The sequence below is a fragment of the Amphiura filiformis genome, chromosome 5 (genome assembly GCF_039555335.1).
Source record: "Amphiura filiformis chromosome 5, Afil_fr2py, whole genome shotgun sequence".
NCBI classification, from domain to species: Eukaryota; Metazoa; Echinodermata; class Ophiuroidea; order Amphilepidida; family Amphiuridae; genus Amphiura; species Amphiura filiformis.
Genome location: NC_092632.1, coordinates 25,477,625 through 25,530,493, shown reverse-complemented (window position 1 = coordinate 25,530,493; position 52,869 = coordinate 25,477,625). Strand labels below are relative to the sequence as shown.

General features: G+C 36.3%; 1 protein-coding gene across 1 annotated transcript; it reads right to left on the bottom strand.

The window, feature by feature from the left end:
- Nucleotides 1–20,190: 20,190 nt before the first annotated feature.
- On the bottom strand, nt 20,191–40,336 carry LOC140152855 (IgGFc-binding protein-like). The gene is made up of 2 exons (XM_072175379.1): nt 39,356–40,336; nt 20,191–26,311 (listed from the first exon to the last, which is right to left on the bottom strand). Exons 1-2 carry the CDS (start codon nt 39,441–39,443, stop codon nt 24,777–24,779), a joined length of 1,623 nt encoding a protein of 540 aa, XP_072031480.1. The 5' UTR covers nt 39,444–40,336; the 3' UTR covers nt 20,191–24,776.
- Nucleotides 40,337–52,869: the final 12,533 nt, after the last annotated feature.

Below are 52,869 nucleotides of genomic sequence, written 5' to 3'. Positions count from 1 at the left end.
AGCCTCGTACGTCACGGTCGCGCTTCCTATGCCGCCTGAATTTGTTTTGAGACAGGCTGTATAAGCTTGTATATAAAAGTGGAAAATTCAAAAAATATGCATTTCATGTTGAAATGGCCTAGCTGCGCCTATGGTTTTCTGAAGGTCGCCAAAAAAAAAAAAGAAAAGCGCATTTCTTTAGGCTATAGGCTACACATCCTCTATGTTACCCAAAGACCTTTTTCTTTTCAGTCGATCATTAACATAAACATGATAAAGGTGTTTATTGCGGTGTGTCTTTAAAAGTGACAAACTGGCCTATAAAAGGCGCAAAAAGATCCAACAAGCGCAACAAAGAGACAACGCAGTTTCTTCAATGAATTTTTATTATAGCTTTTATTTAGAGCAGTATTTATTTCAGTATTTTTACTTCTCTGTACCTACTCTGTGTTTAAAAAAACAAACGTTTTGTACCAATCATAATTATAATATGTATAGTTAAATACTTGTCTCAATTTACACTTAATTACATTAAGCCAATTACTTACACCTACCCAGCAAACACAAAAACGTTTTAAAAACGTTTTAAATAAGTTATATTTTGGCTTTTGGTTTAGGTAAAAACGTTTTAATAACATTAAAATGTCGGGTTATATAAAGGTCATGATAACGTTTTAAAACGTTTTGTATGAAAACACACTACAACAACATTTTTAAATGTTTTCAACAAATGTTATTGTAAACTATTTTTGCAAACATTGTTGCAAAATATTGTGTCAATACTTAAATAACATTATGTAAAATATTTGAACCCAGCAAACACAGCAATGTTCTTAAAATGTTTTTTCAAAACCTTTTAATAACATTTAAATGTCGGGTTATATAAAGGTCATGAAAACGTTTTTAAAACGTTATTGAAAATATTTTGGGCAAACATTTTTCGCAAAATATTTTTCAATCCCAAAATAACATTCTGTTTAGAATGTTTTGTATTAAGTTTTCAAGAATGTTTTTGGAATGTTATTAAAACGTTTTTATACCCTTTATATAATCCGACATTTAAACATTTTCTGTCAAACGTTTTTGTTTGCTGAGCAGTAGATTATCAAAAAATGTTTTTTAAGGTTATGGCAACGTTTTATACTCTTAATATACCCTTTATATAACCCGACATTTAAACGTTTTCTGACAACATTTTATAACCTTTTGCGAATGATGTCGGAAACGTTTTGTGTTTGCTGGGTAATTACATTAAGCGTGCAAAATCTTCTTACATGCGGCGTTAAAAGTCCAAGAATGATGAAATTCCCGCCGTGGAGTGGCTGCTTCCTGGCATGATCTGCAATCGACGTTTTTAAGGATGTGTATACAGATGAAGCAAGTTGTTGTTTGCTGTATCAAGCCCAGGTAGACATTTAAAATCCTGTTCCATCAATCTAACATTCTGCTGCACTGCCCCCGACTTGGGACGGGCGGTGGTGGGTTGAGCGCTTTGTTCCCGGGAACCCTCCCTCTCCAGTGCAGCAACTGTTGACATCGGGGAATCACATTGCAGTAGTGGCTGCTCCGCGCTTCTTGCAGACCTGGAACTATTGGTATAAGGTGTTGAAACCAACGTGCCAAGCCATCACCAGTATACCAAGCAAACCCTTTGTCATGGATCTGCAGGGCAGGACTTGCACTGCTGGAACATCTTGATGTGTGCAAGTTCCATTAGAGGTTAGGCTGGTCACAGGATCCTGGTCCTATGTAGGGAAGTAAAGCTTGGACATTTATTCAACATCAGCAGGTAGGTCGAGGGGTGGCATATACGGACGATTCACCAATTCTCAGTTTCCAAAGGTGCCTGTTGTTGCGTGCTAGAGTGTATGTTGCTCTTATAATGCTGTTCTGGCCGCAGTATCCAGTGCCTTTTGGTTTCTTAGTTTGCGTGGTTTGTGAGGCTAAAGAACTTGAAGCAGGGTGGAAGTGTGTTGTTTGTGAATCCTCTTGATCCCCTCTCTACTCAGTTCCCATCCTGCTGCTTGTCCTTCCTGGATTAGATCTTCATACTTCATTTTCTTTCTGAGGTTGGCCTGTGCTAAGTTCTCCTCTTCAGCAGGTACTGTGAGTTCAATATTATGATGTCTTGCTTGTCTGATGGTGAGTAGACAGTTATGTCTGGCCTTTTTGATGTTGTCACTATCTCTGGAGGGAACATAGCTGGGCGCGGCGATTGTCTTCATCCCACACTACTTGCCAGTCCTCACAGCTTTGGATGATGTTGTCTTTCTGGGTTCTGTGTGCCAGCCTATATTTCTATACTTCGTTCCAGTCTCAGTTCTGAATGAAATGCCGGTGACATTCTGTTGATCTCCGTCGCCTACTGTCCCACATCTAGCTTTCAAAACAGCAGGAACTATAGGAACTATCTCTCGGAGTAACATGTCATGTCTCCAGTTGTAACGGCCTGTTCTAAGAGAGTACTGACAGCAGTTGAATATGTGCAGCATTGTGCAGCAGTTATAGCCACAGAGAGTACACTGACCTAGTGAGTGTTTGTTCCAGGTCTTCAAGTTGGCAGGTGAGGGTATAGTGTGTCTTGGATTGAGTTGAGGTAAAATTTAAGCATCTCAAGTGCTAGAGGAGACTATTCCATCTTGTGTAAATGTAAATATGTAGAGATTTATATAGCGCTTTTTATGCCGTAAACAGACTCAAAGCGCTTTACATTTATTCCGCCGTCATTAGATTATGCCGGAACCACGTTTGCAGCCTACAAATGGCGCAGAGTTCATCAGTACAACGACTGTGACTAACCCTAACAGCTTCCCATTGCACCTTTTCTGTTTCCCATCCGAGGAAGCGACCTTGCTTTGCCATTCCATATAAGGAGACAAGTAGGTGCTCTTCTGAGACATCTTTGGTAATGGATAATAGCGTGCTCCTATGCTCTTGTTTAGACATTTGCTCTTGGCGTTTCTGATCCTTGATAAAGCCTAGGCCCTGGCGATCAATGCCCTCTGCATAGCTCGTTGATAAAAAGATGTCTTTCTCTTTCATGCAGCTCTTTCACACCATTCCACTGTTCTTTCCTCTCTGTCTCTGCTCTATGTGACCATAGATGATGAACTGTGTCTCCTCGTCCACAGAGTATTTCATGATGTGGTACTTCACCAACTGCATACATTTGAAATGCGTTGTTAGTTGGGGGCCCTTGTTATCTCTCTTTCTGTAGAGAATAGAGGAGTTGGCGCATTTCGGCAGGCCCGCCCATCTCTTGAGGTAGCGTTTTGACACTGGGAAGATGATGAATTCCCAAGACATCCTGCTCACAATGTGGTTCTCATATATATATCCATATCTTAGCGATACTGTTGACTTGGTCATTGTTTACTCTCTCTACTAGGAGAGTCTTCAGTTTGGACTCAACACCATATCGGACTTCTTTGTCGTTCAGATCCTTGAATACCTCTTGACCGAGAAATCGCATGGATGATTGGTGGATAAACGGGATGTCCTTCCCACTGATGTGAAGTTGTGGGTCATATGGTGCATAAGGGGCTGTGCAATAATTATGAGCCCGGAGGGAGGGTAAAATTGGGGGAAGAAATTTTGGCGAGCCGAAAAGGGGGGGCAAGCGATTTTGGCGCGCATTCATGGGGCGCCTTTTTAATAAAACGCTCTAAAAAGGCTTAGGAAAACAGTACGGAAACGCTTAAATAAGCAAATTTTCCTGTTCGCTGCACTCGCAACATACATCTAGACCATTTAAGGTTTGCAATTTGGGATTCAAAAATTTGGCATGTTCAAGGGGGGCAAAGAATTTTTGGCGGGCTGAGAGGGGGGGCAAGCAATTTTGGCGGGCCGAGAGGGGGGGGCAAGCAATTTTTGGCGAGCCGTTTGGAAATTTTACCCCCCCGGGGGGCTCATAATTATTGCACAGCCCCCAAGTTGTTGATGTCCTTCCATTTGTCCTGACAATGTTCGACTTCTTCCAGACTTCTGCATTTAGTATAGGTTTAGCTTCCAACGTTCTGGTCCACTTCAGGAAGGTTTCGACCAGGGTGAGAAGTTCTCTACATCTATCGACACTTCCTGCTATAATTGTCAGGTTATCTGCGTATGCTTTCTGAGACTGTTTGAAGTCTGTGTTCTTCAACTGGTATCCTTGATCTTGCTTGGTCTTCAGTAAGTCCAATAGGAGGTTGAATACCATCAGGAAGACCATCAGGAAGAGCACCACGGAGAGTGGACATCCTTGGAATAAGCCAATTTGGTACTGAGGTCCATTTCTGGATTCTCACTCTTACAAACAGCTCGTCATAATAGTTAAAGATTAGCTAACGAGTGGTAGATGGGACGTTAGACCATTCCAGTGCAAATTGGATCATGCCGGTTATGAGCAACCGACCCATATGCATTAGCCAGGTCCAGCCATGCTACAACAATCTCACGAGCATTCTGTTTAGCATCTAGGAGGGTCTCCATCAGGGCTTGAGTGTGTTCAACGCAACCTGATATACCTGGTAGAAATCCCTTCTGGATGGCTTGGTCTATGATGATGGTGTGAGCCGTCGTATCCGACAGATCTCCTTTCTTTCAAAGCTGGTTGAGGGTTCGATGTTTTTTGCGGTGGCTGACCAATCCTGCGTGGGAACGGCAGTGTCGTTGACAGTCAGGGCAGACATAATCAGTATTGCTTGGTGGAATTTGGCTTTGTGTAGCATGGCGGGCTGAGCGGGCTTCCTGGAGCGTCTTGATACGTCGCTGCTCGAATTTCCTAACACCAGCACGACAAGAGGATCGCCACTCTGGACGGGTGAGAGCCTGACTCTCCCAAGATGCAGTAGGTATATCACATGCTTTCAGACTGGATTTAAGGACATCCTTGAATCTCTTGTGTTGACCTCCTCGTGAACGCTGACCATTGACTAGTTCGCCATAAAACAGGGCCTTTGGTATTCTGCTATCATCCATGCGAACAAGGTGTCCAGCCCACCGGAGTTGACCTTTGATGAGGATTGCCTCGATACCTTCCGATTCACAGCGCTCAAGTACTGAGGTGTTTGGTACTCTGTCCTTCCATGAGATACCACAGATTTTACGAAGGCACCTTAGATGGAATTGGTCACGTTTTCTCACATGCCGGCGATACCAGGTCCAAGAGACACTTCCATAAAGGAGGGTGGATAGCACAACTGTTCTATATACACCGAGCTTAGTACTGAGTCGGATGCCATGATCAGACCAGAGTCTGTGCTGCAACCGTCCGAAACTGGCACTTGCTTTGCTAATTCGTGAAGTGATCTCATCATCAATGCAGGCATTCTGTGAGAGGAAGCCACCTAGATAGCAGAACTTCTGCACAACCTTTAGTTGATCGTCGCCGATCTTGATGACTGGGTCTATAGATGGGCTGCCTGGCTATGGCTGGAACATCACTTCTGTTTTCTTAATGCTTATGGTAAGACCATAGCGTGTGGCTGCTCTAGCAAAGTCGTTGAGAATGCTCTGTAGATCCTCTTCGGTATAGGCAATCAGGGCGCAATCATCAGCAAATAGTAGCTCACGCAGAAGTGATAGAGACACCTTTGACTTGGCTTTCAGGCGTTGAAGGTTGAATATTCCACCATCGCTTCTAAACCTGATCATGACTCCTTCATTACAGTCCTTGAAGGCATCTTGAAGCATTGCAGAGAAGATGATGCTAAACAATAGAGGGGCCATAACACATCCCTGCTTGGTACCATTTGACACCTAGGTCAGATATGCGGGCCATCATGCCATCATGAAATGAGCGGATTATCTTAACTACTCTTGGTGGGCATCCTATCTTCAGTAGTAACCTCCAGAGGCCTTCACGACTGACAGAGTCGAAGGCTTTGGTGAGATCAACAAACACCATATACAGGTCTAGGTTGTGTTCCCTGCATTTCTCCTGTATTTGTCTAGCTGCAAATAGCATGTCTGTTGTGCCTCTGCCAGCTCTAAAGCCACATTGACTCTCTGGAAAGGTGCTATCAAGATGGGTAGTAAGACGATTGATCACTCTGGCGAAGATCTTACCAGCAATGCTTAACAGCGATACACCACGATGGTTGTCACAAATGTCTATCCCTTTTGTTCTTGTAGAGGTGTATTATCAGAGCATCTTTGAAATCCTGTAGAACCTCACCTTCTGCCCAGAGTTCTTTGACGAGCCGCGTTAGCTCGGACACAAGCTTATCTCCACCATATTTGTAAACTTCTGGGGGAATACCATCCTCGCCTGGAGCTTTGCCACTAGAAAGCTGTTTGATCGCCTTTACTGTTTCTTCAACAGTAGGTGGTTGGTCGAGCTCTTCAATTACTGGGCTTTGTGGTATTTCTGCAATTGCCTCCTCAGAGATTGTTGACTGGAGGTTGAGCAGCTGGTTGAAGTGCTGAGCCCATCTCTCTGTGATGAGTGGCGGATCCTTGATCACAGTATGTCCATCAAGGTCAAGTATGTGGGCTGGTTCCTCTGGAAGAAGACCGCCTTGAGCTCGCTAAAGAACTTCTTGATATTCTTTGTGTCAGCAGCTTCCTGTAATTCCTGTGTTCTGTCACGCCACCAGTTGTCCTTCATCTCACGTAGCTTGGTCTATATAGCCATGCTAATGTCATATAGGACAACAAGCGGGTAGCAAACACCTTCCCGCTAACATTTGTCAAAGTTATGTTTCTAAACAGTAATTTATGGCCTTGATGTATCATCCTCTTTTGGTATCAGAACTGCTTCTCCAATTCTCCATGACAGGGGGATTTTGCCCTTCTTCCAAACTCTTCTGAGGATACCATCCAATACTGAAAGAACTTTTGGACATTTCTTGTACACCAGGTATGGGATGGCATTGGTTCCTGGAGCAGACTTATTCCTCTTTCTCAGTATTATTTCCTCAAGTTCTGCCATGGATGGCGGATCTTCCGACAGTTGGTGCCTTGGAGCTGCAGGTGTTGGAATGCATCTTAAGGGATTGTATCGGTAATCTCTCGCTTTTTGTCTTGATAAGTTGTGCTGAAATACTTATTCGCTATCTCTAGAGAAGCCTGGTGCTCCTTGCACTGCTTTGGGATCAAAGAGCAGTGGCGTAGATATCCTTTTGACATTGGGGGATGGGGTTGGAAAATATGTCTTGAAATAGAGTGAATCCGACACTATTTGGCGAAAGAATAAGTTTATGGTACAACTGATGAAATATTGTGCAAACGGGGAATAAATTCGCATACATTTGGGTTTGGGGGGCTAAAATGGCCAAATAATGAGCTTGATTTGGTCAGAAGCCCACATACAAGCGTCAAATTGGGGGATGATTGTATGGACCATCCCCCTGACAAAATATTGGGGGGATTTATCCGCCCCCAATCTACGCCTATATGTCAAAGAGCTTCTTACTCTTAGCGTACTGGTGAGGGTTTTTATTAAACGCCTCCTGTGCATGTCGCTGACTTCTCTTTCCTTTCTCTTTGAGCATGTTGAGCTCCATTTTTCTGATCTTGTTATGAAGTCTCATTGCTTTCAGGAACTCTTGCTTCACTTTCAGTATTTCATGGTCTGATTTGTTGTCTTTCATTGCTTTCTTGAGTGTCTTCTTAAGATCTTGTTTCATTTTGCGAAGTCTTTTCTGTTGGCGAGACTTTTGCACTTTCTTCTGATCTTTTGCTTTGGGTGGTTGTTTGACACCGTATTTTTCTTCTATGAAGTTGTAAATAAATTTTTCTCTTCTTTCTAGCTCTACTGTTGGGTCTTGCATTGTAAATAGGGAGTGAGTGTAGATTAGTCGTCAAAGAATGGATCTTACACGCCCCCAAACTGATCTTATTAGACCTCAAAGAACGGACCTTAGACGTATAAGATCTATGATTATACGCATTTAACCTAAAGGCCATCCATACTCAGTCTAAATTCCTAAGATTAAAATGTTCATCTCTTAGATGGCGATGAGGAACAACCCCAAGCTTAGATTAAAAAGTCTTCATCTAATAGATTAAAATTCAACAAAATAAATTAGGGGGGTTGTGGGACCAAATGTTTCCAATTTTTCTACACATTACTGTCATTTTACAGTACATTACATTACATTACCTAAACCAAACAACTTAGCCATTTGAGTGCACATGCCTTTCTCACGGTGAGCTTGGAGCCTCCCAATTTTGGCCTGGCCCAGGACCCCAAAAAAGGTTAATCCGGCCATGCGCTTGAGGGGGGGGGGGGGATTCGTAATACAAAAAAAGGATAGACATCAAAATGGATCTTAGACATCTAAGAATGCATGCATAGCTTATGCGTTTTTATACAGCCATTCACAATTCCTAAAAATGATTATAGACATGCCTACTAGACTAACCTCCCGGACTAACCCTAATAGGAAATTATACGGAAGGGCAAATTTTGATGAAGATTTTCCTTTGAAATTTCCGGCTTGGATAACATCTAAACATCTACACATGTTCCTCTGGGAAGGTGAATTGATTGGCTGTGACAAAATATCTCTGTATTTCTCTACCAGCGTGACAATGTATAACATGCAGATGAATATTTGATGTAAAAATGTAAATCCTATTGAACTAACATGTTTCATTTTTCATTCGTTCCAATCATGACAATACTGCCACCGTGCGACAGTAAAGAATCGAAATTATTTTGATATCTATTTTAGCATAGACGTGTAGGGGCGCCAGGGCCGAGAAGCCGGGGGAGAAAAATTTCAGGGATTAAAATATGGACGGCAAAGAGTAAAGTGTCCATAAAGTGACTAAAAATAGGACAAAAAGTGACAAAAGTGGACGAAAATTTTGTTTTCATGTCACCAAAGACCTCCTTTTTCAAAGAATTTTGGACAAATTTCTGATAATCTCTCACCGAATGACCTCGGTTATTTTTCATTATTTTTCTTCAAATTTGTCAAAAAATGTTATGAGTTTCTGAAAATGTTTGTATTTCGACGCAACATTTTTCACATTCTTATGGAAAGACATAACATAACATAACATAACATAACATAAATTTCATTTATAAAGCGCATAAGACTGAAGTTTCGATGCGCTGTACATCAAATAAAAAGCACAGGAAGATATACAATGTGCTAGCATAAAGTTTTAAAAATACATCGAGATAAAAAGTGTACAATAACATTATAGAAACATTATAAAATACAATATTATAACATAATTGAGATAAAAAGTAGAATGACATTAAAGATACATTATAAAATACAATATTATATCATAGCACAGAATAAGTGGAAAAAACACCATGCAAAGAAAAAATGCATGGTGCTATAAATTCAGATTAAATAGATGAGTTTTGAGTTTGTTTTTGAACTCCGGTACGGTAGTGGCATTGCGAATAGTCTGGTAATTTATTCCATTGATACGGAGCAGCGACAGAGAAGGCTCTGTCACCATACGTCGCGGTGTTTGTACGCGGACCGGGTTTGAGAAGAGTCTGTTTTGAAGATCTGAGAGAGATTGTTGTGGTAGGAGCATAGTCTGAAATGAGTTCAATGATGTATTTTGGAGCAAGACCCCTTTTTGTAAGATAGTTCCCAGTCTCACGGAAAGACCCCCCTTTTGGGAGAGGGGCTTCTCACCGAAAGACCCCATTTTTTGGTGTCTAGGCGAAACCGAAATACCTCTAGTTCCGAACTGCTGTGTTATCCGCACATCCCCGTTACTTCCAATGTGTCTCTTTTTACATACAAAACATCTCCAATTCACGTGTTAGTTTAGAAATGTCCTCTCATTCCCTCGTTACAAATGATAAATTTTCGTTTCTCTTTTGTTCAGAAACCAAAAATCACCGGATTAAAAAGAGGGGCACTGCAATCATAACAATTCATACTATCGATTAAATAGATAGATAAATGGTTTATTAATAATAATATGCACTCGCAGTAAAAACTGAATTGCCACATATTTACAAAATATAATAAACATATTAAGGCGTGGGGTATGGGCAAACTTGAAGTACAGGTATCTGGATAGGGGAAGCAACGAGTTACCCCAAATCACAGCGGCAGGTAGTGACTGGGCCGCCGAGAGCTAATATATATTTATATTGGAAGGTTCGTGTTTGTTTTAAATTTTGGGGCGTTTTTCCCAAATTTAATATTTTTGGTGATATTTCAAAAAAGCGACATGCCAAAGACAACTCTTTGGGCACATAGTTTGTTATTGCAGTTCTTTTCCACATACCTACGTTACCATTCGCTTGGGTGATTTACTAATATTATATATTTTATGACTGCAATTTGGCGTTTTCAATGCGTTTTAAACGTATCATGAAATTAACGCAAATATTTAGTCACGCTGCTTTTAGAATTTTTACCTGATCGTCGGCTTTTGCAGGCAACAGAATGCAGATTGGCTCACGATAGATGTCGTATTCCTCTATGTGAATCTATTGATAATAAAATTACTTTGAATTCCTTGTAACAAGGTGATAACTTACCTCTGTTTATAGGGTTCGTCGCTGTGGCTGGAAAAGCTGTAGCCTTTAGCGCCGTATCAATATCTCAAAAAAGGGTACGACTAGCGAGAGTGTGTTCATATTTCCCGCATGAAAGCTTGCGTCAGCGCCTAAACTATACTATTATGGACACGTTGGTTGCCCATTATCAATCATGTGCTGTGATTGGTGCTGCTTGAGATACAATACTAGAACCGATCAGCAAGCCGCCAATGACCGACCTTGTTACAGACTCTTAATCTGTTATCATGGTTATAAAGCATACAGATAAAAGACTTATTGGTTTAGCAGGCGGTCAATTTATAATCCGTCAGGGCACACAGCAGTTTGACTATGTAGTGAAATACCCATTATTGATTAAGCGCGGATATTAAAAGTACAGCTTCTGCGCGTGTATAGCATTAGGAAATTATAAATAATAGAATATTTGGAATTTAGTAACTAAAGTACTAACTGCATTCTGCATTATGTATTTTCTTTATTTATTTACGGGTCCTATGCCTTTTTATTTAATTTGTTTATTTACTGACATTTGAATAACATCGTACATTAGATAAATATCAGTATTGATTTATTCTATTCAGCAATATCGGTTCGATTCCCAGCTCTGCCTAATTTTTTTCAAGGCTGGGACAAATATCAGTTTCTGAACTGATAACTTATTTGGTGCGCGATCTGAGCTATTCCTTTTCTGATGGCTGTGTCTCTTACAGGTACACTCCCTCTGGAATCCAAACCAGGTTCCTGCCCATTACCCCTCCCTTAACACATTATTCATTAAAATAGACATAAAGACAACATCAACAATCATGTAGACGTAGACCTACTCACGCTTAGAACAGTAAACTCACCCCACTACAGAGTCCTAACACATTCACAACACCCACCTTCTCACACACCCAACACACAACCTTAACATACACTCAGGCTCCCCACACCCCCCACCAACACCCAAATCCACACCCACCCGCAACACTACATGCTGTAAGCGGACGTAGCCAACGTATATTGTGACAAGATCTTCAGTCGGCAAGTCAAACCTTTTCAGCAGCTTCAGCATGTGAAGCCTACAGTTGGCTTTCTTCAGCATTTGATCAATGTGAGTTCAGTGACCATGTCAAGTCAGCTGAGATTTGGACGCCAAGGATTTTGACATCCACCTGGTTAAGATCAGTGTTACAGAGTTTGAGCACGTGATTTAGCTGAGCGGCAGCGATTGGATTTTACCCAATGAGGTAGAGCGCTTTTTGTTGCGTCGGGAAAAGCGCCACTACCTCCACTCCAGAGTCTACTATTATGTAATCTCAAGAGCAAATATTTCGATGGTCTATACTTTTCACAGGAAATAAGATTAGGCTCATTTGGATTTTCTAAACCACGCTTTTAAATGTAGATTGACATGTTCGATTTCTCTGCTGCGAAATTTAAATATTTCTTTTGTATACTTAGATCAGGTAACTTCAAACTTCAAGCGATTATGCGTTCACACGATCATGTAACAAACTGAAATGAAAATCGAAACTGTTTGCTACAAGTTTAAAGTTTCTAACAAAGCGTACAAACAAAGATATCGATAATGATGTCAGTCAAGAGCTTAGACAGGATAATAGGGCACCACGTGACCAAAACCAAAACTGAATACTTGAAACGACCGATTGTTGCAAGTTGTAATAACTGAGTATACCATGTTTTCAAAAGCCAACGAGGATCCTGCAATCATTGTCCCACCAAAAATATGAGTTTTGGTTGAATAAAAATATGTTTGACCGTCATTAAAAAAGAGTAGTATTTTGGCGTATATAAAATTAAAATTAAATACTCTGCCTTCTAAACAAGACCGCGATTGAGTATCACGGATCGTTATATAGGCCTATAATGTATTATAGTTAACACATATATTCTTTTATAGAATGCTTCACTTTTTACACAAAAAACATTTTATTAAAAACCCTCCCACTCGGATTACATAAAGGTAATCAGGCTTCCTTAGTATGTGCATTAGTATTAAAATGAATCTTATTCTAATAAAAATTCCCTTTAAAAGGGAAGGCCAGCGTCAATGCAGAAGAGGTCTTGTAAATAGTTTGGGTCACCGTGAAAGGCATTTTTTAGGATCACGCTTACATCCATGTTACATGACAGTTCACCAAACCATCAATGGTGAGAACATGCACACTGAAACAGCAAAACACATTAACTCCTATAACTCCTGTCAACTCTTTAATTCATTACTCCAAATTGTTCTGTATTTTTGTCTTTACTGCTTTTTACCCATGCTTATTATAAAAAATCAAGAAATACACTGCAGTTGTTAGTTAATTCGCTATGTTAACTCAACTTACATGCACATTTTATTTTAAAATAATTTTATATTATTTCGCAATGTATAGTTTACTATAAAGTAGATAGTGGCAAGCACATGATAAAGGACTGATCATTCACTACAATCTTCACTTTTAAACTGTATTTTTTGAATGTGTTGATTGTTAGTCCGAAACTCCTGCAAAGCTATGGACATGGCATCTTACCTACTCCATTCTGTAGTCTGCATTGTGTGTTTTCTCAGTCTTCAATCATTTTGTTGAATGTAATTTTATGAATCAAATAAAAAAGATAGAAATTGGCCTCACTTTAGTTATGTGTCATTTTACAGTATTTATCATTTATAAAGTAAGACAATAATTTATTTATTTTCTATAAGTGCATGTCAAAATATGGGATATATTGTTCAATATTATAGCTAGCCCCTAAAAACTTTATTTTCAATCGGATTTTTCCCGTTGAAAAGACAAAACTGATGTTAAAGATAGCAATAATATCATCAATAACATTTTGACTCAATTTTATCCATAAAACGATACAGGATAGGATAGATAATTACTTTGACTTCAATGTGGTCCATATAATGAAGATTTTGATTCCACAACATTATTAGATCTGTTATCAACATATCAATTATGCACTCACAGGCAACCAAACATCATGCTATGCTAGTAGTCCACTGATATGACCTCGTGATCCCGGGTCGTGATCATTCCCCCGCTTTGACCATGTCATTTTTTTGATATGCTGATTGCTGAACAAGTTTATGTTTATATGTGTAGGCCTAACCTATGATAACTTTTTAAGTCATAATTAATTCAAACATAACTTTGGCAATACTCAATCGTTTTCGTTCGTTGAAACGGCAAAACATACTTTCTTTTCCTTGCAAATCGAATTAGCAGACATCAAAAACATTTCCACCACGAGAAGTAAAAAAAATAATTCATACCAATAGAAGAAGGCTATAATCTTAGCTAATCTTTAGTGTACACAAACCCCATCTCAGAATTAGGTACCAGCGCCCTATGCGCTGGCGAAAACGTTTTAGAAACACTTTGATTTTAGCGCATACTGCAGTGATCGGGTGTCGCATTTAAGCTGCAGACATATAAATTGAATACCTGAGTGGAAGAAGGGCCCAACTCCATCAAAACTGTTTTTGAGAAGAAAAAATTTAATATTTGGAAAAGTTTTATAGGCAGAATGTTTTATCTTCAGGGGACCTAAATACATGAACATAAAATATTACATAAATTCGAAATTATAGATGATGTTTCCATGGCAACGGTATAGGTCTTAATACGAGCTGTGAAAAAATTAGAGTTGGGCCCTTCTTCCACTCAGGTATTCATTTGAATAATTTGTGGATGCAAATAAGCTCATTAATATTCATATATGCAAATAACATGACACAAAACTACACTGCACAAAAGGTCAAAAGTTCATACGTGATTTCGTGTAAGCTGCAGTGCTTGAGTCAAAATACGCAAATAAGCAAATTGATATTCATAAATATGCAAATAGCATGACTATTCAGCACAAGAGGTCATCACCATCAGCATGCCAGCAAGTCCGGGACAGCAAGTTGGAAGTTCAGGGTCCATACCATTAACTTCGCGCTGTGATGTTTCAGTGCTGGGGAAGCGCATTCCGATCGAAGTGTTGGTGTTGTGACAAACCGGTATACAATATTGGCAAATTTATCAGCATACTACTGGTGAGGACCAGAGGAGGCTTAAAGGCATTCCTACAATGCACTATGATTGGGAAATTTGATCAATATAACCTAATTTTAAAGGCAAAGTCCCCATTGCCACACACACAAAATGGTAATTTTAAAACTGCAGCCAACAAGCTAATAGTTGAGACTTAGGACTGATATTTGATTTTCTTACAGGAAACATTCATATTGTCCCACTGCATTAATTTTATTCCTAAGTCTCGATGTTATGAATGTTAAATAATAGGATGAAAACACCAGATATTTGCACACAATTCCAATGCAAGCCATGATCAACTGTACCACATGTGTACAAAAGCCAGACATACAAGGTCAGAAACCCCATTGGGTTGTGGGAATGTCTTTAAACATCCTCTGGGTGAGGACCAAATATTTAAAAGAATAGTTTGGAAAACTATTACAAATCTTTTCATTAGCAACGGCGAAATAGGTCAAGTCAACGCCCACTTGAGTCCACTGATAGTAACCTGTTTTGATGTCTTCCTTCGGCAATATAAATATGGGAAATGATTCTTTAGTAGAAAAGCAATCACGTATTCTTAATCGGATCATGACGAATTTTATTTCACATTTCCCGGCACTTTTCCAACAACCGTACATTTTTCTCTATACACACATCTATTAATAGTGCGTTTAAGGCGGATCGGAGGGGAGCATGACCGAGCGATATTTGCACTCAAATATTGAGACCAATAAAGCTGACACACAAAAGGAATGGTATGGGTTATATAATAAAATGAGATCCCAAAGGTTTACAGTTGACATAGGAGGAATGGGATGGGTTTGATATAAGGGGTGTCATTTCCGCCCCATGAGCATGATTTTTTTTTTCGGGAGGATGAACACGCCCAAAACTTTTTGATATTTGATTACCCTTTATTTCTACAGTCCATGATTAAATCAAGAACCGCAAGACCCATGGAAATGCGATTATATTGTCTTCTTTGATCCATTTCCTATAAGATCAATGTATTAATATTTCAATGTTAATATTTTGATCACAAAAGAAGTGCATTGGTGTTTTTAGTTAAATGGCTAAAACTGGAATGGCTCCTGTCTTCCCACTCACCTTAATTGATCTAATAAAGTAACTTGCAACACGCGTCCATATAAAGTCTAAAAATGCCGTGAGAAGTTATTTTGGGCATGGCAATGTGTAAATATAATTTGGGAAGCTAATAAAATAAAATCATAATAAAATAATAACATTTTATTGGCCTCCGTCCCATTTCAATTTCCAAATCTAAAAATGGAAGAACGGCTAGACATAGGGTGTACCGAATTATGGCCTACATTACAAGCAAATTCATCGTATTAACTGCACTCGCCACTGCTGAAAGTGTATAATGATCCAACATTGTGTTTCTAATATTCTACTACGATGTTTCTACTGACATCGTTTAACTATGTCGGACAACGGTCAACCCGTTATCTAGGTCAATAGAAACGTACAATCATATCAGACCTGCGACGACTATCGGGGTGTGTGTGGTTTGCTCCCGGGCTTTGCATCCGTGCCGAACCGAAATGGGTAGTTTCTATTCGCTGTCGTATTTATGTAACAATCGGATTAACTATACCATAAAAATAGGTGAAAACAATTTTGAATATATTGCACTGCACTACAACAACCAGATTGCACTCATCACCTGTGTACGTCTGGATTAAATAGATTGAATACAGTATCGGTATTTTCAAAGATACTATAAATCTTATAGGTGTGAGTGATCAGCATGATATGGTTCAATGCAGAGGTACTGCACCGCGTGAACGTACTTGTGAAGTGCGATATATTCGAAAATTGTTTTACCCTATTGCTAGGGTAGTTAATCCTGTTACATTATCACTTCTACGGCGAATTGGTTACTGTACAATTTGAAATTGCAAAGACAGAAGATTTACATAGCTCAAAAACGGTACGCACTTATTATTCTATATACACCAGGCACAAAAAGAAACTCGTCAGTTATGTTCATCCTTGCTGTTCAATAACTTGATACTTTTGGATTATTCTGAAATATACATTTAGTTAATTAGACTTTGCTTTCTCATTTGACACCCTGTTCGTGAAAAACGAACAAGAATTGACCAAGATATGCGCCTCCAAAGCCTCAAACCCCAAAACCAAAAGTTGCATTTTCAACGATTTTCAATTGGAACGCATCGTTGTATTGCACACAAGCACCACGGGCCAATCAATAAAGCACACAGTGTAACAGGCACAATTGAATCGTTAAAATTGCAACTTTTTATTTTGGGGTTTGAGAGTTTGGAGGCGCATATCTTGGTCAATTCTTGCTCAATGTTCACGAACAGGGTGTCAAATGAGAAAGAAAAGTCCAATTAACAAAATGTATATTTCAGAATAATCCAAAATTATCAAGTTATTGAACAGCAAGGATGAATATAACTGACGAGTTTCTTTTTGTGCCTGGTGTATATATGGTTTAAGGGATCTGGAATGAGCGTTTTGAGCGCTTCGACAGCATTCTTTGTGGGACATGAGAGCGGGTTTCTCTGCCGGAAGTCAATTTGTGCCGAAATTCCTTCCCACAATGCAATAAGCGTTTTGCATAACAATAGATACTGTTCGGTTGTTAATCAATATTCTTTGTTATGCAATACGCATATTGCATTGTGGGAAGGAATTTCGGCACAAATTGACTTCCGGTAGAGAAACCCTAAATCCGCGTATTGCATTCTGAACACGAATAATGTCTTTCTGATATCAAATAATTTTCATTTTTTGAAATTCACGATTATTAAAATTTGATATTTTTCACATTTTTGATATATAACAGTCCTCGAAGTATATTTTATAAATCTAATGATATATTCTTAAAGTGTATGTAGCTGGGAGGAAAAGGCGACGATCAATTGAAAATTTGACCTTTCATATTGAAGATATGGATTTTTTCCCCAAAAGACCAAATTTTTTGGTGTTTTGGGAAAAAATCCATATCTTCAATACGAAAGGTCAAAATTTTCAATTGATCGTCGGCTTTTCATCCCACCTACATACACTTTAAGTATAAATCATCAGATTTATAAAGTTTACTTCGAGTACTGTTAAATATCAAAAATATCAATTTTAATCATTTGCCATAAAATGTGTATTACATTGCGAATTTCAACAAATCAAAATTATTTGATATCAGAAGGACATTCTTCGTATTCAGAATGCAATTCGATATGTCTGATGTGCTCTAATGTCCCACAATAAATACTGTCCAAACGTTTATACACCATCCCTTAAGTTTTAAGAATCTCAAATGAAGGTGTATACATTCGAGGTTTTCGAACTTATTGAAACCCATACTTTAAAAAAAATCATCTGTACATTATGAAAAGCCACGCCGGATATCAGAGCAGGAAATTAGCCCCTGCGTGCCCTGTGTACACCCACTGCTGAGGATCACATCGTCTCCAAAAGAAACTGATTTATGAAGTTCTGACAGTAAATATCACTTTTCAAATATTATTATTCTTTCGTAACTATTTGGCAAAACGTACAATTTGAGCAATAAAATAACTGCGATGACACATATTTTTTTTCTTTCTTAAAGTTTATTCAAATTGCAGCTGATATTATATAAAACAATAATTATGGTAATTTTAAACATATTGCATTATATTTCCCTTTCCTGCAATTACATTGGATTTTCTTTTTCCTGTAATTGAATTTTTGCATGTTTATTGACTATCAAAATAATTAGTATATATAAATAGACCCTGTTAAAATTTTTAAAAAAACCCAACAATTATGTTAATGGATCAAAAGTACAGTGCAATTAACTGTAGATTTGTTGTACAAAAGACGTCAAATTTGATATTTAAAAAATACTGCTCAAGGTATACCACGTGATAAATGTAACATCCTTTTACAGATAGAGCATAGAAAATAAAAAGCAAGTCTTAGTGTAGCGTGTGGCGTTTAACTTAACCACTTCATCTACACACAGAATTAACACAAGTGGTGATCAAGGCACACCTTGCACTACGCCACTTAAAAATAGCTTTAGCATGATATTTGGAAATTAATTTAACCGGACCACTAGCACCAAATAAAGTTGAGTGCAAGAAAGTCGCAAGTGCTTTGTTATTATTATGCAGTTATGTACTTCCGACCTTCTTGCATTGTTTTCACTTGTTTCCAAAACAAAAACTTTCATCATAATGAAAATGTATCTGATTTTCGATCAAGCGACATAACAAAAACCACCCACAAATTTCACATACAATGTACATGTTATGTATACATGCATATCCTCTTCAAATTGAAAGACATCAATATAAGTTTGTAATTTATTTACACTTTAATACATTACATAGTTACTTTGCTTACAACTACAGTATAAAAAATGCTGTAATTTACGTAAATTTCCGGCAAGTTGCTGGAATTGTCCAGTAAAAATCTTATGTAAGACTGTGTAACTAACTTATCGTAAGAATATGAAAAATTCTGACGGAAAGTTATGCGAAGTGTTGTAATCTACCATCCGGCAGCGAAGTTGTAGAAACGGTTCCGTAAAATCTGTAAAACTATGTACTAATTGTCCCAAGAATATGAATAATTTCCATATTCTTTTACGTACAGTCCTGGCAACTTTGCTCCCTGCCAGTGTTCGTTAAATTACAGTACATTTTCACAGTGTAGTTTCAAGTTGGTAGATTACAACCCTTTCCCTCCTGGAAACTTAATCAGCGAATTAAGACTTAAAATAGTAATTGTAGGAAATATAATTTTGCCACTATAAACAAATAAACATTATAAAGTACTCTTTTTAATTTAAATATATAGCGACTTAGCGTCAGTACTTTGAGCTTAAAAGAAAATACACATAAATATTGGCAGTATTAATAATATTCACAAACAGGCAGCGACCCGCAGATTACAAAGGTGGCGCCTAATTTAGCTTAGGGAGCTAAATGGGGATATATTCGTCAACAATTAAGCATAGCCTGTAGAAAACACTGTAAGCATGGTATTTAAATTAGGAAAGTAAAGTTAAGCTGACCTCCAAGCCTAATAATATATCTAATGGCAAAGTCGATTGATACAATTTGGGTTGTCTAATTGAGCTTATCTAAATTAGTCAGTTGAAATGACCTGTTTTGTGATTAAATGTTAAATTTTGAGCACAGACAATTCAAATCAAGTTTGCTCTAAGATAAGTATCTCTATTATAAACTAGTTAATTAAAAGTAAGTCACTCTAATCATGATAATTATGTATTATCGTTCGTTATGTAGTCGATAGGGTGCCAGCATTTTGACAGGTTTCTAGAAATTTGACCTAAACGAAGCAATGATACCGGGAATTAGACATGAATAAACGTAGTTTACGACTCAAATAAGTTACTCTTCCCGATCAAATCGAATCAAAGTCTTGACGTCGCATTAAGATTAAACCATATGCCTCTGATTAAACGATATCCGAGACTACGCATGGAGTCAATTAAGCAACGTATCTTACGTCGCTATAGTAGCTTACGTAGCGGCTACTTTGTTTTGGCGCGCTCCAACCTATCACAGATCATGGAAAGACAGAATCTGTGATCCTACAAATATGCAATGCAACTTATTATACTCGCACTATGCCTTGTATTTTAATCTTCTATTAATGGGATTTTATATTAATAGCTTGTTTAAACCTTGATGCAATTTAAGTTCCTGAGTTTTCAAGAATCTTCAGGAGAACCATACCAGTTCTGGATATTTTTACATTTAAATCTTCTTTGAATTACCCAAAGATCATGTCACGGTTCCTTTTAAGACGAACAAATGAAGAGCTTTTCGGAATGTTGTTTTTCAGAGTGTATGAAATTTAACTATAAACACGGAGGCAATGTTTTAGTGTAATCGTTAGAAATTGACAAAGAAGTATGAGCATTTTGCATACATTGTAATGGTTTGTAACTTACTGCTTTAAACAGAAGGCGATGTACATTCAAGGAAAGCGAACAATTAAGAAAGAAACCTAATTTTCTTAAACTACGCACAAAAAGTATCCTTATACATTGTAATCCTACTTGCAAAAGAGCCCATAAAATTAAACTTAACAACAACTGGATACATTTATTAAATTTATTTATAAATTATTATTTTCAATAGATGCAATATCTTTTTCTGTGTATTTTTACACCTCTTTCAACTACGATCTCTGACAAGCAAAGTTACAAGCATTTGAATGGGTGAAGATTGAATTTTAAAATGACAAACTTCAGTTCATTCTTTTGCTTATTTGTTTCAGTTTTCTTTAGATCTGAACAACGTTGTGGAAGGTACAGAGAATAAATTGAAACAACATCATTATTGTGTCAAAAAAGACTGACTGAATACAATGTGTTAAGTCGTCAGGTTCCACTTTATTATGGAACCCCGGGATGGAACCATTTCTCTTTGTTAACTACCGTATATGCCATTTTTAAAATCTGACCTTCACCCATTCAGATACTTATTGTAGAGATCGTAGCAGATCTAAAGAGGTGTCACAATGTGCAGAATAAGATACTGTATTTATATATGTAGAGAAATGTACCTAATTATTGCTTAGTTTTAAATTTATGTACTCTTTTCCTAGATGAACAATATATACTTTTTGTTCGTAGCTTACGAGTTTTACTTTCATAATGCCTCAACACATAAGCACTATTTTCATGTTCCTTACTTCAGACTGATGCTGGCATGACCAATAATATTATTCATCGACAACTAAGAGGGTGAATGCTTGCCAAATAGTGCGGGTTTTCATTGACTAATAACAAATCCGAGATTTCCTTCAATCGGACGTTTATTTGACACCTTAAATTCTTTCACTCAAGAATGCCTTCAGAACATTTTAACACTATAACGAACCATTCCGATATGTAGGTGAGACACGCAGTCAATTATCTCACAAATGTTGTCACCGTCACAGTAATTTTGTTCTAAAAACCTTCGGTAATTAAACATGACTTTCAATATTTTGTTGAATGAGTTACTGACTACTTTTGAACCACTTTTATGCAAAGCTTAATTTCAGAATATTTGGGTACCTCTTCCGTTACAGCGTTCCATTAGGGATGAAATCAAACCTCGACCGTGGTCGACCACCGGTTAAGACCGGTTGGAGCCGGTTTCTATTGATTGTTCTAAACATTGGAACGCGGTTTAACCGACGGTCAAATAATTCATCCCTTACTCATTCTTGTAGGCCTACGATTCTTGAACCACAAGCTACAAAGTTTCAAACATTTCTATGCATTCTTAAAAACTTTGTAACTTTTTCCTTGTTGGTTGTATTGGAATGGAACACTTCAGCCGTTGAATAGTCGCTTTCCGTCCCCCTGCGCAATTTAACATACATCACAGATCCTGGAGAGGTTTCCAGGATCAGTGCTACATACATTCACAACATGATTTATATGGCGCCTATCATATAATATCTAGGCACAAAAATACAAAGTACTGCCACAGGCACCAAGTGAATGCAATGTAAAATAACATTGTGCTGTGATTTTACGGATTTTTTCCAGCAAATTTGTCGGAACTGTTTCGTAAAAATCTTTTGTCAAACTATGCAAATTACCGTTATTAGAATATGACGTAATTCCATATTGTTACAGCAAGTTAAGAATTAAGATGATTAATACCAGAACAGGTCAATTAGCTTCACTGCCGGAAATGTCCTTAAAATTACAGCAAATAGCCGTGTATCTAATATTCTCCGAAAGTGTGATTTCTTACCACAAATTAACCAGATTAATGTAAATCATGGATCTCTTACTCCATTTAAGTACAGCACTGAACTTTTGTAAACAGGAAAATAGTAAATGGTTTCAAAATTGCAGCATTAATTAATGTTCGAAACATTGTGTATACACTGTAAAATAATTGTGCTACAATTTCACGGAAAATTTACAGCAAAAATATCCGTAAAACTACGTAAATTGGCGTGATATGTATGGAAAATGTTCATATTCTTTAAACGGTTTCGGAAAGTTAGCAGTACATTTACAATGATGTTAAGCTTAAAACTTATAATAGAAATACGAAATGTTTGGGTACGAATAGCTACAATGTATCACTGTGGTAACCTGCTGGACTCATTTTTCATTTTAGAAGTAATTTAAAGTAGCAGCGATGACATTTCCCTCCAAAGCTTTAACAACAACCTTACTAATGCTATCTGTGGTACATCAGATTGGTCATACCATGAATCATCCATGTAAATTATCATAAGCTGTATAATTTGTAAACTTGTACGACATGTAGACGCCACTTTACACATGTCATTCATGAAGTAGTAATTGTATTGTTTTAAACCAACCGTCAAAATTCCCTTAAAGGGACTTCTAGTGATCTGCCGAGGTCCAATACAAAATCTGTAACTTTTTCTGAAGTAGCTTTAAAAATGCTTGATAAATCAGGAGAATAGCGTGGAATTCCTTATGCTCGGGCATAAAGAATTAAGACGCGTTTCTCTTGACATGAAAACACATTGCTTAGGGTTACTACGTTTGGGACCGTTCACAAACACTTGTAACAGGGGGGCCCGATGGAAAAAGAAAATTTCACACATTTTTCCTGGGCCCCCCTTTCTGACCTAAAATTATTTTCAAGGCCCCTTATTGGCCATGAAAAATGAACGTCAACAAGTGTTTGTGAATGGTCCCTTAGTAAATATTCTAAAAGTGAAAAAAATGTGTGGGGACTAGAGTAGTTTGGGAATGACGGATCTCTGAATATAAATGTAAGTGAAAATAGTACATTAATACCATTGATTACATCAACCATGGCAACTATAATGAAAGCCCTTCTGGTAATAATATCATGTCTTTTATTTCATAAACAACGGAAATGATTACTATCAGGTCTTATCTATATTGTAACAAAGTTCCGAGCTTATTATTTACCTTTCTGTTTCATTAAGAACATTTGTAACCATTTTATGGCATGTTATAACAAGTTTTCAAGTAAAAAGTCTGTATTAATACGATGCCATTCACAAATAAGACAAAATATATTACATTTGACTGATTGGCGAATGATATTCCATAAATTATAATCAATTTGTACATCTATACATAGTACAGACACATTAAAAGTGTTTGACTTTACACATACAGAAATTCAAATTTGCCAGATTGCCACTAACAAAACGACAAAGATTTCATTTAGAACACAAATACATGTATACACTTTGATAAAGAAATAAATATGAAAACAAAATTAATTAATTATACAAGTTCCGTGTAATCAATGGAATCAGCATCCCCACCTCCTCGTGCATCATTGGCATTGTTATGATTTTCATCAGGTACCTTGGTGTAACTCTTATTGTCTAATAAAGGGGCCACACTGGTGGGACTCGAAGGAAAATCGGCACAAATCCCACTTGTGGGACTTGACGATGAGAAGTCTTTGGACACGACAGAACTGCCGTGACTTATAACAGAAGTTCTTGGGTCCTTCATACTCATATATCCATCATCGTGTCGAGGAAAAATAACGTCGTGGGGTGGAAGTCCTGGTGTAATCTCGACACTACTTGCTCTTTTACGAGGTCGATCGTATAAAGCCAAATGAAAAGGTCGTTTTTCATGTTTTTGGGCACTGAGTAATAGCTTTTTGGGCCACAATAATGAGCAGTTGCTTCCGTCTGACTAACACTTCGACGTAAATGAATTCCTTTAGGCCTTGAGGTTTCATTACTAGCATTGTAATTGATTTGATTGTCTGTAGCCGAATTTTTAAGTTTACGACGTGGCGGAATAGCGGTTTCTCGGAAGCTGCTTTGGCGAAGTGGTGGCGATACCATATGCCGACTTGAGCATGGTGGTTGACTTCGAGTGCTTGCCTGTCGTACTAAAGGTATTGCCGAGTCCATGTCATGAGGATTGCGAACTGACCGCTCTTGAGTACTGGACACACTCGACGGAGGACTAGGGTCCTTTGTACTTTTCTGATGAACTGATGTACGAGTAGGCTGAGTCGTGCTGACTTGCGTAGGCGCGCCGACATTGTTCACATTTTGTCGCGGAGTTGCTTTTTGTATCTCACCATTGACTCTGCGAATTCGTCCCAAACGCCACAAACCTTGTGGCTGGTTCAACGTCATGTAATCCCTTTCACCAGTTTGAGATCCATCAAGCCCTATATATCCATCAGGGCCAACCATCATAGATTGACTCACTTGAATTCGATTATATCCTTTCCTCTCTGCTTCTAATTTCTTAATCCGTTTCTTCAAAATAATTATATACGCCACCAGAAATACTATGGTGACAAGGAAAACATCCCTATCAGTATGGCCAACATGAGGTACCGTCCCGATTTCTCTTGTCCTGCGCCGTAAGAAGGTGCAACGGGAGCAGACACGTCTCCCTGCCCTGGAAAACTGACAAACGGTCCGTCTCCGGCACGGGTGATTTCTCCTGGTCCTGTTTGTCGACTATTTCGTTGCGTAGAAGTATCATAAACTATAGAATCACTAGCGTAGCAAGAGTTGTCATTTAACGTTAATCCAATAGGCATACCATAAGCAACTTCCCCTATTGTCTGAGTATTACCGTCTGAGGTGGCAAATCCATACAGCACTATTGAAAATTGCACGTCAAGCTCACGCTGTTCTAGCATGTGCTCACCAATTGCTAAATCCATTTGAGCAATGCAATATTCGCGATCTCCAACCCTTCGGCGCAGCTGTGTAAGCCTGCTGAAAGCTGTCTCCGGAATCAGAAACATGTTATGGAACAGCGCCCCCGTTTTCTGACAATCCACAATGACATTGACGTGATGACTGAATGGTGGGGAAGAAGATAAAGGGGTAACAAAGTACACGGGGTCCCGAGGGAATTGCTCTATTGCCGGCACAAGCATCATGAAAGGATCTGCTTGCGTGTTATCAGCCTCTCCTCCTTTGCTATACTGTATCAACAGCGCTGGTTTGGAGGCACTAACAAAACGACTATCAGAAGAAGCCACATCAAACTCCTGGAACTCACCAGCATTTAGACGCCTTCTTTCAGTCCCCGCACCTTCAATCTCTACTATAGTGCCATCCCTGCTGGCAATAACGCGAAAGACATCCCCTGCGGTACGAAGTCTTAAAGGACTCGTGATAAACTTTCGTCCCCATGTACTAACAGGTGGGATCATTTCCACTAGATGGTCACAAAATGAATTACGAGCAGGTACATCAGCGCATTTATTGCCTGATATCACACCAACAGGTGCGTCGGACATTATATGCGTCCCTGTCAAATCATCATCTTCGCTAAGAAAGTGCAGTACTTGTAATCTATCAATGGATAGGCTAAGTGGTGTTCCTCTTTGATACGTCCGTCCATTGTGCATTGCAGTTCCCTTTAAAGTAATTTCCACTCGTGTGTTTTGTTCAACTCCCATGATCATAAATTGTGATCCTCTGTCCTGTCTCCTGATCCGTTCTGGAACGGTGTAAGAAGCCACGTAATATTCCGTTCCTAGTACATCAGTTGGGAGCGCTAAGTATGAATCCATCGAGGTACCTTGATCAACGCAGTACAAATTGATATCATGATCAGCAGTGACCAGCACTGCTCGAGAACTGGGTCCCGATGAACCAGTTATTTCCAACTTTTTATAAGGAGCACCTCCGTCAATAATACTCCTCATATTCATTCCAGGAGCATCGATGTTCACAACAGTTCGAGTGCGAGATGCTCCAACAACGTACATGGACGGATAGGTGTTGTCTGCGCCTAAGGTATCCAGAAAGCCTACAATGAATTCGGTTCCTTTGCTGTCTTTGCTTCTGCATCGTGAACCACCTGCAGAAATGAAAAGAACAATAAGAGAGACAGTTTAACAACACTACCGTTTATACTCGGGGTTACCTTATTTGACAAATAATCTAAGTATGATCTAATTTTATCGCCATGCACAATCATGATACTTTGCCCAAATTTTGTGTTATTAAGGGATCTGGAATGAGCGTTTCGACAGTATTTTTTGTGGGACATGAGAGCACATCAGACATATCGAATTGCATTCTGAATACGAATAATGTCTTTCTGATATCAAATAATTTTAACTTTTTGAAATTCACGATATAATACAAATTTTATGACAAATTATTAAAATTTGATATTTTTCACATTTTTGATATATAACAGTCCTCGAAGTAAATTTTATAAATTTAATGATATATTCTTAAAGTGTATGTAGCTGGGAGGAAAAGCCGACGATCAATTGGAAATTTTGACCTTTCATATTGAAGATATGGATTTTTTCCCCAAAAGACATAATTTTTTTTTTGGTGTTTTGGGAAAAAAATATCCATATCTGCAATACGAAGGGTCAAAATTTTCAATTGATCGTCGGCTTTTCATCCCACCTACATACACTTTAAGTATAAATCATCAGATTTATAAAGTTTACTTCGAGTACTGTTAAATATCAAAATATCAATTTTTAATCATTTGCCATAAAATGTGTACATTGCAAATTTCAAAAAATCAAAATTATTTAATATCAGAAGGACATTCTTCGTATTCAGAATGCAATTCGATATTCGCAATTCTGATGTGCTCTAATGTCCCACAATAAATACTGTCCAAACGTTCATACCCCTTCCCTTAATTTCAAGAGAAGAGCATAATAGCTTTGTATGTATAGCCGTTATCCAGACAGAAATAATCACGTAGGCAGTCCTGTATTCACTATTTATAAATTGCAATATATAAATTCTTGATAGAGAGAAATGGAGGTTGCCATTTTGGCTGGGCGCCAGTATGTCTGGAGAGTTGACCTCTAGCCAGTTGGTGGTCTTCCTGTACTTTCCAATGGTAAGTCTGTTGACTTCAGCAACTAGTCGCTCAAAATTGGGTGTGTTTTATCGAATAAAAGCCATTATAAAATGAATGGCGCTCGGTAAATTTTAAAACGCTTTCGGTAACTTTTCTCTAAAATCAGTTCTTCATAACCTATGTAAGTTACAGAATCCCCCAATCTTCAGATTTTTGGCCCATATCATTTTTGTGAAAATACATGAATACCGACATCTTGTTTTCCTATTCATTTGTATGGAGTGAATGCTTATCTAGATACTCTTTGGTGATACGATGTTGTGCAATGGCTGCGCCCATGTACCCCATGGTGATATATAAATAGCTATTTATAAATAGTGAATACAGGTGGGGTGTGTATGTATGTATGTAAAATTGTGTCATTTACATAACAAGGAACAACAATTATAGCAAGTTCATCTCGTTTCTCATGTTGTAACAGATTTTGTTACACTCAGATTTGCTATAAGTTGCTAGGCACTGCTAAGCAAAGGGGCCATGGGTCATGGAAGTGATCGTGTAACATCCAAATTATCAACTGAATATTACATCTAATGGACTTCGTAATATTTTGTAACTCCTTTGATTAAGTTTTGGACAATTCGCCAATAAGAACTCGGATTTGCTTGCTACCCCTTTTGTGGAAAACAAAACAAAATGCATTACGAGAAGTGTTGTAATTTAATAAGGCAAATTATCAAAGATATAGATCGAGCAGATGTAATCAAATTAAAATTTGGACCCTAAATTGACATAAACAATTAAAGAAGAGACATTAAATTGCGAAAATATCATAGAAAACGTTCTTACACAACGTTATGATGCTAAATTAGTATCCTTATTCATGCTAAAGACAACACTATGGTGCCCTTACCGAAATGTTACATAACAAATTGTTTACACTATGTAAATTAGTACTTTGTATAATTGAGATTAGCAGACAATATAAACCCTATAGGAAACTTAAAATGGTTTAATATTATGTAACAGGGTGGAAAAATTCCGCTACGCAATAAATAAATAATACAGATGGAAACTGGTAGATCTATGATGTTAGTGCTCCGGCTTTAATATGATAATAATAAGTATAGAAACAATATTCCTGAAGATGGATGCAATTAATGATAATATGATATTAAGACGAAGTTGGTGTTGATGTTGAGCAGTTGGAGGCTCAGATGGAAGTGACTTGTGTATCACAAACCCAGACAAACAAAATTAAATTTCAACCTCTTTAACAGAATACCTCTTATACCTAAATACAAAATATAATGCATATTAAAACTATTTTAAAAAAAAAAAAAAGAGTTGGTAGAGATGAGAAGCTTCCAGAAAGTAAAGAATGCCCTATTGTTGTCAGATAAGCAAAATGTAAATACCTTAAATCCCAGCCTATTCACTAAGTTCCTTCAGTAAACATTATTAAATTAAGTCCTAAAAAGTTTTATCCCTCACTCTCTCTCTTATATATTTGTTAACACTATTATCTAACTATCTATTGTATTCTCTATATTAGTTATTCTAAATAAACAAACTTTTTCACCAGGTTCCACCATTGGAAATAATTAGTTATTCTTCCAAACATTTATGCTCCTATTATTAAGACCAGCCATTCTGGTGCCCGTTACATTCACCTCTGCTGCGAAGAAAATGACGTCCTCGGCATTTTACATGAAATTTGTAAAATGATAATTTGAAGAATGTTGCAAATTTCAACAAAAACATAATGATCTATGTACACAATGACTGCATATACTTAAGTGATGTAACTATCTCTTTTCAATTTAAACTGCATTATGACAAGCTAATTTGGTGTGAAATCCAAAAGGTACACTTTGCTGTTTAATCCTAAGTATTAATAAAAGAATCAATAAGCCTTTAACTTTCATGGCCACAACCAAATCTGACTTAACAAAAAAAACTTGAATTCGCAAAGGAATGAATGTTTAGAAGAAAACTTATTAATAAAACACTTAACTATTGACAAAAGAAGCTTACAAAATACAACTACTATCTTCTAACATGTAAAAAACAAAACAAATATGAATATGATGGAAATTAAGTCTGTTTTTTTTTTATGATGATCATTGTGATGGAAAGTAATTTTGAAAAAGAAACCAAAGGCCTACAAAATATTAAGGTAGAATGCATTTTTGATTCTATTTCTTTAATCAACTAAGTCATGTGAAAAAAAAAATAACGCAATCAAAATAAACAAAATAATAACTTACATGTGAATGATGGATAGAAACAAGTGAATAACTTTGCATAATACGGTGGCAGTCAAGAAAATTATAAGATGACAATATAAATTTTATGAACTTAAGATGGAGGATACATAGTTAACTAATCATTAATATTCCTGACAATGAAATCAAGAACAAAATAGAAAACATGATTGATGGTTCAACAAATAAGACTGCCTTATAAATGACAAACTAATAAAGGTCAATATCATGGTAAAGAATGAGACATGATATCATAAAATAATAAAACTTTGGTGAATAGCTATTTGAAAAAAAAAATGTGATGACATGTTGCGCAAATTAAGATCATCTTTTCCTGTGATCCTCATGCCAAAAACATAATTAATAAAATATAGGTTTAATTTGTATAACCTACGCTACTCAAACAAAATAGTGAACCAAATAGATCCATAAATATTATAAAACTTTTAAAAACAATATAGCAAACCATAATCTTTATGATATGTTTCCGAACACAATGCATGAACACAATGTTAAGGTTCATAATTTATGTCATATCAAATGGCATGTTTGTTTAAAGACAAATAAATTATGAAAAAGATAGGTTGGTAAATGTATGCCAAATAAATATTTAGATGATTTGATGATAATTTTGGATTGACGATTGCATGCAAATTAAATCACTTTTGGTAATGATCTAAAATATGCCAAAACACAAAATACCACAACAATAGGTTTAGTTTGGAAACCTGTTCAAATCAATTCATAAAACATTATTTACACTTAAACATATGGTGGAAAAAAAAATGGCAAAATGATAATCAATGAACTTGTAAAATAACAGGAGACTATCAAAAACTCTTGTTTTGAAGAGAAATTGGATGTGAGCAGTTAGCACTGATGCTCAACTGAACTCCTTTGGCCTACATAAAACATAAATAATTTTTTTAAATTGCAGTGAAAGCAATAAACAATTAAACCATGATAAAAAAAAAATACCACTTTTAAGAATACAAAATTTGGAGTTAAATACACTGAATATGATAATGAATATAACCAGCCAAGGGGTCGTATAGTGGCGAATACATACTCTTCATGCTCACCCCTGCTGCAGAGAAAATGTTGTCCTCTACATTTTATTGAAATCTTCAGATGATAAAATCATGTAAATTGTACACTACTTAGGAGTTTAATATTTTATGATAATTTCTTAAGCAAATAATGTCATTTTGAAGTGTTTTCAAAAGTCAGTTTACTTTTGTTGCTCTGCTGCTCGCCGATAATATATCTTCCATCTCCGATAGCAATTGTACAACGTAGTGGCGATGAGTTCTTGTTCCTTACTTATGTAAAATAGGTGACATAATTCATCAAGCAAATGTCCATATTGTTCCATGTTAGTATGTTGATGATTGCAGAAGATTTTACTGGCGTTGGCACTTGTTGCATTCGCGATTTCAGAGTCTGAGTATGGTGTGAGAGTCGTTTCAGATGGGTTATATAAAGTGTGATGCGAGGGGTGGGTGTTAATGACATCATATCCAGATGGGCGAAAAAAATGATATTTCCTAAGTACAGTCACAAATGGTGGTATAATATCAGTAAGATGTCCATGGTGGTCAATTTCTAGAAGGTGTTGGCATAAACATAATAATACTTCCAAAATATCTTGGGATGAGACACGACGGGAAATATCTTCCAGTTGACACAATATAAGAAAATCAAACTTTCTGTCTAGCAACTGGTCGCAACAATCATCAGTCTGTAAATTACTCAATTTCTCCCAAGCTTGAGACATAGAATGTTTTTCATGTTCACTAACGAGGTGATTATCAATAGTTGCTGCATGATTAATAGCTGTTGGTGTGGAAATCAGTTCAGAGTCAGAGTCACGATTAGATTCAGATGGTAGATCTTCAGGAGGTAATTCTTCAGAAATAGTATCAACTATGGGAACAATATCATCAGCTGGCGGCAAGTTATCAGGTACAGAGTGTTCACTTAATACATCACTTGTATCACAGGGGAAATCGTCAGAATTATAATCAAACATATCATCAGTGTTATCACTATCAACATGGTTGGGTTCACTTTCTGGTTCAGTTGCATGACATTCATCAGTTGGATCAGTTTGAGTATGAGAAGCAACACAAGCAGGTTGATGCTGTACATTATGATTAAAACATGGTCTGTCCATGGCATAGCTACTTCCAAGAACACATATGCCTCCAGGGCCGGTGACGTGAATGGCTTCAGGAGTGCGTCCTGGAACAAGCACGATGTCAAATACAACTGCTTCACCGTCGCCTACACTGGATTGAACTTTTGCAGGGTTGTTCTTAGTAATACCACGCCAATGCACAAACACATCTTCTTCAGTGTCATCGCGGGTGATGAAGCCATATCCATTCTTAACATTGAACCACTTTACATGTCCTGATATCTGATGTGCAAGATATGTTGGTCCTGTAGGCCTATATGATGGAGTTGAACGCTGTCTAAGGTGATGGAGATGACGAAGATAGTTCACTTCGGTTTCCAAGGCTTCAAGCCGCGATATAATACCAGAGATCATGATGCTTTCGAGGGTCGTGGGTGCCCTGATCCAATTCGTTGAAGATACAAAATGTACTTATCAACAAGCGAAAACTGCTCAGGCCCCACGTTGAAGACGCCAATGTAACGGGGTGGAAATTTCGTTACGCAATAAATAAATAGACACGATGGAAGACTTGATGGATATACGATGTTAGTGCTCCGGCTTTAATATGATAATAATAACTATAAACAATATTCCTGAAGATGGATGCAATTAATGATAATATGATATTAAGACGAAGTTGGTGTTGATGTTGAGCAGTTGGAGGCTCAGATGGAAGTGACTTGTGTATCACAAACCCAGACAAACAAAATTAAATTTCAACCTCTTTAACAGAATACCTCTTATACCTAAATACAAAATATAATGCATATTAAAACTATTTTAAAAACTTGAAAAAGAGTTGGTAGAGATGAGAAGCTTCCAGAAAGTAAAGAATGCCCTATTGTTGTCAGATAAGCAAAATGTAAATACCTTAAATCCCAGCCTATTCACTAAGTTCCTTCAGTAAACATTATTAAATTAAGTCCTAAAAGTTTTATCCTCACTCTCTCTCTTATATATTTGTTAACACTATTATCTAACTATCTATTGTATTCTCTATATTAGTTATTCTAAATAAACAAACTTTTTCACCAGGTTCCACCATTGGAAATAATTAGTTATTCTTCCAAACATTTATGCTCCTATTATTAAGACCAGCCATTCTGGTGCCCGTTACAATTAATTTGCCGGAAATTGAGAATTACATAGTTTTTATCTGCATAAAACCACAGATCCTATACAGAATATGTGATAAAACATTACACAACTAATATTATAGTGCTGGTTTTTTTGGAAAGGTACGCACAAATCATTTAACAAATTAATACGTAATGGTGCTAATAGCAATAGCATCCTTAACAATTAAATGCAACAAGTAAAAATCTAATGAATCACTTAAAAGTTTTTGAATAAGAAGGAAAATAATAATTATTTTAAATGTCTTCTTCGTGCGCATTTTAATTTATAACACAAACGCAATTAATTATGTGATAATAGTCTTTGCCACTTGTAGTCTTTGCCACTTGAACATGTTGAAAAGAGTTCTTAATAGCTCGGGGACAGCGCCCTTAATTGCATTATTAATATTATGTTTTGATGAATCCAAGTGTTTGAAAATATTGGATCCAAAACATAATAATGATAAAACTGGATGCCTTACGCCCAGTATTTATTGGTCTCGCTATGAGTTAAGAAATATTGGCTCGACTACGCCTCGTCCAGTACTTTAACACTCTTATAGATCGGCAATAATAATAAATATATGTTATATCATATTAGGATTGCAAATTTTTAAAAAGTCTAAATAACTGACTCGAGAAAGGTATAAAGCCATATAGTAGGGTATGCTAACTCTGTCACCACTTCCGTTTCCCTGTTATTCTTTGGTTTATACTCTTTGCACTGTTTTGGTTAACGTTGGTATATTGGCTACTCTACAATCATATCAATCATTCGCTATTGTGCGCCAATGTGCTGAGAAATATTTCTTCCTTAAATCACTGCATGTTGCATTCAAAAAATAATAACATTAATTTTGTACAGTGTAATTTTGTTTGACAAACATGGTTAACTGAAACTGTAGGTTTAATTTACATCCCCACACTTCCATATTTTCACCCGAGCAGTACCACCGGGTATTGTTATCTAATACAATGTCAACCTGTAATGGTGAAATGATGGTAGTGTCAGGATACATATTTAGCCTTCGATAAAAGTTAGGGAACAACCCAAAAGTTCGATGAAGCCCTATAAACGAAAGTCCTTTCGTTAGAAGGCTAACCCCCTCCCCCTCCCCTCTAACGTAAGTGTCAAATATCGAAAATTCCAACCCGTATTCATTGGGCACAGTGCCGTCGCTATGGTCGTGAAGGGTTGCGACATTGCTAGGATATTGATCACGTTTAAGAAACAATAATTCTATTTTATTTTGAAATATTTTTCTTCATAAACAATTAGGACTTGCTGGATTTTCAAATAAAAAAGAATCAAAGTGCGGTACAGTTGCTTTAAAAATGACCTTACAAGTTGCAGTTTGCGAGTACTGCACTCTATATTTATTTGAAATTCTTTTGAAGCAACCACTTTAAAATGTCGATATCGTACTTCAGAAAATACTAAAATTTTACAATTATATATTAAATCCTTAAAAAAAGATCAGCTTTGACCGATGTTATAACTATACTTCTTTACAAACGTAATCGGACTTTTTGAACCCCCTCCCTCCCTAACGAAAGGACTTTCGTTTATAGGGCTTCATCGAACTTTTGGGTTGTTCCCTTAACCATGACCGTCGACCAATATTTAACTTTTCATATTATCACGATTTGACACTATAGCGGTTCAATATAGTCCATATACCTTCCTCGAGTCAGCAAAGTAATATCAAATTTTGAGATTTTCTCAAAAACTATATAATTTTGCAGGAATCTGTTATGCTAGTTGGATTCCTTAACTTGCATCATTCCTTTCTGAAAATGTATACTTTTATATACGCCTTATCATTACATTCAGAGATACAATAAAATAACAAAATCACAAAATAACAAAATTACTGACTCGAGAAAGGCATACAGTGTGTTTAAAAGGCCATATAGTAGGGGTATGCTAACTCTGTCACCACTTCCGTTTCCCTGTTATTCTTTGGTTTACTCTTTCCACTGTTTTGGTTAACGTTGGTATATTGGCTACTATACAATCATATCAATTATTCGCTATTATTGTGCGCCAATGTGCTGAGAAATATTTCTTCCTTAAATCACTGCATGTTCCATTCAAAAAATAATAACATTATTTTTTTGCAGTGTAATTTTGTTTGACAAACATGGTTAACTGAAAGCGTACGTTTAATTTACATCCCCACACTTCCATAATTTCACCCGAGCAGTACCACCGGGTATTGTTATCTAATACAAATGTCAACCTGTAATGGTGAAATGATGGTAGTGTCAGGATACATATTTAGCCTTCGATAAAAGTTAACCATGACCGTCGAACAATATTTAACTTTTCATTATCACGATTTGACACTGTTGCGCGAATCGCGTGTCTTAATATATCTTGTACTTTCAAATAGCCTACATTATTATAGTAGTAGCAGTACCAACTGAACCATGCAGATAATGATTTTAATTAATATTCTCAGTGATTCGGATGAGCAAAATTATTCATTGATAATCCTGTCATATCATATTGCAATTATAATAAAAACCATAGCAACGTATAGTATAGCGAGTTAATTAAAAATCATATGAAACCACTGTGCTCTTAATTCCGTTTATTTTGAGCAGATTATTTTACATTATTGTTTTGCATCTTGTACAAGTACTCCCCATCGTGAAACGGTTATTTAATAACATTGGTCAAATGTTGTTTCAGTTTCATTTTTATTATTTCACCATGTTTTTGTACAAGTACAATGAAGCGAAATTAATAATTACATGACGGGTAAACCAAAAGGAGCAAAGCTCGAAAAGAATTGGTCACCCTAGTTAAGTATTTCTGCTTTAGCATTTTGCTCCTTTTTCTTTAATAACATTGGTCAAATGGTAATTGTGAGTTTTGAGTACAGTATATCTGCTCTAGCATTTTGCAAGCTTTAAAATGACACCTCATTTGCTAAAATTGATTTAGGCATTCATATTTTATAAGTGACAAAGCATACTAAATTCTTATTATTTTCCTTATTTTTTCTGTCTATTTTAATTCATATCTTGAAAAGCACTTCGCTGACAACTTCTTTTGACTAGATACATCACAAGTTAGACACTTATTTGGTGATTGGTAGTATGCTCTTTTATGATATGCTTGTTCACCAAAAAAGCTTATTCCCAAAATTTCAGATGATTCCGATTTTGCGTTTCGAGTTATGCATGATCATGATGATTATGTATATTTGCTCTTTAGGCCGCTGTGCTGTCAATACAAATTTGACCATATTTTTACTAAACGAATGAATCTGCAAGAATTTTTTTGCACACCAACACTATGAAGCCAGAGGTTTCATGCAATCCGGTGGTATATTATTATTTTTTTGTGTGGAGAAAAGTGGGGGATGAGGCTATGGATCACGAAATCTTCAAAGCCAGAACGTACAAGTTAAAACAAACATTAATACATTATTAACAGGAATTCCAATAACAGCAGTATAACAATAGTATTATATTATCATTTTATTTATTTATTTTTATTTTTATTTTTATTTTTATTTTTATTTTTGTTATTATTATTATTATTATTATTATTATTAGTGTTATTATTATTGTTATTATTATCGTTTATATTATTTACTATTAATTATTATCATTAATGTTATTATTATTTTTATATTATTATTAGTGTTAGGGTTATTAATATTATTATCATCATCATTATTGTTAGTGTTATTATTACCATTATTATTACACCCGATATCTCAGACAAGATATCGGGTCTGCTAAATACTATTTGTATAAGTACAAAAATTAATAAACCCACACATTTCTACAATTTTAAAAATATGTAAATGACACTTACATATTAAATTACAATTGATATTCAGAAGCTATACGGATCCCATCATATGCGATACCTCTTAACTAATTTTTCATCCTATACGGGTAAAGCTAATCCAAAATAGTATCATATTGAACGGCAAAGTTGACTGACTTCCAATCACCAATCAAGGCTTAGAAGCTGACCTCACATTGTGGAGTACGGTTTGCTGTACCCAATCCATTCACATGCCATCCAAAGGTAAATGGGACTAAAGAACCGTGTCCTGGTTGATAGTGTGTTTGAGATTCAAGCGCAAGTAATTTGATACTATTTCCTATTCGGGGCAGGAAATTATCAATACCGCGATATTAGATCAAATTAGTTGTTATAAATTAACCTAATAATAATAAGTGGCTTCCTCGTTTTAGAAGCAAAAATCAACCTATTTATATTTTGAATAAAAGAGAAACTACGAAGTGAATTATAAGTAGTTCCATCTTAAAAGATAAAGCTTATAGTCTGTATACCTTCCTCGAGTCAGTAATTTAGATTTTGTTTTTTATTGTATTTCTAAATGTACTGATGAAAAGTATATAAAAGTATATATATTAAAAGGAAATGGTGCCAGGAATCCAACTGTAGCATAACAGATGATCTGCAAAAATTAACAGTTTTTGAGAAAATCTCAAAATAATTTTATTTTACTTTACTGACGCAAGGAAGGTATATGGACTATAGTGTTTTAATTTCTCTATGTTTTACTATTAAGTAGGCTATATGCATCTTCTGAAGAATTTCATCAAAATGCATGATTTACAAATAATACATTATTCAAAATGACATAGACTATGTTGATCATTGAATTAGAAGAACTTTTTGTCACTGGCCATGCTGGCTGTCATTTAAGTATGCATTTGGTATGTGGATACTTGTGTTAAAATCATTTCTCATAATGAATCAAACATGTTAGTTTTCAAATGAGTTCATTATACAGTGCGCAAAAGAATTAAGGTACCAGTTATGTTCACCCCTTGTATATCTTAAACAAAGACAGATATGTCCTAATTGGAATCAGCAGCCAATCTTTTAGCTCGAATTTAAGACCTCATCGTTCAAGAAATACAGACACGACGATCCACAAACCCAAGGAAGACACAAAAATTCAAAGGTTGCAGTTTGCTCCATTGCATGCCCTTGATTTGTACACAAAGCGTTCTCGAACAAGAAAACTAGCGCCCTGCTTCCCATTCAGCACATTAAAACTAGTCAAAAAATTCAAAGGTTGCAGTTTGCTCCATTGCATGCCCTTGATTTGTACACAAAGCGTTCTCGAACAAGAAAACTAGCGCACTGCTTTCCATTCAGCACATTAAAACTAGTCAAAAAATTCAAAGGTTGCAGTTTGCTCCATTGCATGCCCTTGATTTGTACACAAAGCGTTCTCGAACAAGAAAACTAGCGCCCTGCTTTCCATTCAGCACATTAAAACTAGTGCCGTGCTTTTACAGATTAGTACTTCGTTTCATCCGAAGGTTTTAGATCACCGTTTCTTAATCAGAGCTAAAGAGAACAGGTCTGTTTTAATTTTTGCATATACCCGGTATTTGTCTTTGTTTAGGATATACAGGGGTGAACATAACTGGTACCTTAATCTTTTTGCGCACTGTATATACGAACTGTTGGCCTATATGTAAAAACTTCGTAAATTGAAAGGAAAATGGAAATGTGATCAACCGAGACAATAATATGCCTACATTGTCTCGGATACAGAGAAATATATGCCTAATCTTTATAAAACACGCGTGTAAAAGATACCAAAATCGCGTAAAATTTACATCCTTTTTTTGTAAAAATGTTGCTGTTAATCGCCGCGAAGCTTAGCCTGTTGAAACTGAATCGAATTTTTGTAAAGGCTACGCATGTCGCCCAGTACACATGGTACAAACCTATATGAACACAGTTGATAATCCAATAATCAAGCACTACCGAATTGGCTGGGATCTAATTTGAGACCCGCTTCCTCTTTTCCGAGGCTAATTTTCATTAACATGTCAGGAATTACGCACTGGTTACACAAGATCTATACATAAACTCTGAGCTATTAACCAAGTTATTGCTATAGGCCTATATAATATCAACGGTAAGCTTGGAAAGCTCGAATAGTGACATTTAAAAAGCTCATTCTATTCCTATTAAAGCCTAACAATTGGTAGGGAAACCTGGAGAAAAATAATGTTCTTATATAACCTACAATTATTGATATACATCATTAGGTCGGTACGATGCAATAACGAAATTGTTTTATTTTCACTGGATATAAATATAGGTCTATATTTAATTTTTAGGAAATATCAGAAATCCATTTCTCATCTTTAAATTAAAAGTTAGAAAACACGTTAAGAATTACAGTTACTTTCTATACAGGCAAGAAAAACTCTAAATTCAAAGAAAAACTACAAAGTCTGATGTAAATATATTTACACTATCAGCCATGGCAAAGCAAAATGCAAAGTTAACAGTTTTCTTATTTAAAAAGCATGATAAACACTAGCAACTCACGTACACAATACCCAGGTACCTGTTAACACATGGTTAACAACGCACTTGTTGCATCTTACTAAGCTAGTCAAGCAGATACCGTATTCCTTATACATGTGAAGTGACAGATAAAGTTATCAATGTTTATTATGCATATAAACTTACTGTTGGCAAGGGAATTAACCATGTATGATGAGCAGAACACCAGAATGTATGATGCAAATAAGCTGATGGGTGATCCAAACGCCTTCATCTTGGTTGCTGGTATATCTTCCTCAACAATGTCAGAGCTTAAGCAGCCAGCAAAGTCAAGGCCCAAATGTATATCAAATAGGGCACATCATTGACGACATAGGGTGTGCTCCTGTTTGGTTTATATAAATCCCGGCTATCACAACATTTCGTCAAGTTTGTAATGTAGAGCTAGCAAAATAGTTTCAAATAAAACTTTGCAAGTGCTTAATCGCCACAGGGTTGCACAGTTCTAAGGAGGGGACGACAACGCCCTCCTAAGCTCAACTTATTCGGAAATAGTAGTCACGTGACGTCTTGATATTATTACTGACACACTCCAGATTGTTTCCTCGTAGTGTTTTGACTACTGACACGCCAATTTTCGCATATTCAATACATATGCATAACTTTTTTTAATTGGTTGTATAATAAGTTGAGGCCTCCACGCGACGCTGTATAGAACAGGTTGCAGGTTGGTCCGTTATATGATTACTTCCTGTACCCGGTGTTGAAGCTGCTGCACCAACCTCTTAGCATCACGAAGTCTTGTGAAGTCAAAGAGATATATCATATCATAAACGCATTGCAGACCATTTAAGTTAACCACGTTCAGTTTCTAGTGTGTACATACAGCCCTATGTCTAATCAAGGCAGACAAGCTAGAGTTTCCTCTACATCCTTTAGCAGGCTAACTTAATTTAACTGTACATCCTCTACCAGCAAGTGTAGCAAGCATCCGCTGTTTTCAACCAATGGAATAGGCGATAACACAGTTACATAGCACTGGTTTCCTCCCTGAAACAATAGATTGTAGGCCTAACCTCCTCTGTGTCATTCAGTGAGTAGGGCTAATTTTGGATTGGTCCTAGACCTTGGTATGGAGTGAACAATATCCTACTTCCACTGCGAGATAGTTATAGTTTTTGGTTCACTTTAGGGTCAATAGAATACCAATATAGATAATATAGGGATATGTAATTATACCAAAAGAAACGATATACAAGGATATTACAATTTAATTAAGATCAGCTGAGTGCATTGTATATGATGAAGCATCATTATGCTGATATTACTTCGGAGTGAAGGTCAATCCAAAAGAGGAAATAGTAAATTGGTAATTAGTATCGAAATATTAATTTATAGTATCATCGAAAGAAGAAATACTGTCAATTACTGAATAATTTACAACATTTTTCCTTTCAATAGTACTGATAAAAACACAACAAATAACTACCAATTTTACATAATTATACACTGGAGCCCATCAGAGCTGCATCTACATCTCAGTAGTTCTAAACGTGTAGAAGACGGACAGCGAAATTGCACAGTGATCATAAAATGTTCTTTTTACACACAAAGTATCTGTTTCTAATGTTTGTAGCGGAAAACATGATCGTGACATCGATAAGAGTCACATAATTTACATTGTGCCTCAAAGTTCACGGTTACATTAGTAATCCATGCACCTTATAACAAATTTATTTGCACTTTTTTTCGTTGCCTTTTTTCGTGTTGATCCTATCAGATCATTTCCGGTGCATGAAATCAATCACCAGTTATTCAAACAAGTTGAAATAATCAAATTCTACTGACATTCGTATTAACTTTGTGACAACAGCATCACGTCTCATCCACGAAGCATATTCACATGGACCCACCTGTCGTGTCTCACTGAAGTGTAACGGATTACGCATAGCGATGGTATAGAATCGTAGCTGAAATTCAGCGAGGCACGATAAACAAGTCCATACGAATATGCTCGTCGTATGAGGTGTGATGTTGTCGCCACAAAGTTATCACGAATGTCAGTATACCAGTTAAATTATTGCAACTTATTGATGCAAAGTGACTCAAATGAGATATATCACTGTAAGAAATAAGTGCGGGAAAAGTTTATACGGCCTTTTCCAACATTATTTTGTTTTTCTTTGAACTTATTGCTCATGTTTATGATTTGCCCATCTTACCAGATACGAATAAAATACAAAACCTGGGAGGACAAAAATAGACAAAGCTATAGTTAAACAAAACATGATACCAAGGGACATTTTTTAACATTGAGTCTAAACGACTTGTCAATGACTAGTAAAGAAAAAAGAAAGAAAATAAAGGGAAGAAAAATTACAACAAAATGAAAAGTTGTTAACCCTGTTTACGGCAAGTGTGCTAATAATTAAAACGTAGATAAAGGTGTTAAGTATAACATGTCAATCTCAGGGTTCTAATATGAAAACATACCTGCTGCTACAAATCTCTCGTTACGTGATGTAATTGTTTCCTTGCTTCCTAAGCATTTCCTTTCCACGTTTTCTAGCGTATACAAAATGATATCAAATTAAAATTAAAATAAGTTAAAAATATAACATTTTGGGTAAAACATACTTGCAAGAGACTTGATTTATTAGATTATTCTACATTTACATTGGTGCCCGTAGAGTTTATTCGTACGACATTCTTTAGTGCACTTATTATTATGTATAATTTCCCATGCTTGAGGTGTCTCTTTACCTTACGTTTTACTTAATTGATGTCAACTCTAGTGGTATTTTCTTGATTGTCTTCTTTGCTGAAATCATTTGGGCAGATATAGGAAATTCACGATGAACATGGTGAAATGGTTTCTTTTATCTTAGAAGATTGTCTCAATCGGTTCAACTAATGCAAGTCATAATATTGAATAATTCAAGTCATGCATTAGTAGATGCCATCAATGCGGCATCTATGTACACATTCAAACTCCTGCGGTAACATGATGCATCTTTGAGGGCGATTTTAGCGCATTTTGTTCGTTTTTTATTTGAGAACAAAAGATATTTTAAAACAGAACGTGAATGAAAAAATTGTTCAAAACATTTTTTTCTTGTATGTTATGTTTTACAAGCAATATGAAATCATGGAAGTAAAAGAAGCTCTTGAAGAAACCAATAAATCCCTATGAAAATCATCCTATAATTTTCCTAAAACGTATAATAATCTACTCTACACTCTGACTCTGGAGCATATAATCCCATGTTAAAATTGGGTTATTCCAGTTCCTATGGAAGACATGATAGCTTCAGAACCAATAATTGTTTTCACAATATTTCAACGTAGAAAGAAGAATGATTTATTTACGCGCATTTTGATACCCCATAAGTCGTTCAATATTAACAACACAGTAATGCTTTTAAAGAATTTAAAAGCTGTAGATTACAGCGATCTATGGTTATTAAGCAAGCATTGTGGCTTGTAAAACCCGCCATTATGATATCTTGCGCTGACTTCATAGCTGCAACTTTTAAATTCGGGTTTATTCTTTTTTTTACTGCTGTGTTGCTAATATTGAACAAAATTTGACGAATGTGGTATCAAAATGCGAGTAAATAAACCATTCTTCTTTCTATGTTAAAAATATTGTGAAAACAAATATTAGTTCTGAAGCTATAGGCTGCGTTACTTTTTGTGCAGTCTTTATTAGTCCCTTTGGCTTCCTCGATACAGTAGCGTTCGCTTGTGATACACACACGGTCAAAGGCGGTGTATCAGGGCGCACCCAGAAAACACAAAAACGTTTTAAATAAGTTATATTTTGGCTTTTGGTTTAGGTAAAAACGTTTTAATAACACTAGCGGGATACCCGCGCTTCGCGCGGGTCCCCGCTAGTGAGTAGGCCTAAATGGGAGCGTTCGCTATAACAGGAAGAATTACTGAACAGGTAGAATCATTGAAAAGGTACATTTTATTTATAAAAATCTGTCTCTTCTTGCATTTCCTTTCTTTTTTTCCATGTTATTTATTTATTTAACCCCATTCCCATTATTTTCTAAATCTGTTATTTCTTACATTTCCTTTTAGCTTCTCTTTTTTTTTAATTGTTGCTTGCGATTTCCCGTTTCCATTTTTAAAAAATTTAATTCTGTTCTCATTATTTTAGCTTACATTTCCTGAATGGTTTCTTTCCTTCTTTGTTTCGTTCCCGTTTCATTTAGTTACTTTAACCCGTTGGCCTATTAGGCCTACTCGTACCTCTTTTGTCATTTTAATTTCCATTTTCTTTATAGTACCGCTTCATGTTTTTTATACAACACACATTTTTTCCGTATTTATTACGTTCTCTCATAGCGTCCATGTACCTTTTTGTCTTTTATTTTCTATTTATTTTTCCTTCTTTCTATATTATCATGTCCACTTTCTATATTAATTATTATCATGTCCACTGGTCTCTGGCTCGCAAGTCGCGTGGCTCTGCGCCGTTTACGCGCGCATTGGCGTAGTGCGTATTACGCACGCGGCGCTGACGCGCTGTCTACCAGCTGCAGTTTTTCATAACAAAAACCCCGTTTTTACCCATATTTTCACTGTTTTTGCAGCCAATTTTTGACCGAATTCAACCAAATAAAGTCCAGGCAATTTCCCGTATATTCCTCGATCTCCCGTATGAATTTGGCGACATTTTGATCGAAACTGACGGAGCCTTTTACATGAACCACATACACACATACAACATTAGCCTATTTATAGTAAGACTAGCGGGATACCCGCGCTTCGCGCGGGTCCCCGCTAGATGAGTAAATGGGAGCGTTCACTATAACAGGAAGAATTACTGAACAGGAAGAATCATCTAAAAGATACATTTTCTTTATATAAATCTGTCTCTTCTTACATTTCCTTTCTTTTCAGTTTCTTCTACATGGGCTTATTGTTTTCCCAAAAATATTTGCTGCTTAGCTTGTGATTTTCCGTTTTCATGTTATTTATTTATTTAAACCTGTTCCCATTTTTTTTCTAAATCTGTTATTTGTTACATTTCCCTTTTAGCTTCATTTTTTATTTGCTGCTTGCGATTCGCTATAACAGGAAGAATTACTGAACAGGTAGAATCATTGAAAAGGTACATTTTATTTATAAAAATCTGTCTCTTCTTGCATTTCCTTTCTTTTTTTCCATGTTATTTATTTATTTAACCCCATTCCCATTATTTTCTAAATCTGTTATTTCTTACATTTCCCTTTTAGCTTCTCTTTTTTTTTAATTGTTGCTTGCGATTTCCCGTTTCCATTTTTAAAAAATTTAATTCTGTTCTCATTATTTTAGCTTACATTTCCTGAATGGTTTCTTTCCTTCTTTGTTTCGTTCCCGTTTCATTTAGTTACTTTAACCAGTTGGCCTATTAGGCCTACTCGTACCTCTTTTGTCATTTTAATTTCCATTTTCTTTATAGTACCGCTTCATGTTTTTTATACAACACACATTTTTTCCGTATTTATTACGTTCTCTCATAGCGTCCATGTACCTTTTTGTCTTTTATTTTCTATTTATTTTTCCTTCTTTCTATATTATCATGTCCACTTTCTATATTAATTATTATCATGTCCACTGGTCTCTGGCTCGCAAGTCGCGTGGCTCTGCGCCGTTTACGCGCGCATTGGCGTAGTGCGTATTACGCACGCGGCGCTGACGCGCTGTCTACCAGCTGCAGTTTTTCATAACAAAAACCTCGTTTTTTACCCATATTTTCACTGTTTTTGCAGCCAATTTTGACCGAATTCAACCAAATAAAGTCCAGGCAATTTCCCGTATATTCCTCGATCTCCCGTATGAATTTGGCGACATTTTGATCGAAACTGACGGAGCCTTTTACATGAACCACATACACACATACAACATTAGCCTATTTATAGTAAGACTAGCGGGATACCCGCGCTTCGCGCGGGTCCCCGCTAGATGAGTAAATGGGAGCGTTCACTATAACAGGAAGAATTACTGAACAGGAAGAATCATCTAAAAGATACATTTTCTTTATATAAATCTGTCTCTTCTTACATTTCCTTTCTTTTCAGTTTCTTCTACATGGGCTTATTGTTTTCCCAAAAAATATTTGCTGCTTAGCTTGTGATTTTCCGTTTTCATGTTATTTATTTATTTAAACCCGTTCCCATTTTTTTTTCTAAATCTGTTATTTGTTACATTTCCCTTTTAGCTTCATTTTTTATTTGCTGCTTGCGATTTCCCGTTTCCATGTTTTTTTATTTAATTCTGTTAGGCTATCATTATTATAGCTTCTTTTTTTTCTTACATTTCCCGATTAGTTTCTTTCCTTCTTTGTTTCGTTCCCGTTTCATCTAGTTAGGCCTACTTTTAACCCGTTGGCCTATTTACTCGTATGTACCTCTTTTGTCATTTTAATTTCATTTTTCTTTTTAGTAGGTCTACCGCTTCATTTTGTTTATACAACACACATATTTTTCCCGTATACGTCCTCTCATAGCGTGTATGCGGACGTGTTCATCGTTATCATAATCCCGTGACCCGTCCATGTACCTTTTTACCCTTTAATTTTTATTTATTTTTCCTTCTTTCTGTATTATCATGTCCACTGGTCTCTGGCTCGCAAGTCGCGTGGCTCTGCGCCGTTTACGCGCGCATTGGCGTAGTGCGCATTATCCCCGTTTTTACCCATATTTTCACTGTTTTTGCAGCCAATTCTTGACCGATTTCAACCAAATAAAGTCGAGGCAATTTCCCGTATATTCCTCGATCTCCCGTATGAATTTGGCGACATTTGGATCGAAACTGACGGAGCCTTTTACATAAACCACATACACACATACATACATACAACATTTCCCTATTTATAGTAAGATTAAAATGTCGGGTTATATAAAGGTCATGAAAACGTGTTAAAACGTTTTGTATGAAAACACACTACAACAATATTTTTAAAATGTTTTCAAACTGGTATTGTAAACTATTTTTGCAAACATTTTTTGCCAAATATTTTGTCAACACTTAAATAACATTATGTTAAAATATTTGCACCCAGCAAACACAGAAAAATGTTTTGTTCAAAATGTTTTAATAACATTTAAATGTCTAATTATATAAAGGTCATGAAAATGTTTTTAAAACGTTATTGCAAATATTTTGGGCAAACATTTTTCGCAAAATATTTTTTCAACCCCAAAATAACATTCTGTTTAGAATGTTTTGTATCAAGTTTTCAAGAATGTTTTTGGAATGTTATTAAAACGTTTTATACCCTTTAAATAACCCGACATTTAAACATTTTCTGTAAAACATTTTGTGTTTGCTGGGCAGTAGATTATCAAAAAATGTTTTTCAATGTTATGAAAACGTTTATACCCTTAATATACCCTTTATATAACCCGACATTTAAACGTTTTCTGACAACCTTTTATAACCTTTTGCGAATGATGTCGAAAACGTTTTGTGTTTGCTGCGCAGTCACCGCATCGTGTGTTGCAGAGATGTACCGCCTTTGATCTCGCGTGTATCACACGCAAACGCTACTGTCTCGAGGAAGCCAGATGGATAACTACAACGATTGTTAATGGAGTTCAGGATGGGGCTAAATACACTTTCGGATAACTAGTGACGTAACTTTAAGAAATATCACGGAGTTTACAAAATTAGTGTTAATTACAAACAATATGGTACGTGGAAGTATTGACAAAGATACACGACACACTTAAAGCAGATTATAACTGTTATTTTACATAAATTTTGTGGAAATAAGTACTACATATAGATTAGTATAGACTGTTAATTTCCTTATTGTTTTGCGTCACTATATTAATGTCATGGTAACATAAATGAAACATTTCTCGTCTTCAACAATTGTTTCCTAAAATATAGCAAACAATTATCATGCGGGAAAAGCGTTATAGCAAGTCTGCACGGTAGGCGCGAAAATGTTACAACAATTTCACCTATGAATTAATACAACTGCCCATTCAGTTAGCTTAGATTATTGTTTGTTTTAAGATATGTGGTCAAAGTCATAAATTCCAAAGTCAATATTAACAACGCGACTTTTTTTTAAAGAAAAAAACCCGAATTAAAAGTTGCACTTACAGCGATCAATGGTTACCAAACGCAAGCATTAAACCCGCAATTATCTTCGCGCTGAATTCAAATCAACACAATTTACCATGTTTACTGCAACTTTTAAATTCGGGATTTTTCTTTAAAAAGATTAATATTTCTGAAGCTATCCATATGGCGTATTTGTAACGGCTGCGTTACTTTTTGTGAAGTCTTTACATTATAACCAATAGACCAAAATAATACATGTAATCATGGTAATAACGGAATTACACCTATCAATACAGTTTAATAACATCATTTTAGGAAATGTTTAAGGTTATTAATTATTTTAAACTGTTGTGATTTGGTAGTTCACAGCATCTTACGAATGGTAGTGAGCTTTAGCAAAAACTGCATTGCTCAATTCATAGCGAGTGTGTAGAAGAATTACAATATCACAGATATACTTTTATAGGTGATGCGGTTCTTGAGTTACGTTGTAAAGAGGGCTGAAGCAACAACACTTTTGTAAAACGTACATAACTCATTTAACAACAATAAATTAAGCAAGTTTGCAGAGTATACGATTTGTAGAATGAATTCTTGCAAAACATCGAGGTGTTATTTTTCATTAATATATTGATCTAGATAATGAAAATCGATTTTTAGGTTGCTTCGACCAACAATACCTCGTCTACCCTTAATAAGGTTAATAAAAGTTGAGTTTTGGAAGAAAAATGTGCTTCTATAAAGATATTGAGGCACTTTATGTAGAAGTTTGGAACCAAAACAAAATTATTAAATGTTTGAAAATCTTTCTTAAAGGAGTATTTCGTGATCCTAGCATCCTCTTTTTATGACATTGTTTAGTAGATATCCACGAAAAGCGAATTCCCAAAATTTCAGTTGATTCCGATTTTGCGTTTGCGAGTTATGCATGATTATGTGTATTACAATGCTCCATAGACAATGTGTTGTAATAAAATTTCGTTCTGGTACACCAGTACGAAATTCAAATTTCATGATATCTTTGCTAAATGAATTAATCTGCAAGAAATTTTTTGTACATAAACATTACGTAGCCAGAGGTTTCCAGTGATATAAAAATCTCAACTTTTTTTGGAGAAAAGTGGGGGATGATGCTGTGCAAAATGCCCTTTTAAGTGCGTGCAAGAAGCCTTTTCTTGTATAGATGAGTTGACTTCTGAGACTCTTCTGACGTCAATGCCTGGCAGTATGCGCACACATCATCACAATTTCCATTGTTTTTTTGCCTGGCAGTATGCGTGCGCATCATATTTTGTTCAGGGCTCGTGTTTTTATAACCCCGCCACATCACAATAAGACTATTGAACAGTGTAGTGGTTTCACTCATGCATATCGATACACCAGTCTCTTGCCTTTGTTGATAAACATTGAGGTCAACTCATCTATAGACGAATCCAATTTCACGCATTCCTACACCTCAATGGTAGCCACAGCTGGGTCCCGCGCGCGTAATTTTTTTTCTGCAACCATAATGGGCCGCAATGCGATAACACATAGTACATACATGTAATTATAGGCCTATGAGGCTAGATATAGACGAATCCAAATACACGCATTCCTACACCTGACTAGCAGCCTTTAGTTTGGTTGCCGTCGGGTATCGGGTACAATGCACCCAAAATGTGAAATGATTCGGCCTTGGCGGAAATTTTAAACTGCATTCCATCACCCGTTTTACACCTTCCGCGAAAACACAGGTAGACAAAAGAATGATTCAAGTTTACAAGCTTCTACATGGTCTATTTGCTGTTGAAGTGACATAATAATCGGGTTAACTACACGCGATATCTATGCATTGATGTACTTGCGAACAAAAGGACTATGTATGAATGGATGCGACGGGATTACCTGCGGAATTATCTCCATTATATATATTATTAGCTATTATTCTATTAACCCTCCTCGTCCTTGCATCTTCTCTAGGTGTTAGGCGGCTTTTATTTGCACAATTGGACGCTCAAAACACCAGGTTGGTGCTAGCGGCTACCCAAAGATGTCCGACCAAATCCTGACCATGACTTGGCTCGTTGGATTCGTCTATAACACGAGTTTATTACCATTATTATTTCCTCTTACTTAATAAAATAAAAAGAAATCGATAGAATTAAAATTCTACAACGGTTTACCTGGGGTTCGAACCCACAATCTATGTACCCATAGTCTAATGCCTACACGACTGTGCTATGATTCGTTGTGCCAGAAAGGTGTTTGTTTATGATACTTATTGATTACGGAATAAAGTGCATACACACAATATACTATTACTAGTATATTAGTACTAATAAATACGAATATAATCCTAACCCTAATCCCTAACCCTAACCCTTACCCTAACTCTAAACCCTAACCCATAACCCTTACCCTAACCCTAATCATAAGACCCTAACCCTAAGACCCTAACCCTGACAATAATGAACCTTGCCAGGCTTGCCTCGGACTATGCGGTTAGTGATATATTGCGGCCCATTATGGTTGCAGAAAGAAATTAAGCGTCCCGCGCTGGGTCTCCCACCTGAAATGTGAAATGATGTGGCCTTGGCAGGAATTTAAACTGCATTCCATCACCCGTATTACACGTAGACAAAAGGATGATGAAAGTTTACAACACAATATTCGCTGTAGAATTGACGTAAGGCTACCATGGAAATAGGGAAATAGATTAATACAATTTTTGAATAGATCATCCTGCACTGCAACGTTCATGCGGTACATATGCATTGAACCCACTGACCTCTATACATTGTGCGTGAAATTATTGATTGGCTCCAAACAAAGGATTTGAACCGGTGTCCTTCACCGTAATCATGGCGCAGTGCAGATCCATTCAATCAAATGTTGTCATCAACCTATTTGATCGAGTGCATTTGTTATGTGCGTGAGACGAACTGTTGCGGTAAATTGCAATCATGTTTTTGTTGAATGCATTTGAGTAGTCCGCCATATTTACGGCATAATACGTCATATGCAGAACCCTACATGTGGACCTGGCAGCCTTAATACATTCTGATGTGTAATCGATCAGCAAAAGTATTCAATTTATTTAAATGAAGCGCCTAAAGTCAGGTGGGTGATAACGGACTGTACATCGACGGCTAAAGTGTGCCTTTTGTGCTTTTGGCTACACAATCACATCCGTGGGTTGAATGACAACAAAAGATACCTTACGCTCGTGTAAGCGCTTTCACGCGATTTTTGTTTGATCACTTATTGACAGTAGCCTGCCTATCAAAACGTTAATACGCTGTCAGGTCAGTTACCTATTTAATGGCAAAACCCCTTTGTCCCGAACAAAAGGTACCTTTTGATGAATAGCTTGTCGGAAAATCAAATCGGCACAAAGGAACAATGCGTTACGTAATCTATTGCTTCTCCCATCGTTAATAGCATCGATAAGGGACGCACCATTAGATTCTCAGGGGGGCATGGGAGTTTGGGTCAGGCCGAATTTTTTTTTTGCCGCCGAAGGCGGCGGAATTTTTTTTTTTTCGCCTCCAAGAGCACCAAATTTTTTTTTTTTCCGCCTTCGGCGGCGAAGTTATTTTTTTTCAATTTTAATGTACATTTTTATACAAAGTTGGGTGGGGGAAATTTTTTTTTTTTACTCATCAGTGAGGCAAAATTTTTTTTTTTCGTCTCACTAGTGGGCAAAGTTTTTTTTTTTTTTCTCTCTAGTGGGCAAAGTTTTTTTTTTTCAAAAAACTCCCATGCCCCCCTGGAAATCTAATGGTGCGCCCCTAACAGTAGACCTAAAAATAGGTCAAATTCTCAGGTGAAATCAATTTCCCCGCTGAGGGTTAGGATAAGGGGATTAAAGGTTATTTGGGATGGGTTGGTTTGGGGTTGTATAATTTAGGGTCGGGGTTGGGGATGGGTTAGGGGGTGTATAAGGTTATTTATGGCAACAGTTCGCCTGGCCTTTATCCCTTAAATCAATTTTAAAAAAACATTTAAAAAGTCTTTAACTTTTCCCACCAAAATTGATTCTGCGCGCATTTATGCACCATCTGTATTTCTACAATTGAGCAGATTATTATTATCTGCAGATATTTTCTTTTCTTTCTCCTTCCCCCATGATAACTAAGTCAGTTAGAATCTAAACCAATAGTTCTGGTATAGTTAAAGTTAAATAGTACAAGTGATTGTTTTCGCTAATATATTTGTGTTGCGGTATGCGAAAAGTTAACAATCTATTTATGTAACCAATTTTTCCTGTTTTTGAAAAAAAGAAAAAGAAACAAAATTGTAATCCAAGGGAAACATTTGACTGTTGTATTGTACTTGACCGTAAACTCACCTCGTTTTTAATGCGAATATGGAAATCATGTGATGACATACCATGCATTCAAAAATCTATGTATAGTAACAATAGGTAATAACTGTCCACACATTTTTTAGTCTAAACCGATGTGAACTGACCAAAAATAGACTACCATGACACATGCGTGCGGTAACGTGCTAAAATATGCAGAAAAGAAAATGACCGGACCGGACATTATGGGATATTGATCAGGGCCAACGACAACACGTTTTGTGATTAAGTAATTATATTTTACTTTACGTGCATGTCTTCTGATTTCAAATCTGAGTTGGGATAACGAGTGTACCACAGCAGTTGCGAAGAAAAAAAAAAAACTAATAAGTAAAATAACAAAATAACTAATAGTCAAAAACAACGCTGTTCTTGCCAGAGAATCCCCGGAAGTTTGATAACATTTCTTGTCTTATTTTACAGGCCAAAACTTCTATAGATAATATAAACAATAGTGCAGAAAGTGAACAGCCTTGATGTACATCTTTCTCTGAATGGACAAAATATTATACGATACCATTTTGCACAAAGCAACTTTCGCTTCAATTTATTTCTTTTCCTTTCCTCATACCTCTTTCATTTTTCCATTCCTTGTCTTTCACTGTAAATTTATAAATTTAGAATGTCTTTACTCTGCCTTCTTTCACTTCCTCATAATTATGTCTTTTCTTTCTCACTTTTGGTTTTCTTTATTTTGTGTTCTTTGCTTCTTTCTTCGAAGTATATCTTTCTTACTCATGTTACTTGATTATTTCTGCTATTTCATTTCTTTCTCTATTTTTCTATCTTGGTTTTGTATCTTTATTTCGTGGGGTTTTCCCAGCTCTTCTCTCTGGAACTTGCTTTCCTATTGATTCTATACTTTGGTAACCTTTTACTTTTTTCTTTACTTCAAAATTCTTGTTTTTTTCTGATGAAAGTGGTGAAAAATATTTTGTTTCCAGCGGTGTAGTGCTGGCATTAACTTTGTGGGCCTCTTATGAATAGTCTGTCAATAGCTAAGATATACATTAATGCTCCGGACATTAATGTACATTAAAACTCAAAATGGAGAAAGAATCACGCATCGCACGTTATAGAACAATTTAAACATTATTTTAAAATGATCTATTATATATTAACACTGTATACCTGAAATAACATGGACTGACATTTGGGTGATAATTTATATTGATGTAGTTACGGGCCCTAGCTTGTATCGATTTGCTTGGACTTACATGGCAAGTCAGTTGAAGACAACTTCGAAAGATACAGAAGGAATACTTGTTTTTAATGTTATATC

Excerpts from the sequence above, each read along its gene's own strand:
- LOC140152855 (XM_072175379.1), bottom strand. The coding sequence starts at position 39,443 with ATGAAGGCGTTTGGATCACCCATCAGCTTATTTGCATCATACATTCTG. Across the intron at positions 26,312-39,355 it reads GGTTAATTCCCTTGCCAACA|GTGGTTCACGATGCAGAAGC; the intron begins GTAAGTTTATAT and ends TCATTTCTGCAG.